This window comes from Cricetulus griseus, chromosome 6 (genome assembly GCF_003668045.3).
Source record: "Cricetulus griseus strain 17A/GY chromosome 6, alternate assembly CriGri-PICRH-1.0, whole genome shotgun sequence".
NCBI lineage: Eukaryota > Metazoa > Chordata > Mammalia > Rodentia > Cricetidae > Cricetulus > Cricetulus griseus.
The window spans coordinates 83,266,952-83,337,413 of NC_048599.1; the positions used below are offsets into that span (position 1 = coordinate 83,266,952).

The 70,462-nt window shown below is 50.5% G+C and overlaps 1 protein-coding gene and 1 long non-coding RNA gene across 8 annotated transcripts; one reads left to right on the top strand and one right to left on the bottom strand.

Moving 5' to 3' along the window:
• Positions 1–3,579: 3,579 nt before the first annotated feature.
• Positions 3,580–51,792, top strand: Cd82 (CD82 molecule). Of its 6 annotated transcripts, none has more exons than XM_027422431.2 (11): positions 3,580–3,687; positions 4,268–4,358; positions 27,495–27,570; positions 33,480–33,562; positions 37,194–37,266; positions 41,093–41,217; positions 41,331–41,405; positions 48,739–48,852; positions 49,896–50,096; positions 50,329–50,412; positions 50,952–51,792. In XM_027422431.2, the coding sequence occupies exons 4-11, from the start codon at positions 33,500–33,502 to the stop codon at positions 51,027–51,029; spliced, it is 813 nt and encodes a 270-aa protein (XP_027278232.1). In that variant the 5' UTR covers positions 3,580–3,687; positions 4,268–4,358; positions 27,495–27,570; positions 33,480–33,499; the 3' UTR covers positions 51,030–51,792. The 6 variants fall into 6 exon arrangements, with proteins under 6 accessions (XP_027278232.1, XP_027278235.1, XP_027278229.1 ...); XM_035446505.1 differs by lacking the exons at positions 3,580–3,687; positions 4,268–4,358 and adding exons at positions 18,949–19,071; positions 21,012–21,091; XM_027422428.2 differs by lacking the exons at positions 3,580–3,687; positions 4,268–4,358 and adding an exon at positions 7,004–7,096.
• LOC107977970 lies at positions 41,095–44,115 on the bottom strand. 2 transcript variants are annotated; one of them, XR_003486612.2, is made up of 3 exons: positions 42,873–44,096; positions 41,317–41,462; positions 41,095–41,236 (listed from the first exon to the last, which is right to left on the bottom strand). It is a non-coding gene; the product is annotated as an uncharacterized LOC107977970 (long non-coding RNA). The 2 variants fall into 2 exon arrangements; XR_004770505.1 differs by having other exon boundaries at positions 41,211–41,462; positions 42,873–43,050; positions 43,252–44,115.
• Positions 51,793–70,462: the final 18,670 nt, after the last annotated feature.

Here is a 70,462-nt window from a genome sequence, read left to right on the forward strand (position 1 = left end):
AGACCCTGATGTCTTAGAGAGGTGTCAACACATACAGAAACACAAAGTCTCTCTCTCCCCCTCTACCCTCCTCTCTCTCCCTCGCTCCCCACCCCCGACCCCCACCCTCTTCATCTCTGGTTTATCTCCAGGGCATTTGATGGGCTGCATTGACACCTAGAGACACCAGGGGGCGATATATAACTTCATTTTAGAGAGAGGAGTAAAGGCTCATCCTCCCTATTTTGTGTAAAATGCAACAGCTCATAGGTGAGAAAACAAGCACAGGGAGGTCCCCAGAGGGGCCAATGCCCAAAGTCACATGATAGAAAACAGCGCCTGGGCTAAAGCCATCTCGCATCAGAAGGCTGTATGATGCAGGAGGAAGGCCATCCATAGATTCCCACAGAAACTCATGTCCCCATAGGAACCTGGCAAGTGACAGAAGTGAGACAAGGAAATGGGGTGCATCCGGGGGTGGTGATCTGTGGCCACCTGAAGGGTGTATGTTGCAACTGGAGTGAGCAGCTGCAGCCCAGGTCTACCGGGGGCATCTCAGCTCTGCCCAGCTGCAGCCCAGGTCTACCAGGGGCAGCCCAGGTCTACCAAGGGCAGCCCAGGTCTACCAGGGGCATCTCAGGTCTGCCCAGTTGCAGCCCAGGTCTACCAGGGGCAGCTCAGGTCTGCCCAGCTGCAGCCCAGGTCTACCGGGGGCAGCTCAGGTCTGCCCAGCTGCAGCCCAGGTCTGCCCAGCTGCAGCCCAGGTCTGCCCAGCAGTTGCTGAATTCCAATTCGCATCAAGATAACCCCCGCTTTTCCCCCTCACCATAAGATATACAATTAAATATTAATGTGAAAATTGCCAGGTTTTGGTTTGTTTGTTTGTTTGGTTGGTTGGTTGTTGGTTTTTGGTTTTTTGAAACAGGTTTTCTCTGTATAGCTCTGGCTGTCCTGGAACTAACTCTGTAGACCAGGATGGCCTCAAACTCTCAGTGCTGGGATTAAAGGCATGCACCATCACCACTTGGCAATTTCTCAGTTTTTAAATGTTGGCAACGAACTCAAAATTTTTCCCACTCAAGTCTCAGGAAGAGAGTGTCTATACTGCCCTACCACAGACTTTTGGGGCTACTAGAGGTTTTTTGTTGTTGTTTTGTTTTTTTTTGTTTTTTGTTTGTTTGTTTTTTTGACTGGCCTGAAACTTCCTATGTAGACCAGGCTAACCTGCCTCCTCAGGAGTGCTAGGATATGCCACCACCAACCCTGACTGGAGAGTGTTTTGTTTGACTTGGGGTTTGACATAGGGAAGGCTCTCCCACTGGTATGATGCACTACACCCCTGTCAGTGTGAGAACTGTTCTTCCTGCTTCTCCTTCTCCAGTACCTTCTCCTCCACCTCTGGGAGGATGGTAATCTGTACATGAAATTGTTTAGGGGAGTTTTGTGCAGCTGTTTCCTTTGAACTGAAACACTCCTTCCCAAGCAGAGGAAGCAGGCTCAGAAGATTTGGAAAGCTAAGGAAGTATCCAGGCTTCTGGTCCTCAGCAATGTACAGGATTCTCAAGGCCTCTCCCCATGGTTAAAAGTAACCTTGCTGGGGAGAGGAGACTCTTCAGTGGAGCCATCTGCATGTTGGGAGCTCCAGGGATGCAGCCTTCCTGAGATGTCACCCTGGCTGGGAAGGGCTTTTGGGTGATGCAGGAGCTGCCTGAGAGTCAGTCACTATGCTCCCTGGAATAACTCCAAGAATCCACCAGTTCACCCATCAAGAGTGCTGGATCCGCTTCTTTGGTCTGGCATTGTGGATGCCTGAACTGAGGAGCAGATGGTTCATGTCTCCTCACCAAAATCCACACAGCACAGGTCTCCTCTCTGTTGGCTGTGCTACCCAGCGACCCTCAAAGGGAGCTTGAAGGCTGTGGGCAATGGTCTCCAGCATGGTCTACTACAGAAAGTGTCAGGGCTGCTTTGTCCTTACTATATAAATGCTGGATAATTGAAGTCACTGTTTCAAAAACATCATGAAATTCACTTTGGTGCATGGTTCACAGTAGGCAAAATAACCAGTAAAACACCACAGGGACCTCAGTTACAAATAAATTCTCAGGGAGCTGCAGAGATGGCTCATGGTTTTAAAGCTTGTGCTGCTCTTGCAGAAGACCTGGGTTCAGTTCCCACCACCTACTTTAATGGATCACAACAGTCTAAAATGTTATTTCAAGGGATCAGACATCCTCTTCCAGCCTCCAGGGGTGCTCACACATTTATGGTATTCACACATATGTGTACACACACACACACACACACACACACACACACACACACACACACACACTAAAAATCATTTTAAAAAATCTTGTGGAGGCATGGTGCCATGTGCCTTTAATCCCAGCACTCTGTTCATGTAGTGAGATGTCTCAAAATAAACAAATGGATAAATGAAAAATGTTTTAAAGAATAAATAATAGCATTTGGCAGATGCAGGTGGATTTCTGTGAGTTCAGCGCTAGTCTAATCTATATATAGAGTTCCAGGACAGCCAGAGCTACACACTTGAGAGACCCTGTCTCAAAGCAAATAAAAAGAATAAATAAACCCATAGCTTCTAAGGTGTCGTCTCATGAATGTTTGAAGTACCCAGCCCCCATAATGAAGTTGAGCTGATGCTGGCAACGGAAAAAGAGCAGTTGTGACAGAAAATTGTGACAGAAGACATTAATGGACTATTTACCCAGGTACAGAGATTATCAAATAATAAATGAGCTTTATGAAATGTAACATACCAAGCTATTAAATTAGTTGATACAATTAAACTAGAATTTTTTTTTAAATGCATGTCAGGGGCTGGGAGTGTAGCTCAGTGATCAAGTGCTTGTCTGGAAGGCTCAGGCCTCTGGGTTCCATCCTCTGGCCAAACAGAAAGCAATGCTGCTGAGGTTCTGTAACTGGTTACTTTCATAACCATGGTTGCCACAGTTACTATCCTGATAATGCTAAAAGTCTCCCTGGACTTTTGGGGGTAGCAAGGGGCAGTTTGCCACATTAGCCTTTCTTTCTCCTGCATTGGCCTTGACCTTGAGTAAACACTTTTCTGTGCCGCTGTTCACACTTGTGGGAAGCAGGCATCCTAAGAATGGGCATTGTTGGGGGGGGGGATCTGTTCAGGTTCACAATGTCAAGGAAGCGGGACCAGCCATGGGGCAGGAGGGGCTTCCTCTGTCCAGAGAATTCTGAAAGGAAGATTGTGCTTGTTTTAACTCAATTTAATTTACATTCCTACTTCTCATCAGTGGAAATTCTACCCCATCTCGCTGAGGACCCACTTGAAGCCTGCAGCAGCTTCTGCCTGGCAGCAACTATTCTAGAACCCCACCTTCTCAGACAGGGGGCTGAGCCATTTCCTCCCTCTGAGCAGGGTGGTCCTTTCTGAGCTCCATTGTGGAAGGGGAAGGAAGACACAACCTTACTTCCGAGGCCTAATGCATCCACCTAGTCCTTAGATTGTTCTGACCAACACAAGGAAGCCAGACTGCCTGGGGGCCCTGGAGAGGGGAGGGGAGGGGAGGACTGTAACACACATAGTGACTGTCCCCTCTCTCCTTCCCTCCCCTTTTCCCTTATCTCCTCTCTTCCCTTTCCCATCTTTCTTGAGGCTGACCTTTAACTCCTGATGCTCCTGCTTCCACCTCCGGAGTACTGGGACTACAGGTAAGTGCACTGTGACAGTGTGTGAATAAGAATGGTCCCATAGGCTCATAGATTTGAATGCTTGGTCATCAGAGAGTAGCACTATCAGAGAGTGATTAGGAGGTCTGGCCCTTGTTGAAGGAAGTGTGTCACTGGGGGTGGGCTTTGAGGTTTCAAAAGCCCAAGCCAGTCCCAGTGTCTCTTCCTTTTGTCTATGGATACAGATGTAGAGCTCTCAGCCACTTTTCCAGCATAATGTCTGCCTTCATGCTATAGGTCGTATTGATAATGGACTAAACCTCTGAAACTGTGAGCCAGCCCCAATTAAATGCTTTTCTTTCTAAGAGCAGCCATGGTTGTGGTGTCCCTTCACCACAATAGAACACTGACCAAGACAACACAGAAGTGCAGTTTCTGTCCTATGCTGTGTTTGTGGAAACCCTGTCAACAATATACATCACCGGATGTGGACCTTGTCCTGAAGTGAACATGCTTCAAATCAGACTTCTTTGTTAGTCATCTGACATCTGGTATTTTGTTATAGTAATGCAAAATGGATGATTACAATAACAACATTTTCTTCCTCTCCATCTGCCTGCAGGCTTTGCAGTGTGGTCCACATTCCCAGCTTTTGTGAGCTGTCGTCCCCTGTGCCTGGGGTGAGCAGCTGACTGTGAGTCATTTCTTCTCCTGTAAGTAATCCTTCACCCATATTCCTGTAAGGAACCCCAGTAAAACTCATTGGTTCACCAAGTGGAACTTTGGTGGCATCCACACTTGGGTCTGTCATGGGTTCCCTATCTGTGGTGAGTTGATGTGTATGCTGAGTTCCACCCACCCACCCCAGTAAAAGTTTCGTCACACAGCAGCCATCTGTGAGTCACCATCACAAACATCCTAGCTTGAAGATCAAGGCAGACCCTGAGCAGGGTGGGAGGGAAAGGTATTTTATGATCACTTGACAAAGGCTGGACAGGATCAAGATGTTGCACCCAGCCCAGGGCACAACAGCACACCTGCACCAGTAGCATTCACAGTGTCTGGGAACATGGTGAGATCTTGGCATCTTATGGAATAAACGGCTGTTGTCTGGGGAAAGCACAGTTCATCTCTCTCTCTCTCTCTCTCTCTCTCCCTCTCTCGTGTGTGTGTGTGGTGTGTGTACATGGCACATAAGCAAAGAGCTGGAGTTACATTCGATTGTAACCCTCCCAACTTAGGTACCGGGACCAAACTCTAGTCCTCTGGAAGAGCAGCAAGCTCTCTTAACCCATGAGCCATCTCTCTACCCTATTTCCTAAACTTGGAATGTAAATTGTTTAACTCATTATTGGATACAGCCAGGATGACCTTGAACTCCTGATGTTCCCACCTTTACCTCCCAAGTGCTGGTTCAACTTATACCACCAGACCTGCCTTAGTTCACACACTGGGCTGAACCAAGTGAATGCCATGTCTCCTCATCTCGAAGCCAGGAGCAGTGGCTCATGTCCTTAAGCACAACACTCAGGAAGCTGGAGGAGGAAGCTGGAGGAGGAAGATTTGAGGACAGCCTCAGAATTGGCATTAACATTTTTCTTATCAGGTTTTTCTTTCTCTTCTATTTTTTTCAGGCAGGGCCTCATTCATCCCCTGTTAGCTTCAAACTTACTGTGTGGCCAAGGCTGGCCTCTAACTCCTGATCCTCCTGATTCTGCCTCCTGAGTGCTAGGATAGGTGTGAGCCACCATGCCTAGCTGTTAGTCCCTTCTTAAAAGCTCATTCTAAATACTTTATTTTGCCCTGAGTTACACAGCTGCCAGGTCTACACGGGTTCTGTGAGTCTCAGCCCACCCTAAGGTGTTCATCTACTCACAATAGCGGTTCTCACACTCAAGGCTGACTCAGAATCACCTGGAAACCTTGTGAAAATAAACCATTGCAGTTTCTCACTCTGTTCTGGGATGCCTCAAACCCCAAACATACTCCTATCAAGTTCTCAGGCAGTGGTGGTACCTCTGGGGTGAGAACAGAGCTTTGAAAACCACTGGACATCCACTGCGCTCCACCCACTGGGTTCCTGCAAAGCAGGCTGGTTCATATCCTCACCACAGAGGCTTTCTGTGAGATGCCAGGGAGATAATGCCTGCTGCTGGAAGCTTTGTCAGCTCACAGGTTAAGGGCTATGGTCATTAACCTGGTAACTTGCCGGAGGCGGGTCCACAGCCTGGACATGCAGGGTAGGGTGTGCAGACATCTGGAGAGCTTTGGCAGCCCACCTTCTAAAGGGAGAAGCCAGCCATGGAGGGCTCAAGCCGCCCTCTCCTGTCACACCCTCTTCAGCCTGCTGTATCACAGCTGGCTGGCCTGGGCCACTTCTTCAAGGGCCAAAATCCAGGCAAGCTAGAGCAAGCATAAGTCTGTGATTCGAGACATGGGAATAGTTCACAAACGACTATGCTGTTAGACTCTAGCCCACAGCTTCTTTCTAAAGCTTGGGTTGTGCATCTGTAAAATGGGAGCAAGGAAAGTAGCCCGGGGGTAGTAGAACTCTTTCACAGCTCTTCACTAATCAATCTGTCTCTGAGCAAGGGGTCAACCACTGGTAGCTGTTAGTATTTTCAGAAAGTGCTTGTGTCCAAGCCGCCTCCACTTGGAGGCCTAGTCTTGGAACGCGAACGCTCCCACGCCATTCCCTGGTTGCACCAGGATACGCCTGCGGGTCCTAGAATGCCAGCGTGGGGGCCCCAGGCCTGCAGCCCTGAGCAGGGGTTGCCAGGGGGAACAAGATCAGGGCGGAGCAGAGAACCCTGGGGAGGGGCGGAGCCTGGGCGTGGCTTCCCAGTTGGAGGCCCAGGGGTAAACCCCTGGAGAAAGAGATGTGGGGAGGGAAAACGAAGGGTTTAGGAGGACCGCCAGCGGCCTAGGAGGGAACTAGGAAGGATGAGGGAGACCGCAGGGAGAAGGACCGTTAGGCAGGGCTGTTAGAGGCTGGAAGGGCACAGAAAACAAGGGCGGGCTACATCCTCTGGAGGTTCAAAGCAGGCAGAGCGAATCGTTCTCATGGTCTCACCTCCAGGCTGTAGTGAGCAGGGATGAACCCTGCTTGGAGCAAGGCTGCAGGGCCGGAGGCGGAGCTGGAGGGTTAGCAAAGGGCAGCCCAGGGGTGTGCTAAGGGGTGTGGTGGTTTGATTGGACCAGGAGGCCGTGATAGGCGGAGCCTGGTGCTACCTCCCGCAGGGCCCGGAGAGGAGTATTGTAGGGGGCGTGTCGAAGGCGTGGTCTCGGGGGCGTGGCGTGGCCTGACAGGGCCGTTGAGCTCCTGGACTGACTCCCGGAGGGGGTGGCGGGGGAGAGGGGAGGAGAGAGCCAAGCTGCGCAGTCAGACGCGGGCTGGGGCGCCAGCTGGAGAAACCGGACTTAAAGCGTGTAGCCAGGACCGAGAGAGCAGGTAAGAGGGGCCTGGGGGAGGAGGCGGGACAATCGGAAGCAAACTTAGCTTTGCCCGACTTCAGCAGCCTGCGGAACCCGCTTGGCAACAGGTAACAGACCAGAGTAGTTAGTGACTGAGAAAGATCATTCGCCTCCGAGTCCCGAACTCCCAAGTTCTGGTTGCGCCACACACCAGCCTTGTAGCCCTGGGCCGGTCCCTGCCCCCAGCCCTGAACTCTTCGGGTTCCAGAAGAAGGAAGTTGATTGAGGTGAGCTCCATGCTCCCGGAGTGCCTTTTCTCACCAAAACACAGGAAGGCAAGGGCTAGCAGGTGACAGGCACTGCGGGGAGGGAGGCCACCCGCATTCAGACTGTGTGTAGCTAGACCTCAGCTGCAAATTGCCACTGAGGAAAACTACTTGATATGTCACCCTGTGTTACTGAGTCCCAGAAAGGAACCCCAAAGCAGGGCAATTAACATTCTTTCCCTCCTTCCAACTTGTGAGCGCTCCACTGAGCTGGACTTGCAGTGGAAACCTAGCCAGGCTTTTCCAGGTGAGCTGGTGGAAGAGGCCCCTAGGCCCCTAGAGGGATAGCAGATGGAGCAACTAACTCTCTTTTGGGGTGAAAGGGGAGTAGAAGGGGAAACCTTACAAAAACCTGCTTAGAATCTAGCCAAGCTCTGAAGCTTCCTGCTGTTCCCAGGGTATCTTTGCTGAGTGACTCCACTCCCGATGGTGGTGGGGATCCTGGGTCCTGGATCCTGGGTCCTGGCTGTGTCAAGGATTTGGGATTTGGGACTCCACCAACTTGGATTCCACTCCCCCTTCAAATTTCAGTTTCCTCATCTGTGACTTGGGGGACAATGACCTAACAGTAGCAGCAAGAACTAAATGAAACTCTGTGTCCAATGCCTGACAAGGCACTGGGTGTTCAGAAGCCTAACTGAGAAGCTCCTGTGATGTCAGTGGGCAGGTGATATGTTGTTGCCTTCCTTCTGAGAAGTAAACCTATCTTAGGGGTTTGGCTTGGTTTGGAGGGTTGGTGGGTAGCTTGCAGCTGTCCCACCCTTGACCTCACCAGAGTCAAACAGCCACCAGCCACCATCATCTTGTTGTTTTGTGGGTCAGAAAGTATGTTACCTGGACTAAAGTGTCTGAGTTCATAACATTGCTTGGAGTTGATGGGTGTTGAAGACCCCCCCCCAAAAAAACCTGCATAATGAGTCCATACTGCATACAAGACAGCTGAGGAGGATGTAGACGTGTGTCCCCACATGGGCTTGGCATTGTCCTCATCCTGAGGCACTGTGAGACTCCCCCATCCCATTCCCCTCCTGAAGAGGCTCTCTCACAGCCTGAGTTAGGTCAGGGGAAGTCCCAGGGGTCTGTGAGGCTCTAGTGACTGGAGGCTCAGTTTGGGGCAGGATGAGCACACAGTCTGTGTGAGCAGGGCTGGGCACAGAAGGCATGGAAGGTGCTACATGTGAGATCCCTGCATTTTCAGGGGAGATGAGCTCATGCTGTGGGGTAAGATGGAAAGTGCCCTGGAAAGCCTGGCTGAAAGCTGGGGCCATGTGAAAGAGACGTGTGTGTGTGTGTGTGTGTGTGTGTGTGTGTGTGTGTGTGAGAGAGAGAGAGAGAGAGAGAGAGACAGAGACAGAGACAGAGACAGAGACAGATTGAGAGAGACTGAGAGAAGGAGGGAGGGAGAGAGAAGGGGCATCTGTGAGGAGACTCTGGAGATCCAGGGCTGGTAGCAGTGTTGGAGGTGAGACTTGGGCAGGACTTTCTGCCTGATCTCCCCAGTCCTGATTAAGCTTGGACCTCCCTGCTCATGGATGTCAGCATTTTAGTGGCATTAGATAGGCATTTGCTACAGTGAAAAAGGAGCCACCTTGGTAGAAGGAGGCATTCATTCCCAACAGCTCCCTTTCTATGACATGAATGTCAAGCAATAACATGACATTGCCCTCACCCTTGGGTTGCTCAGCATCTGGGAAGGGGCTTGGATCAGGGAATGTGACACAATATAGTCAAAGAAGAAGATGCTAGGAAACTTTGGGAACTTAAGGACTGGACAGTTGGGGCAGAAGGTGTCTTGGGCAGAGGAAGATGCTCAAAGGTAAGGTCAGCCTGTTGAGCATGCTCTTGGGAAATGGCTGGGTTACTGGTCTAGCTCAGTAGTTCTCAACCTTCTTATTGCTGGACCCTCTAACACAGCTTCTCAAGTTGTGGTGACCCCCTGGCATAAAAATATTTTCATTGCCACTTCATAACTATAATTTTTATACTGTTATGAATCATAATGTAACTATCTTGTATTCTGATGGTCTTATGTGACCACTATGAAAGGGTCATTTGACCCCCCTACAAATGAAACACTGGTTGAGAAACACTGGTCTAGCTCCAACTTGGCTTTCAGGGTATGCAAAGCAGAGATGGTAGGTGGGATGAACTCCAGAAGGGCTTTGAATGCTAGTGAGAAAACTTGGGTTTTGTGTCACAGAAAGTGAGAAGAACCATTGAAGGTTGCTATGCCCTGTCCCAGGAGCCCAGTTGGGGCTCATGAAGGTGACTACACTAATGGGTGGTAGTCACAGGGAGGATGAATGCTACTGAGTGATAGGGTGGTGGCCCCAAGAAAGCCCTGTATTCACCTATGAAGAAGTGAAGTCTGGGCTGAGTTGGGGGAGCCTGTGCCAACCATCAGTGGGCATCTTATCAGGGTGGATGGCAAAAGTACCCAGGCTTCCCTGTTCATCCCAGAGAATTCAGGGTGATGGTTCAGACATTTGGGCACAAGTTTCCCACAAAGGATGGCTTTTGGCTCCCTGGGGTTAAAGTTTGACAAGTAGGGGCATCCCCTTATTTTAGAAGAGGAAGTTCACACTGGCTGGCAACTCCCTCCACCTTGGGGACTCAACACTTTCACTTGGGGGCCAAACAGGGTCTGATCCTCATACATTGGGGGAGGGGGTATCTCAAGACACTGGCACCTAACCCAGAAGCCTAGCCCTGAACCCTGCTTTGGATTTAAAATGTCTGGAGCCTGCAGGCTCTCCTGCATTGAGACCTTAGCCTTGGCCTCTGCCCTAAACCATTGTGCCCACTTCCTCTGCCCTGTGGGAAGCTGGGTTGTAGCCATTATACAACCAGTAGCATCAAACATCCAGGACTTGGCTCTGTAAGAGGCAGCTGGCGGGAAGGGTGGGTAGAACCCACCCTTGGCCTGGACCCCTCTGTGGGACAGGATGGGGCTGGGGGAGGTGACCTGTTTAATCTCAGCAGGAAAGAGCCAGCCTGGGTCTGAGAAACCTGAAGGGGAATCCCAGAGGTAAACAGGGCCCAGTGGTCTAGATGTGTTCTTCCCCTCAGCTGCTGAGGCTGCCCTGCTGAGAGGAGTCCACCCTGAGGCCAGTGCCCTGAGGGGTCCAGCTGGGGTCTGTCCAGTTGACTTACCCCTGACTCACTCCTGGGATTCCCCCTGCACCACAGTGAGTTTCCTGTTAGCAGCTGACGCACACAGGGCTGACAGGCAGAGGCAGCTGAGAGGAGCAGAGGCAACAGCATGTTTGTCCATGGTGTGACTGTATGTAAGTCCTCTCTGGCCATTCCTTCCAGGCCTTGCTGCTAGCCAGTCATTACCTGGTTTTCAGGTGACACACACATGTACACCCCAACCTCAGTACAGTGGGCAGAGCAATGCCCGGCTTCCAGTTCTGTTCCCTTCATTCTTCCTGATAGAGCTCAGCACATAGTATGGCCTGTGGCCCACCACTGCACCCCACAGCTCCATTTCCTAGCTCTGTAGCTGTTTCTGAGCCTCAATTTCTGAACCAGAAAAATGATGATAGTGGTGGTGATGGCTTCGTGGGATGATGTGGGAACACCACAAACACTTGCTTGGGAAACATCATTTTATTCCTGGCACTGGGCAGATGCGGAATGGCTGAGAGCTATGGTTAGGGTCTGCATCTGGCTGGTTTGTTCCAGCTCCACCAGGGACATTTCTGCCTCTCCAATATATTGTTAACACTGGGGTGTTAACAAGACACTAGTTATTTCTAAGTGTGCTCCTAGGCTCTTTCCCCTAGATTTCCCATGACTTAACTTCCCTTTGGTCTTGCTGGTTTGTGGCATACAGAGGCCTCCTGGGCAGGGATACCCTGTCCATTTATGTACCTTAGCCTACAGTGGACACTCAGGAAATGACAGCTGATTGAAAAGAGGGTTGTCTCTGGGGGACTTCAGGATTCAGCTCCATGTGAGATCCTTGGTGACTCCTTTGAGGTCTCACCTTCAAGAAGCAGGGCCTAGAACCTGAACCAGGAAGGAGGGTGGGCTGCCAGACAGGGCTTCCGCTTCCCTATAAAGCCTGGCCTTTACTCTCCAGAGAGGGGAACAACCGACTTCCTCAGTTCCAGCCTAGTGAGGGACCTCTGTAGCCCTTAGTGAACCCTTCTGGACAGCAGCTGGCAGCATCAGAGTTACTACATGTGGGGCTCTGACTGGGGAAGGGAAAGGTGCCCTCCAGGATACCCAGGGCAGTCATCATCCACAGACCACGGGGGCAGTTTGGGAAGTGCTACCCCACCCTTTCTTCTTGGCCTGCGCTGAAGCTTCTGTGCCCTTTGGGCCCCAGCCCAACTCTCCTTGAAAAGCCAGGAGTCCCACAGGTAGTAGCTCAGCATTCGGGGCCTGTGATCTCAAGGCTAATGAGATACCAGACCGAGTGCTGGAGGCGGGCGTTTGGGCCTGGGTTCAGATCCCCGCTGTGCTGTGGAGCTCTTGAGGAACCCGGGGCAGGGAGTGGGCCTCTGCCTGAACTCCTTACTTTGGGCAGCCGGCAGTGTGTGCTCTGAAAGCTCCTAGGCAAGGTCAGAGACTCCGGCGTCAAACCTCCCCAGGATGCCTGCCACTGCTGTTGTGTGCAATCTTGGGCAAGCATCTGCACCCCTTAGTACCTGTGAAGCGGACAGCCACAGAGTTGGCTCTCCTTGTCCACAGGGCATTCATTATTTTCTCATTGCTGTGACAGAATTGTGGATACACAGCAACTGAAAGCAGAGTAGGGGGTGTACTTTGGCTCACAGTTTGAAGGAATACAATCTGCTATGGTGGGGACAATATGAGGGCAGGAACAAGAGCAGCTGGTCACATTATATCTGCAGTGAGAAAGCAAAGTGTTCAGCGAGTTTTCTCGTGTTCGTGTGGTCTGAACCCCTAGGCTATGGAGTGGTGCTGCCTACTCAGGGTGCATGCCCCCCTCAATTAATGTAATCCCTCACAGCATGCCCAGACTCCTAGGTGATCCAGATCTTGTCACATTGGCAGCTAGGATTAACCATCCCACGGGTAGGATTTTCACATTTGCAGAGTCAATGAGCTGTAGACCTAGTGTATTAGGGGGAAAACTGTCATGTGGGCAGGCTTTGTGGAGCTGTCTTTAGTTCCTAAGGACACGGTGTAACAACTAGAGATGGCTTAAGGTTTACTGGATATACTCAGGTTATCCAAACATTATACGGTAGTTCAGAAGGGACCCTGAGCATCCACAGATTTGGTATCCTTTACAGGCACCAGGGGACAGCTGTGCTCACTTCACCGTGCTGTTTGACAATGACATAGCTAATGTGTGTGGAAGATTTCTGACAGTGCTGGGCACCTACTAGGTGCTGTCTCCATACATGATGCTTCTGACCATCATTGTTGGCAAGAAACAGGTTTAAGTTCCTGGGAGACCTGAGCCCCCAGGCAGCTTTGAATCTAAAGGCCAGGCAGTTGGATTCATATTCCAGCTTGTCCTTAAGACCTGTTGTGAAACCTCAGACAAGTTACAGCCCTTCCCAGACTGCAGAGTTGTGACTGTCATCCTGCAGCTGCTCTGTGGGGCTTTTGTCATCCAGGCACATGTGAGGCCACTGTGTGCAGAGCAAGGCTTTTCCCAGGGAGAGGACATCTGGGTCCTGGCCTTAATCCTGTATTGAGCCAGCCCACGAGGAAGTGGGGATTGTCAGCTGTCAGTCACTACGAGGAGATTCTGCAGGCACAGAATGGTAGGGACTGCTCCGCTATGACTCCTCACCAAGGCCCCAGTGCAGACAAACACCTGTTTAAATGTGCACAGTAGGATGGAGAGGTGGCTCAGCACTTGCTTCCAAGCTTGATGACTTGAGTTCAAGCCCCAGGAACCATATGGTAGAAGGAAAGAACCGACTCCCCCAAATTGTTGTGTGCATGCCTGCACACACACACACACACACACACACACACACACACTGAATGAATAAACAAACAAATAAATAAACAAATGAAACAACAACAAAAAGCCACCAAACAGGGACTGGAGAGCTGGCTCAGCAGTTTAGAGCACTCCGCTGCTCTCGCAGAGGACCAGGGTTCCATTCCAGCACCCACATGGTGGCTGTCTCCAGTTCCAAGGGAATGTGACTTCTTCTGGCCTCTGTGGATGCCACATACACACACAGTGCATTTACATACATATAGGCAAAATACTCATGCACATAATAAATAACTAAATAAACACCCCAAGTAAATATATATTCACATTACATTACCATATCCAGATATGCAGGTTGGAGACATTTATTGTCTTTTACAGTTTCCTTATTTTCTAACCAGAAGCCCAAATTATTTTGATATTCAACTTAAAAAAGGAACACACACAACAAAGTTATAAAAGACACATATATGAAGAAAAATGGATTATGTAAATTTGAGATCACATTGTATTTTTGGTTGCTAACCAATCCTGTGTTCTCAGAGGAGGGGTGGAGTGTTGGTTTGAAGTACATATCAGTTTGTCAAGGCCCAGGCGACTCCCAGGGAGTGCCTGGGCCACAGCCTGCTTGGGCAACCAACACCAGATATGGCTGAGAAATTCACAGGTTTCATAGGCGTAACCCACCCAAGAGCTAGGTGCTGTTCAAAAACTTGTCACCAGAAGCTGACAAGAACAGTTTAATTGCTTCTCTGAGTCTCAACATGCTCACCTGTGAAATGGGGATGGGGCTAACAGGACATTGGATGAGGACTCAGTGAGCTTAACATGTGTGAAAGCCCATGCATGGTAGGATGTGGCTTTAGATCTGGGCATGGAGCTTCTACACTGTCTATTCTGGAACTGGTGGAGTCACTTGTTTAGGTACAGATGACAGTTGGCACTGCCTCGCTGCAGGACCAGGTGGCAAGAGCAGACAACACCAGGATGGCAACTTTCTTCAGACAACCTGGCTCTGCACCAGGGGGAGCCTGGTCTAGCAAGCCTAGTGCGTCTCCTAGAGGAGCCCATCAGATAAGCTACCTTTGGATCTGGGGCAGGGACTGAAGAAGGGGGGTAGTGGGCTAGAAGTGTATACTCAATAGAGGTCCCTCCAACAATGAAACAAGTGGAGGGGAAGTGTGTTCCCACACACATGCACACGGAGCACTTCAAGTGTGGAGTGAGCACTCAGAATGCATTCACCCCTTGTTGCTGGTAACAAAAGTTAGCACATCTGTAGGGACAAAGCCATCTCCCACTCTCTGTCTCAGAAGATGGATTATTAGTGTGCTCCTACAAGGGGACGGATGAGGCATCACTGTTTATAGAGGACATAGAAACTTGGTAGACTCAGTGGGAGAGGATTGATGCCTTTGAAGTTATATAATGAGTGAGTGGGTGTCTGGACCTCAATTTATGCTCTGTCATGTAGACTGTCTACTTCTGTGACCTCTGACCTGTGTGTGTGTGTGTGTGTGTGTGTGTGTGTGTGTGTGTGTGTGTGTGATAGCGGTGGCCAGGGCAAGGAGGATGTGTGCTCTACTCTAGTCTGTTCAGAAGATCCCCAAGTCTAGTTTCTCTGCTATACCATCATCTGCAGTCAAGTGGCAGGCCTGTCTTTTGCCAGGAGACAGTATAGCATGGTGCCTTGTTCTCAAACCTTGTGTACATTGTCAGCAGAGAATTGCTGGGAGCTCCCTATACCTTGATAGGATTCTTCCAGACACTGGGACTCCAGGGTTAGCCATATTGAGTGATTGATGATTGACTGATTGATTGATTGAGACAGTGTCTCTCTACATGGTCCTGGCTGTCCTGGAACTTACCATGTAGACCAGACCAGACTGGCCTCAAATCTCTGAGATCCACCTGCTTCTGCCTCCCAAGTGCTGGGATTAAAGGCATGCACCATCACACCCAGCCTGCCTGTAATACTTTCTCACCCTTGGTTTGCCAGTAGGTTAAATGAGAAAATGCCTAGTGGCAGGAAGTGCACACTCTCATAAAGCCAGAGCTGGTAAGTATGATGATAATGGCAAATAAGAACTGAGCCAGGCAGCCCTGAACTGGGGTGAGGGAGCTTGCTGGGGCTGCTTGAAGCACCAAGGATCAGCTGGGTCTTGGATCTCTATGGTTTCTGTTAGTGTTCAGATTGAATAAGCCCAGCCTGGACTTGGGGGTTGCTGGTATAGAGCTGAGGGGACCCAAATAATGGTTCTGGTATTAAAAAGGAGCAGGGGTGATTACTACACAGACTTAAAAACAAAACAAAACAAAACAAAACAACCTCCAGGGCTGAGGAAACGATGCATGTGCCCTGGAAGTGTGGGGACTCCAAGAACCCACAGAAAAGCTGGGCAGGTGTGGCAGTTGCCTGTAACCTCAGCACTTGGCAACAGAGACAGGGAATACTTGGGGCAAGCTGTCTGGGTGGACTAGCTGGAATTGGGGAGCTCCAGTTTCAGTGAGAAACCATCTTGGTATAAAGTGGGGCATGATACCCAAAAGACACCAGACTTCAACTTCAGGCTTCCACAAGTGTGCCCATATACTTGTGAACACACATGCACACAGGGACAACATATACATATATATGTCCAGAAACAGTGACCAGAGAATCTTGGTTTCCATGTGAACCAAATGGAAAACAAAAATGAAAAACATTCTACTTATTGAAGAGAGATTTTGTGGAAAAACTTACAATGCACAGACCATATGCTTAAAGGAAACAATTACTCAGAGATAACCACTGTGAATAATTTGGTGTTTGGGCTTTTAAAAAACAAACCATGAAAGAAGTGTTCACAGGCCCAGATTGGGGTTGTGCCATCAGAGTGGCTTCCTGTGAGCCTGAGCCTGGGCTTACTGTGGCATAGGGAGGAGTTTGCCACATGGCTCCCCACATGCCCCCAACTCCCAGCTCCAGGAAGAGGAGGCGAGTCCCCTCTAATGAGCATCGGCTTGCTCTATTTGAATATTTCATAATGGCCCATGTGGCTAAAGTGGTCATCTTGCACTTACTGTATTTTGTGCTCAGCCTTCTGACCTCCAGAGTGAATAGTAAATTCCTCAAGGTAGCTTTAGGGCCAGGTGGTCTCTGAATTCAAGGTCACGGGAAGGGCAGTGTGTGCATAGGAGCTTACAATGTTTGGAAGATAGACAGTAGACAGCAAGAGGCAGGCAGGTCTCTCTTCGGTGTGACTTTGGACCCTCCTCCCTTGGAGCCTATGGTATCATTAACCAGTTAGGGGATCACTTTACTATTTAATGGCCTGTCCCTGCAGTGACTCCTTCCTAGTAGCCTTCTGGAAAGCAGGGCTCTGGGAGATGAGCCTGGCAGGGCATCTCAGTGGGAGGTGGGCCGTGATAGGTGTTGTGCTTCTCACACACTGGTGTGCATGCCAGTCATTAGAAAGTTTGGGAAGGCTTTGTCCCACTGGGGTAGGACATAGCCTGTGAGTATGCATTCCATTTTTTTTATGATTTGTTTGTTTGTTTTATTATGTGTATGAGGGCTAGAGGGATGTGTCTGGGGGGTCAGAGGACACATTGTGGCAATCTGTTCTCTCCTTCCACCACATGGAACCTGGGAATTCCTGGGAATTGAACTCATGTTGTCAGACCTGGTCACAAGAGCCTTTACTGGCTGAACCTTCTCACTAGGCCAAAAATGTGCATTTCTGTCTTTTCTTTTTTTGCTTTCCACATTGATGATTGAACCTAGGGCCTTGCACATGCCAGGCAAGTGCTTTACCACCTGACAAACCCATTTATAACACACCATCCATCCCAGGAGATCCTGTAGGGAAGCCAGCTTGGGGGAATGGATGTGGTGCTTGTGTCTCGTTTAATAAAGACTCACCCAGAGAGGCTTGCTGACTGCCCTCCCATATGGATGCTGTGTGAATGGGGAATTTTACACATAAGAAAATCCCCATTTTACAGAAAGGAGAACTGAGGCTCTGGCCCATACCTCTCTCCTCAGCCCCGGAGAACCCAAGACTCTGAACTGAGCTTGTGGGGCCTGGGTGTGAGGACACAAGATTCCTGAAAGCTGGCTTACACCAAACTTTGACCCTCTCATGCCCCTTTGGCTTTTTCTTGTGGGTAGGGAAGTTGCCATTCCTTCCATCCCTTCCCTAGCACTGTGCCTACCCAGGGAGACCCGCAGGGGAGCTGAGTCTCCGTGCTGTCCTTATGCAGCGCCTTGTTCTGCTTCCCCGCTGACTCCTCTGGAACGTGATCTAAGTCCACGTCTCTGGTTCCCCAGCCAGTATGTGCTCCAGGAAGCAGAGACTTTCCCCCAGCCTGGCCTCTGCCTGTCACGTGCAACAGAGGGAGGGTTCTTTGTGGCTTCTGGAGGCTTGTAGTGTGAGCCAGGCCTGCCTGGGGCTGTTTGCAGAGAATTCTTGTACCAGGTCAGCCTCCCAGGTGGAGGTCATCAGTGCCCATTTCTCAAAGAAAGAAACTGAGGGATGAGAGTAGAGGTGCCTGCTCAGGTTGCCAACTAAAGGGGCGGGGCTGGGCAGGGCAGGGCAGGGCAGGGCATTCATCCCACACTCCTTCCTGGGGCACCCACTCCCCTTTTCTCATAATGATACCTTGTGCTTTATAGCTGTTGGCCATAGACAGTTTCTCACACACTCTCTCAGGCCCTTCAGCGCCCTGGAAACAAGGCAGGGAGGGGGCTGTTACATAGTCTGTTCTCACAGTGATAGGGTGTGGAGCAAGCTGCCCAGATCCTACAGCTCAGGAGAACTTGGCTGTGCTGTCAACCCCATTCAGTGTCTGCCCTTCCCTCACCACACTCCTGAAGAAGAGAGGACTCTGGGCCCCCCTCTCCTCAGTCCCAGAGAACCCAGGGCTCTGCACTGAACTGATGGGCCCTGGTGTGAGGAACATAAGACCCCATGAAGGACCATGTCTAGAGCCCATGTGGAGGAAGGGTGATGATGGTCCAGGCTACCTCTAGCCCTGGCATGTAAGAGCCCAGACAGACATGGGATCCTAGGCACACTTGCCCCCTGCCTTTCCCTAGAACCCGTTGGTTCTCAGAACAGTATTTTGCAAACTTTCACACATCAGGGTTTGGGGCTTACTGCTCTGCCTGACTGTCTGCCATCTCTTCTAGTCCACCATTCTCCAGGGAGAACTTGGTCCTGACCAAGCAACTGGTCCAACCAGTTCCTGTTCCTCCTCCCTAGGGCCCTGAAGGCTGAGTAAAGGGAAGTCCACAGGCTTGGGCTTGGGACCTGGTGTGATGTCCCTGCTGTAGGCTGACACTGACTTTCTTCTCACAGCCAGTCATAGTGGCATAAACTTCTAGTCTCAAGCTCTATGTAGCTGGCGACAAGACTAGCCTGGCTACCATGGTTAGCCTGAGAAGCCTACCCAGCTAGGCCTGAGCACAGGATTAGAGATGTGGGGCTAGGCCCTTGCAGAGGCCTGGGGCTCAGAGTGTTTGGTCCATGTGCTCCAGGGACTGTCAGCTTCAGACCTGGGACGCTCAGGTCTTGACCTTGTGTTATCACTTACCTTCTAAGGAAGAGGATGCTTTCCCCACAGGTGACTTGCTGACATTCAGGGAAACACTGACCACCCCTGGGTTGTTCAGACTCTCTGGAAATGCCAGTGGCTCCCCATGCTTCATCTGCTCTAGGCCAGAATGCTCTTCCCTGGTACTGGGGGCCAGGACAGCGACAGGACAAGGTGAGTGCTAGCACTGCAGCTGGATATAGGCATTACCAGCTCTAGTCCTGGAGTTAGCTAGTCTCAGTCCTGACCTCTCCAGGCCTCAGTTTTCAGACCAGAGTTGGGCAGACAGGAAACATTGTTATTCATGCTAGTTAGTCATCAGCATAGTGGCTCCTTCACTGCCCTGAATTCCTGCCCCCTACAACAGAAGTGAACATGGCCCTATTGACCACCCTCGAAGGAGGCTTTCCCTAGGCCCACAGCCAGGACCCACCACTTTCACCCCACCACCCCCAGAAACTGCATCCCAGAGGCCTGGCCTACCATCTTTCAAGAGAAGGAAGGGAAATGGTGGTCCTGTTAGGAGGGAGGAGAAGTATCAAGTATTGAGCATATGGGTGGAGGGCCAGGAGTCCCACCGGCTTTAGGGGCTATGCTAGAGGATGTCACACATTGGTATACTGAGGTTTGACCCCAAGGAACAAAGGGAAAAGCTGGTTTACATGGTTGCTGTCTTTTGTTTCCTCCCTGGAGCCCTGAGGTGAGAGGAGTTCATGGGCTCTTTGGAACCTGGTATTGTATTGTGACTTCCCTGCTGCTGGCTAACACAGAGTTCCTTGTCCCAGACAGGCACAGTGGCACAATCTTCTAATCCTAGCACCTAGAAGGCTGAGCCATGAGGATTGCTGCAAGTCTGAGACCAGCCTATGCTATATAATAAGACTCTGTCTTAACTTTCCCTACCCCCCAAAAATGTTCCTGCTCCCTGTTTGTTTCTCCTTACTGTGGGTATGATAGGTGGCTAGGTTCCAAGTTCCCCTGTACCCCACCTGGTGATAAAGACTAGCCCAGAGAACCACTCAGGAGACTGGAGTGGATATGGCTGGATTGAGAACAAGCTGGGGAGGATGGTAGCTGCTGATAGTTCATGGGGGGAAGGGAGGCAGCAGAGGAGAGGCAGAGCCAGAGGGACACAGTCCCCTTGGGAGCCCCAAGGGAGCACAGGCCCTGGTTACAAGACTGGTGTGAGTGTCAGCATTTTGGAGTTGCTAGGGGCCTGGGGGTGTGACTCCTGGTAGGCCAGCATGGCCTGAGATTTGCATACTTTTCCTCTGAGTGCATACCTGTAGGGACCAGAGAATACGTGAGGTCTGAAAAGGGAAGGCTCCCATCACCTGGATATCTGTCTGACTTCTTTGCTTCTTCCACTCCCTCCCTCTTCCTCTTCCATTCTCCTCTCCTCTCCCTCTTTTTACCCCTTATCTTTCTCATCCCCATCATGACTCCCCATGTATACTTCTCTGAGCAGAGTCTGTGTCCCAGCCATCCTGGCTGATCCTACAGCCACCCTTGATAAGTCTCCTGCCCATGGATCCACAGCAGCCCCACAGAACCCAAGAGCCCTAGGAGGGTCCCAGTAGGAAAGGACAGACCTACCTCCTGGATGCTTTCCTGCCTTGCTGACTAAGTGCTTGTGCTGTGTCAATGGTCACTGCCTGCCATGGAGGCAGGGGGCAATTAGTCCTCATCCAGGCCTCCTGAGGGTACAGCCCACTGCCTATTGTGGAATTAGATATCATGAGCCACCCCCTCCTTAGGGCCTGGTACCCACCTTGCAGAGGACTGATGAGGTTGGCATCTGAGCTATATGCTGGATGATGGGGCTGTTGACCCTGTGTGTTCACGGGCTCCGTGGCTGCCCAGAGGTGGTCCCAAAGACGAGGAGGGTCAGAGGGCCTGCAGGCACAGGCACAGGAGCCACAGAGGGGTCGGGGAGACAGGTGAGAGGACCCCATCCTCTCCTCTCCTTCCAGCCTGGGCCAGTGCTTGAAGTTGGATGTCAGTAAGACCCTCTCCGAATACATCTGCCTCCAGCCCAGCTTTCTGTGTTTGTCCCAGGAGTGTGTGTTCCTTTGTGTGTGATGCTGTCTCAACCTTTTGTCCTCACTGAATAGGTCGTATACTTCTTAAACCTGCAACCCGGAGAAGCAGGAAGTCTGGCCATTTTCAGGGATGGAAGCAGAGGTTCAGGAAAGTAAGTCACAGGGGCTGGGGATGTGGCTCAGTTGGTAGCGGTTTCATAGGGTGCAGGGAGTCTTGGTACAATCCCCAGCACCATATATGCCAGGTGTGGAGCACATGCTTGAAATCCCAGCATTCAGGAAATGAAGACAGGAGGATCAGAAGTTCAAGGCCACCCCTGGCTGCAGAGTGAGTTTGAAAACAGTAGGGCTCAGATCATGAGAACCTATCTATAAAAGGAAGGAAGGAAGGAAGGAAAGAAGGAAGGAAGGAAGGAAGGAAGGAAGGAAGGAAGGAAGGAAGGAAGCTCTTGGGAAGGGGCAGAAGGAGCAGAGTATGAGCCTGTCTGAACTCTTGTGGATATGACAGGGCTGTACAGGAGGGCTGCCTGCAGGAAGCAGCTTTGCAACCGTATCTCTCCTCTGTCCTGAGCTCAGCCTAGGGAGGGTACAACAGAGCTGGCAGAGCCTGCTGCCTGCTGCCATGTGGGATCCCTGATTACAGTCGTCTTGCCCCCCCTCCCCGCCCCTAATCACCCACACAGGGCCCACACCCAGTCTGTTTTAGGAACCCTGGCCCGGGCTCAGAGTTTGTCTGTCATATGGATGGTGAGTGTGAGTCTGTTCCCCACACCTCCCAATGTCCATTGTGGGTTGTCTACTGCAGGTTAGGTCTGGTGCCCGAGCTATAAAACCCTCTAACTAAGAAGCAAGACAGCCTTGCTTACATTCTTAGTTTCTTTTCATCCAAAACTGTTTCTGTTGGCTGTGAAGCATGGTGGTTAGCATGGGTGGGGGTTCTGGATCAGCTCTTGGGGTAACAGTCTACCAACTGTATCACACGCCTGGGGAGTGGGAGACAAGTTTCTCCATCAAGGGTAACTGCAATCACTTAGCACTGTGACCTGTAGTCACTGTGGTCACTTAGTACTGTAGATTGTGTTCCCACGACCCAGCTGTCCCTCAGAGGGAGCAGGACAGCTGTGTCTTTGTCACAGTCTGTTATTTGATGCTTCATTGTCTTGTGAGCTCCTGAGTGAAAGGAGGAATTCCACCCATCGGTGTCCTGTTTCCAGATTGAGGCTAGCCCGTGGTGGGATCTTGGTCAACTGCAATGACTCAAGATGGAAGTCACTTGGGGTTCCCCTCAGTGACTCTTGGGCCCCTGAGCCCTTTACCTCTGAGCCTTATACTGGTTTCTGCAAGCCCTGTGTGTCTAGCTGTCTGGGACAGGGCAGGCAGGAACTGTGAAGTGCTGTGCCATTGATCTTGAAGATGCTGGACACTACTCCCCTCTGCTCGGAATTTAGGAGCTCACCGGTCAGTTACCCCTGCCATCCCTGACTGCAGGGACAGTGCCTTCCCATCATAAAATGTACAGGGCCTTGGGCTGCAGAGTGAGTCCTGAGGGCCCACCTGAGCTAGGCCACTATCCCTGTGTGACCAGGGCAAGTGCTTCGTGTTCCCTCCTGAGTCCCAGTGGTCCTGCTTAGGTTTGGGGGTTAGATATGATGGGTTGAGCAGTGAGCACATTCCCTTTTTCTCCCACTCTGCCTTCTGCCAGACTCCATTGCAAGGACTCAGTGACCATGATCTTTCTGGGACAGTCTGCAGGAGCCCCAGGCCTGCCCCACATCTCTAGGGACATCTTCATGTATACCTTCTTATCATATGAGGAGAGGACACTTCACTACTTGACCAGAGACCTCCTAGAGTTCACGAAGCCTCAGGTGTCAGCAAGTCAGATCTGGCTTCTTCTGTGGACATCTGTTATAGCCCACTTTACAGACAGTGCTAAGCCCAGAGTGGACAAGCTCCCTAACAAAGGTCACACAGCTCTGAGTAATAAGATTATAGTTAAAGTCTCTCTCAATTCAGAATCCACACAATGACCTGGTTACTGGAGAGAGGAGAGGTTCTTCAAAGGTAGCTACTTCCTGGGGGGGGGGGATGAGCCTTTAATCCCAGCACTTGAAGGCAGAAGCAGATGGATCTCTATGAGTTCAAGGCCAGCCTGATCTACAGAGCAAGTTCCAAGACAGGCTCCAAAAGCCACAGAGAAACCCTGTCTCGAAAACAAAACAAAAGAACAAAAATAAAAAGTAGCTGCTTCCTGAGAAGTCTCCTAGAATCTAAGTCCTGGACACGAGGCCCTAGAATCTGCTATCTGAGACTTCTGAATAGCCTGTCCTGGAGTCTATAAGTGTCCCTCAGCCTTAAACTTCCTCTCTGGTCTTCCAAATGAGCTGCAGTTAGATTGAGATGGTCATTTGTTCTGTCTCCACGGGCAGAGCCCTGGGCTGTACACTTCAGGCCAAGCCCAGCTCTATTTGTACATCCCAATGTGATGAACACGTGTGGATCCTTCTCCCCATACATCAGAATATAAAGCAGCCCCAAGCACTGGCCCCTCTAACCCCATCCCCAAGCACACACCTCAACATGCACAACATGCATTTCTTTGGGTTTCAGTCTCTTCAACTAGAGCATCTGGGGCATTCCTAGCACAGTGCATCTGAGTGTGGGAGCCGCAGAGTCCAGCACACTGGGGATGTCCGGGGGGGGGGGGGGATTCATGGTTCAGCTTGTGCCTCTGGTGCATGGGGCCAGTGGGGTTGGTGCTGGCTCCAGGGTCTGTGTTCTCCAGTCTGGCACTGCCTTCCAAGGTAGCCTCTTCTTCATCAAATGTGTTCCAGTCACATTGCTCAGGTTTCAGAGAAAAAAATGCAAGAGGGGGCCACCTCCATAGGCCTCAGTGGCCAAATTGAAGGGACATCCTGGCCAGGAAAGGAGGATCTAGTCTCTTTCCCTGACAGGAAGCCAAGAGTCATACCTCAGGAACTGGATCAGGACCAAAGGGGTCTGGGGGTAGACAGGGTGAGGAAGAGTTGGGTGGGGCCTCCACCAACTTGTTACCTAGTATCAGGTAAGAAAGTAATGCTGGCTTAGGCACTGGGTAGCCTTAGGCAAGTCACTGCACCTCTGAGCCTCAGTTTCTCCATCTGCTGAATGGAGACAGTGCTTTATCTAGAAGTTTGTTATGGAGCTTCAATGAGAAATTGTGGATGATGGCAGACAGGCTAAAGCTTGTCATCTAGCCACAGTGTTTAGGTAGTGGAGAGTGGTAACCTGTGGATCTGGATCATGAGGTCATGTGACTGGATTTTGGAACCCTGCGAGTAAACATGTGGGCTGGCTAAACACAGCCACTTGTGTTTAGGCTCCTGCAGCTTCATCTTAGTCCCCAGCAATTCATTGGGACAGGGTCCCACTAGCACCACTCGGCTGGAGGCAAGGCCATTAGGCCTCAGAGAGGTTTGGTAACTCTCCTGCTGGAGGTCACACAGCAGCTAGGAAGCAGAGCAGGATTCCCATGAGGTCTTCCAGGGAACCTAAACTCCCAGGCTGCTTTATGGCCCCAGGTTTCTCCTGTTGCCAGAGCAACAGGTGTTTGCTTGTTTTTTTTCCCCTTTCTTATTTTAACAACAGCAACAACTGAAAGTACAATCAGAGATTGGAAAATAAGATAATGCAAGGTCAAAAAGCCAGTAATCTCCAAGTCAGCTGTCACAGATGATTACAACACACATGTACACACAAACACAGCCACTATGACCAGCCTCCTCCAGTGAATGATCAGGACATAGTCCAGAGGCTGGGGACCTGTGCCAGACACCAGCCTGTGGGACCAGACTGGAACAGGTGGTCTTCAGAGCCCTGAAGCCAGACAGTTTTTCTCCCTCCATGTTCTACCATGTGTGAGCAGGCCACTCTCACCGGGTATGGCTGCCAGAGTTTCCAGCCTGCAGGGCGTCAGCCAGGCCATTATGGCCTGACCTCAGCTGGGACCAGATACTCTGCCATGGGGATGACAGAGGCTCTCTCCTTGGGGAATCCAGCCCCCATCCCACATACACCTTGCTTCAGAGCAGGCCGGGGACACTGGGAAGCTTCCAGAGTGGGTATACATCAGAGGCTTCTGTTTCCCAAATTCAGTCATTGCCATTGATTTTGACACTGAATGACAGTCTCATCACCTAGCTCCTTTAGGCTTCATGGGGACCCACTATTCAACTCATTTCACTAGTGGCAAAGTACAGCAGAAGCATGGAGATGTTCCAGGTTACATAGCTGGTAGGAGGTGGCCCATGTGGCCTCTTCAAGCACAGCCCTGTGCACTGATGGAGCACGGATGTGTGCTGGCTTCAGTGATTTCAGGCATGCTGCTTCCTGCCCAGCCCAGCTGGCTGTGTGACTTGTGCCTCTTACTCTGTCTGGCCTCTCTGAAGAAAGTGTGGCCCTCATGACATTGCTCTGGGGTCAGCAACTGGAGGGAAATGAACTTCTGGAAGGGTGAGGAAAAGCAGAGGGCTGGTAGAATCATAGGACACTGGTTTCCAGCCACCCACTCCTGCCCAGGCACCGTGGTGGCATCATGAAACTCAGGCCTGAACCACACTAGGCCGGACCTTTGAGCATAACTCAACACATTTCGTCCTGCGTCCTTAAAAACCTGGGGCCTGGCTGTCTGGCTGCTCACTGAGCAGCTCATCAAGATCTCTGTCCATGGGGATCAAGTGTCCACAAGCTGTAACACTCCAGCACAGTTCCAGTGTGCAGCCAAGATGCGACCACACACAGCTCTAGGGGATTTGGATGATGGGAAAGACAGACATTCAGGTCCCATGTGGGCTTTCCAGGTCTGGCAACCCTTGGAGACAGGGTGGAAGCATGCCTTCAAACATTTTAGAAATGTATTGTTAATTAATTCATCTGAAAGCTTGTTTATATTGTGTGTGCATGCACCCTGCATGTATGTGGATGTCAGAGGACGGCTTTCAGGAGTCCATTTTTTTCCTTCAGCACGTGGATCCTGGCATTGAACGCAGGCTGTCATGCTCGAGTGTCTGTATGCTGCTGAGTTGTCTCATCAACATTTTTATTTACTTATTTGTGAAGATTTATATTTCATTATATATCTCTGTGTGGATATGTACACGTGAGTGCCAGGGTCCAAAGAGAACAGAGAAGGTCCAGATCCCCTGGAGCTGGAGTTATGGGGGGGGCTATTTGTGAGCCACCCTACAAAGGTGCTAGGGACCAAACTGGCCCTCTGCAACAGCAGTATACATTCTTAACTACTAACAGTAAGTAGATCCTGTGTTTCATTTTGAGACGGAACCTTACTGTGTATTCCTGGCTGGCCTAGAATTTACTATGTAGGGCAGGCTAACCTCAGTCTTTTTTTTTTCCCCCTTTGTTTTTCTGAGACAGCGTTTCTCTGTATTGTTTTGGAGCCTATCCTGGCACTCGCTCTGTAGACCAGGCTGGCTTCAAACTCACAGAGATCCGCCTGTCTCTGCCTCCCGAGTGCTGGGATTAAAGGCGTGTACCACCAACGCCCGGCTAACCTCAGTCTTGTAGATGTTCCTGTCTCTGCCTGGGATAACAAGAGTAAGCCATCTTCATGCATCTTTCTAGGAAGAGAATCTGTACTTTCTCCAGCTTTTCAGACTCAAAGGAAATGCAAAAGCAGTGCTGGTAGGAGTCAACTGACTCCCATTGCAGAAACCCAGCATTTCCCCTCCTCCTCCTCCCACCACCTCTTCTTTTTAGACAGGGTTTCATTTAGCTCATGCTGACCTCAAATTTGCTATGTAACTTGAGGTTGGCCTTGAATTTCTGATACTTCTGCCTCAGCCTCCCAAATGTTGGGGTTACAAACTTGTTCCCCATGCTGCAGTGATGTCATTTTTGGTATTCAGTGGCTTCCTCTGCAGAATCAAAGTTGGTCTGTGTCTCTAAAGGACCTGCCTGAGCTCTCCAGATCCCTACCTCTTAACCTTGTTCTCATGCTCATGTGCCAGGATCTCATGACATCTGGGCACTGTAGAGTCATGGGCGCAGAATCTGGATTTTATAGCCAGTATGTCACAGGAAAGTTTCTGGCAGTGGACAGACAGGATACTTGCTGTGTTTCTCAGTGGTATCTCTGCAGTGGATGAGCAGTTGCTGAGCAGAGGTGGAAGTGGCCCCCAGCTCAGTTCTGGGCTAGGCTAGGCAGGTGGCTAGGGGAAGTGATGAACTGCAGGATAGCAGGAGTCCTGTATAGCTCTCAGGTGTTCTCATGATGGACCATTTCCTCTTCTCTCAATCCCACAGCACTTAGAGCCAGGAGTGGGAGCCCCAAAGGGACCTTGGAGAGCTGGGATTCCGATTGGGTGTGTCCTGAGAGGTGGCACTCTAGTGTTCAGAGCCATTAATGAGGGGGGTTTCACTGAAACTGGGAGTGCATCAGCTAGAGGTGTTGCCGATGGGCATACTGGGAATTGGAATGGGCCACATACACGGGTGCCTCCTGGGAAGAGACTCCCTGATCTCTGGTCTGATAACAGCAGAGATGTTTGTTCTTCACAGTGTGTCCATTGTCCAGAAGTCATTTGAGAAGCTGCCGCAGAAGTTGCTGCTGTGCTCCAAGTTGATCACTGAACAGGTGAGGAGGAATCGGAGGTGGGGGGTGGGGGGTGGGGGGTAGGCAGCCACCTATGCAGGTCATGCATGGCCTCTCCTGTGGAACCCCAGAACTCGCATCTCCCAATACCAGACCAGAAAACATTGTGGCCCCTACACCCTGGAACTACTTAGGAACACAGGGGTGGACCCTTAGGTCAGGCTGGAGGGCAGCATTCCTGTGCCTCAGTGTGTGACAACTCACAGAAGGGGTGTCTCCCTGAGCCCTACTAATACACCCAGTGGCTCCTGGGGAGGTGGGAAGGCCTGACAACATGGCACATACACAAGCTAGCCCAGACTGCCCACCAGGCCATGGACGAAGACATAGTGTGGATGGTAACAGTTCCAGGTGACTGACACAATGGATCTCAGACACTTGAAGTCATGTGCTCTTTGTGGCAGTCCCTCCTCCTCCACAGTTCATCCAACCCATGCATCCACCCACCCACCCAGCAACGCCATCATTCATCTACACATCCAACTCACCTCACCTCCAATCACATCTATGGGGTACCTACTGACAAAGAACACTGGGTCTTCCCCTCAAAGCATCACAGTTCACAGACAGACCAGTCAGTTACAGCAAATGCCATTTGTTTAGAACCCACCACATGCCAAACATTTTACCTACATTAACACCTCCTTAGCTCCCTCCTTTCACATGACTACAATGAAGTTCAGAGAGGGTAAGTCATTTATTCAGGGTCACACAGCTAGGAAGTCATAAAACTGAATTCAAAGCTGTATGGTCACCCACCTTCTGCAAGCTTCTCTGGTACCCAGCGCTACAGGAATGAAGCTCCCAAATAACATGCGTCTTAGGGCAAAGGGGGTGATGGCAGGATGAGGGAGATGTTTATGGGAGTGTCTCGAAGGAGGTCAGGCCTAAGATAAGTATCACAGACAGCAGGAGGGAAATAAATACCGGTGTGTTCATTTTGTTGTATAAACTGACTTGGCACACACTGTGCATTCCACCAGTTTAAATTATTGTTGCTTAGAAACAGCCAACTGGCTGGGTCGCTGGCATGACTCCCCATGACCACGCCAGAACTTTCCCATAAGGTGTGAGCCGGGCAGTGCTAGTGTACACCTTTAATCCCAGCACTCGGGAAAATGAGGCAGGCCAATCTCTGTGAGTTCAAGACCAGCCTGGTCTACAAGAACTAGTTCCAGAACCACCTTCAAAGCCACAGAGAAACCCTGTCTCTAAAAACAAACAAAAAAAAAAAAACAAACAAAAAAAAAAAAGAGTGCTTGCAGCTCAGTGCCCTGTGTTGTCAGTTATGTTTAACACAGCTGACAGGAAGGCATCTATAAAAAGTACTCACAAGAGCCCCCAACTCAGGACTGACTGTTCTATTAGCTCAGTGCCATTTGGGAAGCAACATTTACACCTGACTTGTCCAAGTATCACTTGGTGCCACAAAGGTGCATCCTGGGTATCCTGAGTGCCAGCCCCAGGGCTGCCAGGCTCCAACTTCCTCTTTTCCCGATAGTCAGAGCCACCGAGGAGCCCACTGCACAGAGGGGAGCCCACTGCACAAAGGGGAACCTAGCCTCAGGAAACTCTTCCCTGTGACTGTGCTGGCAGAGCCAGGATCTGAATTTTCATCCAACGACTGTGTGTCTGTCCTCTCCCAGGAGTGGTCAGCCCTTGGCCCCAGCCTGTTGCTCCCTTCCGAGTGAGATCTCAGCTAAGGCCAGTCATGACCCCTGCTGCCTCCTATAGACCCTTGTGCCCTTTTGTGGGTACAGACCCCCTGTGTGAATATCATTTGATCTCCTGGCAAGACTGGGCCAGGGATTAAATGTCATGGACTGGTGGGTGTGGCTGCCTGCCAAAACAGCTTTAATTGTGGACACAGAAATTTGAATTTCGTGTCATTTTTGTGCACTGCAAAATGTTTGGTTTTTTTTGTATTGGTTTGTTTTGGTTTTCTTTTTGTTTTGTTGAGACTCAGTCTCCTGTAGCTCAGGATCCTCTAAAGCTTCTTACATTGCTGAAGTTCTGAGCAGGCACTCGGCCAGCTGAGCTTCATCCTCGGTGTTTGTTTGTTTGTGTATTTAACTATTTAAAAATATTCAGTCTGTTAGGGGAATAGGCAGGGGCTGGCTGGGCCTTGCCCTTCACCACTGCTTATTTCTACCTGCTGGGCAAGAACTACAGCCATCCCTTCAGATGGCAAGGCATGCCCAGATAGAACCTTCTGCCCCCATAATAAGACTTTGGGGGTCTTCTCCAGGAATGATGGTGATTGTGAGTTCTCTGAGATGGTACCACTTCTCATCATGGGGCAACCGGGGCATGTCCCCAGCCAGACTGAGCTGCCTGTCTGTTCTTAGGGAGACTCTTGTCTTTCTTGTGCTCAGTGTGGAGAATGGTCTTGTTCTACTGCCTGCTGGGTGCCTCTAGGCACAAAGGCCTGTGGCCTGGACCTGTGACAGCTCTGCTGGGGCCACCCAACACCCTCTCCTCCAAAGCTGCTTCTCAGCTTCTGTGCTTCCTAAGGTGGCTCCCAAGTCCCAGTTGGTTGAGCTGCCTGACAGTCAGGCACTGCCTGGTTCTTGTTTCAGGATAGGAAGCCACTGCCTCCAAAGTGGCTCTGTCCTTGCCTGTCCCCTTAACCATGGTGCTTCACTCCTTTGGGTCTCAGTTTATTTTCAGGGAGCTGAAGGACTTGGGCAGTAGGATCTGATGAGTAACCAAGAGGCCAGTGAAGTGTCCAAGGCCTGGGATACAAGGGGAATACCAGCTAAGCTCCTGCCTGGATGTGGTCCAATGCATCTAAGACTGAGGTTTCCTCCTGGTGGCCCAACCTGAGCTCCTTTGAACAGCAACCCTGTGTCCTCTGCACCTGTCACCATCTGGGTGATCATTTATCTCCAGAAGGGTAGTAGTCAGACCTGGGCCAGCTCTGAAGCAGAGACAAAGCCAGTCTCTACCACTGAAACAGGGGCCCAGCAAATATGGCCCAGGCGGTGGGAGGAGGCTGCAGGCACCTGAGGGTAGAGTCCATCTAATCTGGGTTTATTGGGGAGGGTTGAATGTTTGAAGGAGGAGGAGGCTCTGAGTGTCCCACAGCTTCCTACTCAGCATGGAGCTCAAAAATGCCAGTGCTTTTTGTCCCTGCTTTGCCTGGGCCCCTGCAGATCTTACTATGATGACAGGGTTCTGTGAGAGGCAAAGAGTGTAGTTCTCATCCAGGCTTGCCACTATCTATCATGGTGGTCACTGGTGATAACCCTCTTGCACTGTCTGCCCACAGGTTCCAGTCTTTGCTTGAAGTCTGTTACAGCTAGAACTGCAGCTTTTTTTTGTACTGTAGTGTTTTTGTTTTTATTTCAGTTGTTTCAAGGAAGAATGTAGTCCTGGCTACCTTGAAAATTGCTATATAGACTCACACCTTTAATGCCCAGAGGTAGAAGGAGGTGAATCACTGTGAGTTCAAGAACTAATTCTTTAGTGGGTGCCTCCCAGAGGGAGTACTTCACAGTGAGAGGAGCTCGACTTTCACACTCAGTAGTGGGCATTGATTGCACCAGTCACAGCCTGCCTGACCCAGGGCCCCCAGGGCTTGTTGGGAGGATTAAAGGGGATGAGAAATGAGGTTGGCAGTCCATAACAGGTGCTATTTATTGAGGCCACTCCTTGTCCCTTAGCAGGTCCCATTGTTTGGATCTTACTTTAACTCCCTGGAAGCCTGTTCTAGAGTCCTCCCCTACCTACAGAATGTGGGAGCCAGACAGTACAGAAGACTATCTAGACTCTGAAATGGCACTACAGGCCTGCCTCAGGGGTCCCCAGCTGCAACCCCTTCCTAAGCAGGCAAATGGGTGCCAGCTCCTGACACTCAGCCTCCTGGACACAAATAGATTAAATTTTTCCTGTGAAGGGAGGAATGTCTCTGGCCTGCCTGGGCCCAGCTGTTCCTAGGAATGTGCTGGGAAGAAAACATAGACAGGCCTGAACAAAGCAGTTACCTAGTAGGTGAGAATAGCTCTCTGCTACGGGAGATAACTTTCCTCTTGGACTGGTTATCCAGGAGTTTATGGCATGTCTGTGGGTGTTGCAGGCTGTCCTGGGAACCCTGGAGGAGGAGAAACAATAACTGCCCTTGTAGTGTTCAGTTAGACCTTCCCCAGGCCAGGCCTGGACATCTCAGACTCCAGCTCTCTGATGCATGCAAGGTTTGCTTTCTCTCTTGGGGAGACTGTGTGGAAACTGCGGAGACCAGAGGCACCTTAATATAAAAGGTCCCTGTCATTCTGCAGTTCCCATACCTAGGCCTGGCATCTTGGCAGACTGGAACTGCCATTTCCTTTTATCTCCCCATGTAGTCCTTGAGTCTCTGTGAGCATTAATTCCCATTACTTGCGTGCCACCTGGGATGGGGAGATCACCACCCTTGGGTAGTCCTTCCCCGGATGGTGTTGCGCCAAGCCATGCCCAAAGCTGCCCTTTCAAAGGAGCATCTAAACCTTCCCATAACAGAGCTGTCACAGGCTGAAGGGGTCCTCATGGGAAGCCACATGCCTCTCCCTTAGCCCAGTCCCATCTCCAGTCTCTGGAAGTGTGCGAGGTAGAAGTGGGGCTCTACTTAGCAAAGAGGGTAGAGTGTGAATGTGCTCAGAAAAGAGAGGGGGACCCATGTGTGGGTGTGTAGATTCAGAGGAGGATGGTGTGAACAGCCTCCATTCCTTTTGCTCTGGGTTACCATCTCCCTGGGTTTCCCTCCCGAGGACTGCAGGAACACAGTCAGGCCTGTGCTGCCCCAGACCCTAACCTGGCCCTACTCATTCAGCTGTTCCAGCCCAGCTGTTCTCACCCAGCTGCTTGGGGATGGCTTCCTGTATCCCATGGAACCTTGGGGAGGCCTAATTCCTGCCTCTTCTGAATCCTCTAGCTCCCAGGGAGATGGGGAGTTTTGCTATGGAGGGGCATGGTGCCTCACACTGGCTTCTGTCACTTCAGAAGTGTGAATTGTGTTATTCATTATGAACACTAGGAAACAACCTGGGTATCTCAGGGTAGACTGCCAAGCGCTTCATTGGCTAGGGATTTCAGTGCAGCATCATGGGAATTTTTTGAATGATTTTCCTGGGGCTGGGCCTGTAACCATGCCCCCCACCAGATTCTGAAAAATGTTACCTACACATGAATTTTCGGAAGGAATGTATAACCCCCAAATATGAAAAGGTACTGATCAATAGTATAGATTGCTATGAGACACATAAGATTGTGTTTTTGTGTTTTGGGAGAAGGCTGTTTTGCAGAGCTTATGCAAAACCCTTTCCCTGGCATGAGCACAGTTTTGTTACAAGGCATACACAAGAAGTAGCCATTTGGCAGTTGCTATAGGGCTATGGGAGTTAGCGTCCATGGCTGATATTTGTGTTTCTCTGTGTTTGTTGGATGTTTTGTGACATATATTTATTCCCTTTGTTGAGAAGCCAAGACCCTTCCAGTCTCAGTATCTGGGAATACCCAGCCTTGATCCCAGAAAGGCACACCAAGTTGGGGAGCTAACCCTGGATCTCACGCTGGTCTGTCAGTCACTTGCTAATTTCTTGGCCTTGTAACTTGTGTTAGTGTATCCCCAGGTGGGTCCTAGAGCCTGGTGTTATGGAGGTGAAGGCCTACCCACCCTGTATCGTAACATCTCTCTGGACCAGAGGCTCACACATCCTAGCTTGTGACTTTGAGCTAGACATCCAACCTCTCTGTGCCTCGGCACCATGTAAAGCAGGCACAGTGCTGGCTGCTCCTTTGTGAGTGGGCTGAGATGACTGGGGCTGGGGATGATGGCACTGGTTTTCTGCTCTGCTGTGCCCTCCACTGGTCCCTAGCCTGCCTCTGTCACTTGCTCCCCTTCCCTCTCTCTCCAGAGAGCTCCAGGACCTGCAGGATGGGGGCAGCCTGCATCAAAGTCACCAAGTACTTTCTCTTCCTCTTCAACTTGCTGTTCTTTGTAAGTATGTGACTCCCAGGGCATGCAGCCCTCTCAAGCCCCAGACTCTGGGCAGGTACTAAGTGGGATGTGGCTTGTGGGTTGATAAGAGAATCGTGATGGTGGAATGGATTCACCTCTCCAAGTAGGTTCTCTGACAAAGCAAAGGCTCCTGTCCAGAGCCCTCTGCCTGGGCTGGGGGTGGACACATCCTCTCCCTCTAAGGCAGAGTGGCAGAAGAAAGCCTATTACAGCTCTGTTGGCCAGGCTCCCAACACCCTACCTTGAACTCTCAGAGGCCACAGGGGATATCTTTCCCCACAACCCCATACAGACCCACTAAATTCCCCACCACAGGCTGGCCCAGATGTGAGCTCCATGGCACATCTGGAGCTGGTTTTCCAGCAGCCCTGGGCTTCCCCTCTGGCTTGGAACTGACAGTCCTGCCTTGGTGTTGCCAGACCCGTGGTGTGCTCATGTGTGCTCGTGTGTGTGTGTGTGTGTGTGTGTGTGTGTGTGTGTGTGTGTGTGTGTGTCTGTGTGTAGTGGGAGTATGAACAGCCTGAAGGGGCTTCCATAGCCCCAGAGTCCTACTGGGGCGTGGCTTCTCCAATACTGGTTCACTCAAATAGTTTTAGGACATAGATTATGTACAGAAGGTTTTTATGTTTTATAATGTCTAGATTCTTACCTTTGAGAGGCAACAGATAAGCCTGCTTGTGTTGGGGTTTCTCTGAAGTATAAATGAAACTTATAGGGGGAAGTTTCATTTTATAAGTTCAGGGATTATGGGAACTTTGGAACATTCACAAAGAATCATTCTAAATTCCTCTTCAAAATTATTCCAGTACACAGTACTTAGAGGAATGTTCCTGGTACACATCCATACATGTATGCATGCATTTATGCACACACAAGTGAGCTAGCCTGACATGCTCCACTGTAGGTTCCACTAGGCCATGCTGAACAGGTCAGCTGGTCCCACTAGGCCTCAGGCCCTGCAATGAGGGATGAGTCCCAGAAACCATCGTGCTGGGTGTCCAGAGTATGGGTGCTGTCCTTCCCCACCTGGTAGGTGGATCCCTCCCAGCCTGCTTGTAGGGAACAACTACACAGGCAGTCAGAGCAAGTGGTCTTATGCTCACTGGACTCCTGGGCCAGGGCCCAGGTGACAGGGACTTTAGGGTAGGGCCAGCATAATATTGCTGTATCTCAGGCCTTGAAACCTAGAAAAAGGAGTCAGGGTTCATACTTGGTGAGGCAGCAGGGCCTGGGATGAAGGACACAGATTTTTTTTCTCTTTCTGTCTTCTCTGCCGTTTGGGAGGTACAATGGAAAAGTTCCATGAGCTAGTAGAAAATGAGAAAAAGGTGGTTTGGTCTGGGTCTCTCCTCTGTGCTTCTCTGGGCTGACTCATAGAACCAGAGGCCAGAAAGCTGGCTTGGCCGGTGCTAACTGCCTGTATATTGGCCTAGGTGACCATCTAGCTGGGCAAGAGAAGGAAGTGGAGAGAGTGCTTATTCATTCCTCCCCATCACTCCTCCAGCACAGGGCCACAGATGTTGAATTTGTGACTGCCACCCGAGACAGCTGAAAAATAGCTCCAGAATGCTGTGTCTTTACTGAGCGTGTGCAGACGACTCCTGCTCACTCACTATTCCCTAGACACTGCAGTATGGTCACCGTGTGCATGCCATTTCCCACGAGTGTTGAGTATTATAACAGATCATCTAGAGGTAACTTAAAGTAGGAGTTAGGCTGGAGTTGTCACTTGGTTGTTAGAGTGCTAGGTACTAACCACAAAAGATCAGGCCAAAAGGGAAGAGAAGGACAGCAGGCTGTGGTCACATGTGTTTGGGAAGAGAGGGTCCCTCACTGAATTAAAAGCTTAGTTTCTGCTGTGCTGCCTTGCTAGCATGATCTGCCTATCGTTTCTCCTCATGCTGGGGTTATAGTATGCATCCACAGCATATACAGCATGCACAGATTTTTATGTAGGTGCTGAGGATTTGAACTCAGATCCTTACCTTGCAGGGCAAGCTCACCTACCCATTGAACTATCTTCCCAACCCTTCAAGAGGTTTTTCTAGTAAGAGAACAAAGAAAGTCATAAATTAGAGTACATTAAAAAAAAAGAATACAAAAACAAAGTCTGATTTGATATATATTCATAGAGAAATTTTCTAGAATGTTCACAACTCAACAGACTGGCAGATCTAGATGAGCAGCCGTGGTCATTATGTGGAACATGCTATATTAGGATGGAATGTTAGTTTGCTTTATGCAACTCTTTATGATAACAACGATGACCAAAAGCAATGTGGTGGTGGTGGTGGTTGGGATATTTTGCCTTACACTGCTAGGTCACAGTCCATCATTGAGGGAATTCAGGGCACAAACTCAAGGCAAGAACCTGAAGTAGAAACCGTAGATTTGCTGCTTGCTGGCTTACTCAGAGGATCATGCTCCACTAGCTTTTAAAAAAAATTATTATTATTATTATTATTATTATTATTATTATTATTTTGTTTTTTGAGACAGGGTTTTGCTGTATTGCTCCGGAGGTTGTCCTGGAACTCACTCTGTAGACCAGGCTGGCCTTGAGCTCACAGAGATCTGCCTGCCTCTGCCTCCCAAGTGCTGGGATTAAAGGCGTGAGCCACCAACACCTGGATCTACTAGTTTTCTTATACACTGCCTGGGGAATGGTGCTGCCCACAGTGGGCAGAGCTCTCCTACATCAATTAATGACCAAGCCTCACATCAGTGCTCACAGGCCAGTTTGATCTAGGCAATTCCTCCAATGGAGTTTTCCTTTCAGATGACTCTAGGCTGAGTCAAGGTGACAGTGCTAACTGGGACAGATGTCCAAACTTCATTCCAATCCATTTCTTCCTCTGCACTCTGACACATCATCTTTAAGTTATTTGACGTAGACTCACAGGAAGGCCATGGTGCCTGAGGTCAGCCCACCTTTCATCCAGTCAGGTTTGGTATTCAGGGCTCCTGCACATAGAACTTTGAGGGTACAGCCTTGGGAGCCAGGCAGGGCCAACTGATATGAAGTGAGCTCAGAGAACTTTTCAAATACATTGGTATTCCAAATGCCATTGGTATTCTGGTAGGTGGGTTACAGCAAATCAGGGGTGGAGGATCTCTGCTGTAGGCTTCTGATGCTATCTGATGACATTCTTAGTGTTTGGGTTAGTGGAAGTTAGTGTTTATGTGCTCCAAAGAGATTTCCCTAAAAGTCACAAGGGTGTTAGATCACACACAAGGTGTACAATAAATGGCTATTTAGAGGACTAAAGATGACGAAGTAATTTGCTCTCAACTGTAACATTCCAGCTCTCCACAACCATAGTTCTCATCCTTTAATTACATTTGGAGGCATTTCAACTTGTGGTTTTGTTTTGTTTTGTTTTTCTGGAAATTTCAGCTCATGGGAAGAAGGGCACAGTTGGAGCTGTGTGTGTGTGTGTGTGTGTGTGTGTGTGTGTGTGTGTGTGTGTGTGTGTGTAAACCTTGGACTTTCTTGGATGGAGGAAACACCTATGCATCCTCCTACCCTTCCCTCCCTTGCTTGGCCTGTGAGGGAACACTTTCTGACCTACCTGTTCTGGGCTTCCGCTGACTGCTTCTCTCCTTGCAGATTCTGGGTGCTGTGATCCTGGGCTTTGGAGTGTGGATCATCGCAGACAAGAGCAGCTTCGTTTCTGTCCTTCGTAAGGCATCCTCTGCCCCACAGACAGCCTGCCCTTGAGGGGAGGGACATATGGGTGCAGCTGCCCTCAGGGACATGGCCAGCTCCTGTGGCTGACTGCTGCACAGGGGCCCCTTGCCAGGGTTCTAGGACAAATTACTGCTCACAGACAAAGCCATCATTGTCTGTAGATCCATGGGTGACTGGCCTGGGGGGGAACTCATTCTCTTCCCTCAGAAAAGCCTCTCACGTCCCCTGTCCCTGTGTTTGACTGCACAGTGAAAGTAGGTTGCTGTCGATTCCCACTTCAGAAGGCCATCGGAAGGAGCCAGGAATGGCAGACAGTCGGGTGCATGTAGGGTCCTAATCCCAATCACCCTGTTCTGCTCTAACCGGAAGAATGAAGGGACACAGCCATTAAGACACTGACTGGGGTTCACACAGCTCCTGATGGTGATTTGCAAGACCCAACCCCACGAGCTCTGGTCCTGAATACAGCCCAGGGTGGGGTGAGCCTCCATGCAAGGCCCCCTCTGTTCTTCAGAAGGAGAGGTGATCATGGGCTGGCCTAGGACACAGTGCCTAAACTCCTCACCTCCTCCCTTGGGAGGCCCTCAGGACTGGCTGTGTTGGCCATTCCCAGTTCTGGGTGGGGAGGGGTGGAACATGCCAGGAGCACTCTGTGCCAGCCATTTCCCCAGTGATTGGCAGGCCCTGGCCCTCTTCACTTTCAGCAGCTGTCCCAAGCAGCTGGATCGGACTCTGGCCAATATGACAGCTGTTTGATTTAAATGAGACAGAACCTGGCTGGGACATAGAGAGGAGGGTCTACACCTGCTGCGCAGGTTCCCAGGGGGCAGGTCTTGCTTCAGTAGTAGAAAGCAGGGACGATCCTGCCGTGAGCTGTCACTGTCTGGGTTAGGGTTGCGTAGGGTTTCTGTGCCCACCCCCACACTCCAGTGCCCACCTACAGGAACAAGCTCTCCTTAGACCTGGTTTGGCTTAATAGGTCCAGACCACACCCAGCAGGCACTGTGCCAGGGTTCAAAGTCTGCAGGCCACCTCATTCCTGCCTGCATCCTGCCCTGTGTGATCAAGCCTTAGAGGCCTCTGACCCTCCACAGCTCTGTAAATTCCAGACCCAGGTCACACCTATCACACACCCACCTACTGCTGTTCTGTGTTTATAACTGCTAGGGGCTCCAAGGTAGCCAGGGCCCACAAACACTGATCTGTGGGGCTGGGACAGGCAGACTGCTGTGCTATTTAGGGCAGTGTAGGCTATAGGGTGAAACCTTACTTCAAAAAACAAAACAAAACAAAAAACAAAAATCTAGGGCAAAATACAAAGAAAAGAAACCCTGATCTAGGAGCCCAGGCATTTGGAGAAACTGAGGCTGGTGGAGGCTTTGCTTACAAGGGAGTGTCAAAATGGGGACTTAGGGCTCCTGACTTGCTGTATGACATGGCTGTCCCTTACCTAGGCGCCCCCTTGCTCTGATTCCCTGGTACTGTGTTCCACTCTCCCCGTGGTCTCCTTTTACAGAGGAAAAAAATCCTAAGCACAAGGAGGAGGGGTAACATGCCTGAGGGTACACAAACAGAAAGTAAGGGGGTGGGGATGGCAGCCTTGCCCTGGCCCTTGCACCATGTGACTGTCATGTCCCTCAGGGTGGGATCTTCAGAAGAGAAAGCAGGCAGGCAGGGTTAAGAGGAATCCTGAATCTGCGGGTAGGGTGGGGGGTCAGTCATTACAGATCTGTTGGCTACCAGCTGTGTGGTCTTGGCAAGTTACTTTACCTCTCTGTACTGCTTCATCTACAAAAAAGGAATGACAGCAGTGTACCTCATGAGACTGTGAGAACTTAAGAGTCTCATTCTAAAGTGGGGCATGGAGATTACACACCTTCAGTCTCAGCACTTGGGAGTTAAAGGCAGAAGGATCAGAAGTTCAAGACTGTCCTCTGCTACAGAGAAAGTTTGAGGCCAGCCTGAGCTCCATGAGACCCTGTCTGAAACAAGCCTACCAGAAAGATCTGTCCTTTCTATTGAAGCCTTTAGGACCGCTTTGAGTGGGTTGTGTACTACAGTTTAGTCCTTATGACCATGAGACACTGCACAAAGTCCCATGTTTCAGAGGAGGAAGGAGGAAGTGCTTTGCCACAGGTTGTGGCATGCTGGCAAAGATTGGTCACCTGAATGGGTGCCTAGTCCCTTCAGTTTGTATGGCCTGCTCTCTACCTTCCTGGTCCCTTGCTCGCTGAGTCAGATACACTCTCCTGCTGTACACAGGGCAGGGGTCACCCTAGGATAGGATAGTTGCCAAGCCAGCCAGGCTGCTCAGATTCAGGAAGACAGAGACTAAGTGGGGACAACAGGTCTTGGAGTCTCACAGGGCTAGCTCCATGTACCTCAGCTTTCCTGAGCTTCAGGGAAGCTTCTAGAGAGACCTGGGTGTGAATTCTACCTCCCCAGACAGTGCTGTGTGTACAAAGGGTGTTAGTCCAAGGGCCTTGCTCAGGGTTGGTGCATGGCACCCTTCTTGTCCCAGCCAGCCTGTCTCCTGGAACCCAGACTGGGGAGCTGCTAGCTTCTCCCCATCTCTGTGACCCCCAGAATGTGGGGCCAGTGTGAGGAACTTGACTCTGGGAGTTCTCACGCACCCCAGGGGACTTTCCCAAGCTTCTGGGGGCTCTGAGTGGAGTTGGAAAGTTGGCCCCAGGACCATGGCAGCAAGGAGAGTAGGCCTGGGTTTTCCTGAGCTCTGGGACATTACATAAGATCATAAGATCACCCCCAACCCCGGCCCTGCCACCCCACCCCACAGCCAGCATCTTGGCGAGCAAACAGTAAGAATGACCAAGTGGGTCTATGTCACTCTTGCTGGAGGGCCTGAGTTGGCCCTGGCTGTGCCTCACCCCTAGAGGACCATATGAAGGATTCCTTCTCCCTCCAGCAGACCTTGGCCTTGTATGAATCTGGGTCTCATGGTGGCATGCCAGCTCTCAGAGGCAGAATGATCAGTTTAAGCCTCGGCTGTAGCAAGACCTTATTTCAAACAAAACAAAACAAACAAAAAAATCCCCCATTGTGCTGAGCATGGTGACACCCCTTTAATCCCAGCAGAGGCAGGCTGATATCTGTGAGTTGGAGTCCAGCCTGGTCTATATGGTGAGTTCCAGGACAGCCAAGGCTACACAGAGAGATTCTATCTCAAAAGAAACAAAAGAAAACACAGAGTCTCCCTGTTACTTCTGCCCTCCATCCTCTGACCACAGGCCCCACCTTCCCTTATGAGGTCTGTCCAGCTCCCCAGTGCCATACCCTGGTAGGTCCCCATTTCCCCCACAGGCCCAGCCTTCCCAGACATGCTGAACTCCCTGATCTCCCCTCTGTACCTGCTTTACCTTCTGCTACCTACAAGCATACTAGACCCCTGCACTAGCTGGCATCTTCCCACCCTCCAGCCTGTCCCAGCACCATGGTCCTGGCCAGCATGGGCATCTGCAAGTCTTCAGGGTCCTCAACAGAGCCTCTGTGGTGTCTGCCTCCTGACCTACATGCTCTTCCAAATGGCAGGCCTCCCAGGAAATACAACCCTCAGCCCCATCCTTCTGCTTTCAGAGTCTCAGGGTTCAGGGGAAATCAGTGTGAGGTGTAGAGATCAATAAGGAGGAAAAACAACCTTTGGCTGGATGAGAGTGGAGTGCAGCTGTACCCAGGACCAGGAGCCAGTGGAAACATGGCTGCCCCCATCCCGGCTCCCGAGAGTCAGGCAGTAGTCCTGGACTCAGACTGCCTTTACCCTGTGGCTCATGGCTCACTGGGCGGATGCCCTTCTCCTTCAGAAACTTCGTCCAGCTCGCTGCAGGTTGGGGCCTATGTCTTCATCGGTGTGGGTGCCATCACCATGCTCATGGGGCTCCTGGGCTGCATCGGTGCTGTCAATGAGGTCCGCTGCTTGCTGGGGCTGGTGAGTGCGGGTCCTGAGCCTGTGGGGGTCGGATCTCCAGGTGGGGAGTTCTTCCTGGGATGGGGCTAGGCATCCCTGGGCCCATAGCTAACTCTGTACCTCTTTGTCCCTAGTACTTTGTGTTCCTTCTGCTCATCCTCATTGCACAGGTGACTGTAGGGGTCCTCTTCTACTTCAATGCTGGCAAGGTGAGTGAGCACCCTTCCTTCCCACTTCTGGTGGGTGAGGTCTGATGAAACAGATACCTTGGGTATAGGGCAGACAGGAAGCCACTCAGACATCACAGACAACCCAAGATGTCATAGACAAACCCCTGCACAAGGAATGTCCCCCTCTAGGTGACCAAGACCAGGCAAAACTGTTTCTCCTACTGGAGGGGCAGGGTTGACCTTGGCAGTGTCTCTGCCCCTAGGAGGCCCCTGGTGGCACTTGTAATTGAATGTGGGGCAGTAGAGGGAGGGTCAGAGCCCGTAGTGGAATCTCAGATTGCTGTGTAGCCTTAGACTAGCCACTTCCCTCTCTGTACCTGCCTTACCCTCAGTAAACAAGGACTGGTGTGAGGATCCACAGATTCCACCATGCATGCCTGGGTGATTTGCTGATACATGCAAGGCATTTTGTCACTAAGGAAGGCACTTTAGCCTGTGTCAAACGCTACCGCTCCACCACAGATAAGGCCAGGGAGGGGGTCTGTTAATGCAGACGTCAAATGTTTAGCTTTCAGGATGGAAAGTCAGATCCACTGTAGCTTAAGCCCAAGGACATTATGTGCAGCTGACTTCTCCAAAAGTCTGGCTTAGAAGCTCAGAGGCTGGATGTCCTGGAGCATGAAGCCTCATGGTCATAAGGTGGCTGCCACAGTACCAGGCACAGCATTTGCCCTGCTGTGTCCAGAAGAAGAGCGAGCAATGACAGCCAGGACTTTCTCAGATAGTCTCCCTGGGCTGGATCACAAAGGCACCTGAGGAAAGCATGAAGCTTTCAGACTGGCTGTTGGGAATTGTGATGCCACCCCCCCCCCCCGCAGTGCTCAGGTCTTGGCACCTGCTGTGTGTACTGGCACCATCTAGAAGCTTCCATGTTGACAGGTGGGGATACATTTTTTTTTTTTTTGAGACAGGGTCTCACTATGCAGACCAGGCTGGCCCAGAACTCAGAGATCCACTTGCCTCTGCCTCCTGACTGCTGGTATTAAAGACATACTCCACTATGTCTCTGTTGCTGGGTCCACACAGACTCAGTGCTGGCCTTGTTATATTCTTGTTGTCACTACTCTCCAGCCAGGTCATGTGAGGCAGGGTCATACCCAGGCCTTTATCCTGCCAGTGGAGAAACCAGGGAGTCCCAGGCTCTCTGACTCCCTTCAGAGACCCCATTGGGGCCCAACTGATCCCTGGGCCTACCCCTCACCCTGCCATGCAGCCTGGAGTGGGGGCAAGGGTTTCCTGTGTGGCCACAGGTCCCTCTTGGAAGCTGAGAACATTGGTCCAACATTCGGCTTTGCAGAAACAAGAAGGAGCCGGGTGCTATGCTATATGTACATAGTTTGTCATTTGATCATTTCTTAAAACCACACAGGAAATTAGAGAGGGGGAAAAAAATCTCATTTTCAGATTCGGGAGCTGAAGCACAGAGAGAGAGGTTAAGCGACTTACCCATGTTCACACAGCTAGTGAGCAGCAGAAGCAGAATGGGAATCCAGGCTTCAGCGGTCATGCTGATAAAATATTCACCACAGTGGTTCCTTACCTCAGTCCGCTTTGGTTTATAACCCACCCCAGTCGCTTCACCAGGTGAGCTGGGCACAGGGCTCCCAGCATGGTCATAGGGTAGCTGCAATCAAAATGAGAGAGAAGAGAGCCTGAGCCAAAGGCAGAGCTGCTGTTTCTAAACCAGGACAGCTGAGGGCTGACCTGAGCCCTGAGCCTCCAGGTGGCCAAGGCAAAAGAGGAAGCGGTGCAGTTACTAGATGAAAGGAAGCTCACTTGGATGTCAGGCAGGAAGAAAGTGGTTAGGGGGAGGGAAACTCCTTACCCATAGGGGTGTAAGGTCAGGTACTCATTTCTCCCTTGAGTGGCTTTTCTGGGACCCAGTCAGTCAGGGTACATTGCAATGCAGCTAGGTAGGAAGCTGGCGGCCTCTGCAGGGTGTCTGGGCCGCACCCACCCTCACCCCAGTGGAGCCACTGTCTCATGGTGATGGCAGCAGCACCCTCTGGGTGGGCATCAACCCCATGTCAGGGGCCAAGTTTGAACATAACCTGTTTTAGATTTACAAACATTCCCCATCCAAGAAACAGAGTTTCACCAGTGCCACGGTGACTTTGGCCATAGTCATACACACTTCAACAGCCTCAGAGTGACTTCCCCAACGCTTCTTCTGCCTGCTACCCCTGTATGTGGTATAAGCCCAGGGGCCTGCATCCAGGTGCTTCCAGTCCTGGATCAGAGATGGTTCAAGACTCAGGCCTTGGCTCCTTGCAGTGCTGTGTGTCCCACAGCGATTCCTGTGCCATCTGGCCACCCCAGGCTCCCACCTCACTCCTTCCTGTACAGAATGGGGATCCCATGGGCTGGGTGAGGTTCTGTCCCTGCACCCCTGAGTTGGAAGGAGCATAATTTCCGCTCTAGGCACATTGTAAATCACAGCAGGAGACTAAACATCTCTCAGTGATGTTTATTCCTGCAGACAGGCACAGCTGGGGAAGTGGGGTAGGGTTTCTCAGGGCAGAGGAAGAGGCCTTCTAGGAGATGGGCCGGCCTCTCAGTCCTCAAGGGCCTGTCAGAACCTGGTTCTGAGACCCCGGGTGGGAAGTCCCTCAGCCTCGTTCTGCCTCAGCTTCCTCTTCTGTGGAGTGATGCCTCAGGCCACTCTCCCTTGGGTGTGTCTCTGTCAGGAATGTCCTCTGAGACAGCAGCTGCAGCCACACAGTGGCAGTATGGTCCATGAGCAGGAGACCAGGCCCCCTGTGCCTGATAGCTGGTGTCCCTGAGGAAGTCAGTGGTTACAATTGTGCTAATGCCCCAGACCCTTGTGACCTGTGACTCGTCACCAACCCTTTCTGGTTGCTCTGAGACTGGGTTTCATATACTCCATGCTTCTTTGGACTTACTTTGTCACCAAGGATAATTTTGAACTAGTGATACTTCTCCCTGCCACTCCCAAGTGCTAGGAGTACAACCACCTCCCCCTCTTGTCCCTCTCCCAACCTCTCACACTCCCAGTGTTATTCAGTCTGGGGATGAGATCCAGGGCTTTGTGCCTATCAGGAAAGTGCTTAGCCACCAAGCCACACCCCAGCCTTCCCAGCCCTTCTGTAAGATCTGAATGTCCCTAGGCCTCCTCCCAGTGCAGTGTGGACAGTGGTAAGGTAGAGGGTACACAGCCCAGGGCCTTTGGATGGCCAGTGGACATCAAGGCATCACTGACTTGGAGAGGGTTCATAGATAGCAGCTACAACCACTGTGGTAATGTCAGGATAGGCCAAGCTGAGTGAGCAAGACTCAGGATGAAGTCACAGAGATTTAGGGGCCTTTACCATCTATTGGCTGTTGGCTGCTGTGTATTCACCCAGCCAGTGTTGGGAACAGGGTCTAGGTCTGGCATTCAGGGGGCCTGCTTCTTGGCAAGCTCTGATGCTGGTTGCTGTGTGGCTTTGGTGAAGTTACACACACCCTCTCAGCTGTATAGGCAGTAGACAGTAAGAGGGTCAGGGAACAATGAGGTCTTCCTGTTTCCCTGGGCTAGGCTGGTTTGGCTGCAAAATGGCAGCCACAGGATAGCTTCCCATTAACATTTACAGAGGTGTCAAGAACCTGATTTGGGTTAGAGTGCAGGGCCTGGAGCTAGAACTGTAGGAGAAAAGGTTCATGTGGGGGTAGGGTGGGGCCAGATTGCTCCAGAGAGTGTGTTAGGCAAGCTGGATCCCTCCCAGCTCTAGGAAGCTTAAAGTCACGGGTATGCTCAAGCCTGGGTGTCAGAGGTGGTAGGCTAGGTCTGCAGAGACAAAACCTTCTCTGTGAACACTCTTGCAGGAGGGAGTGTTCCAGTCACAGGACAGGTGGCCTTTTCTTCCCAGATGTGAAGGGAGAAGTCAGCTGGCTGTTGGTTACCCAGGGTCACAGAGATGTGGGTGGAGTCTCAAGTGAGCCCCGAGCCCTGGAGTCTGACTCTGCACAGGGACCCAGGCTTTCTGTCAGCTTACGGTGACTGGGGGGCATGGCACACTCCGACAGATTGTGGATTGCACTCAGGTGGTCATTAGAGGTGACATATCCTGTCTCATGGCCCAAGTGGAGGGCCTTATTCCTAATGGTCCCCCAGAAGCACCATGTGGCATCTTCAGTGGGACCCTGGGAGCAGTGCTGGGCTGCTCTGACACATTAAAGGAGACTATGCAGTGTCCCATAGAACCTGAAGAGTGGCCACAAGAAGGTGGGCACGGGGCACCAGTGATCTTTGGCCTGGGAAAGGACTTAATTGATCCTGTGTAGTCAAAGCTAGGATTTAAGGGATCAATGCCAGTGAGACAGTCAGAGACTAATAAACTGTGGTGAGCTGCTTGCATGGAGAGACGCCCAGCCTGTGGCATGCTTTTATGGGGAACTGCACTGTCCATGGCAGGAAGCATTTGAGCAGAGGGCAGGCAGACAGGCTTGGGGAGGAGTCTTAAGTTGAGTGCTGTGTTGCACTTGGAGGTCCTCTGCCATTTGGACTCTGAAGCAGCACTCTACCTGGAAAAATTACAGCACAGCCTTGGTGAGTGGGGGGATGGGGAATCAGAGCCGGGGTGTTCAGGTAGTGGCCCCTGGGATCACATAGCTGCACAGATCTGGGTTACAGAGTCTACTGAAGGCTGCCTATGTGACCCAGGAGGTCTGGCGGGGGGGGGGTCTCATTAGGAGGAACAATTTAACAAGTTGGGGTGGATGGTGAGGTTGACACCATCTCAGGGACTGACCAAGAGGACAGGAGACCCTTAATCAGCCATAATCTCATCTCCAAAGCTGTGACAGCACTCAGCCCCTCCCTACTGCTGGCTCCCTCCTCTGCTGATTCTGTCCCTGAGATGTCTTGTCCCCTAGAGAGCCCCTCAACCCACTCCACTAATTGCAAGCCGCCCACATAACATGTCTGTATAGTACTAGGTGACAGCCTGGGTCTCCAAACCCAACTGTGTCAGCCACATCCTGGAATACAGGATGCTGAGTGATTTCCATGGAAATCACCCACCCTGGTGGAAATCACCTAGGGCCTCGATCACCTTCTGGTATCTGTGACAGTTATGCAGGAGCTAGGGAAGTCCAGCTGCCATGGCAACCATACTGGGAAAATACAGAGCTCTGCGGCCACAAAAGGGGGACCTACTACAAAGGGAGGATGTGGAAGTAGTTGGGAGACAGGCTTTCAAAGCCTGGGGATTGTCTGCTTACCAGGGTCCAGAAGTAAAGCCCAGATGGTCAGGCCAGTCAGACCCAAGACCTGCAGGCAGACAGCCCAGCTGTAGGGTACACAAACCACAGGAGCTTCGCTGGTACCAGTCAAAATTCTTCTGATGGCATGTGGTTGAATGCAGAGGGAACTTGGTAGATGGCCGGAGATCTGGGTTCAGTGAGAGAGGACAAGCCCACATCCAAACTTCAGTGATCATGTGACCTGGCTAAGTTCACACACCTCTCTAGCCTGTGGTGAGGGACCAGGGATGGCTCCTGGGCCGCAGGCCTGGTGGGAAGGTCAGGAGATATCTCAGTAACTATGTTCTGTAAGTCAGCCACCGTTAGCTGTGGACTGGAAAGATTGGCAAACTGTAGAACTCTATGATGCTTTTTCTTTGCTTTCTCTTTCTTTCTCCATTGTTTGTTTGTTTGTCTTTTGAGTCAGGGTCTCATGTAGTCTAGGCTGGTCTCAAAGTAGCTACATAGCCAAGGATGACCTTGAACTTCTCACCCTCCTTCTTCCATCTGCTGAGTTCTGCAGTGCTGGGATTACAGGTGTGTGCCACCATGCCCAGTTTAGGCTGGAGATTGACCTAGGCAAGTTCTATACTAATCGAGCCATATCCCCAGCCCATGAGGCTTTTTGAAGATCATGCTGGGAGCTTTACTGGGAGGGAAGGATGCAAGAGCACTGCACTGGTTCCCTGGGTTGAGGAGGGAAGTAGATGGGGGAAGAAGACGCTGAATGCTGATATCAGGAAGAGGGGCAAGTGTGTGGCCTTCCTCTACACAGTGACTGCTGGGTCCCACACAGGTAAGCAGGTGGTGGTGGCCAGCTTGTCCATACTGTGTCAGAGAAGGCAGCAGGAACTGCTAGGTGGTTCTTGAGGCCATGTCCCTACCCTCGTGGATCTCACCTTGCTCTGGGGCTTGCTAGCTCGTTTGCAGTTAGCCCCAGAGCAAGGTGAGACCCAAAAGGCCTCCCTCTGCACAACTGGCTGTTTGTGAGAAGCTGTGAGAACACGGCCTGTGTCCCCTGAAGCCTTCCTCTGGCTCACATCCCTGCTCTTCCTCACACCAGGTAACATGGATACTCAGCTGAGGACCACTAAACAGGATATGGACTGTGAAGTCCTAGGGAAGGGAGGGCAACCATGAAGGGCCAGGCAGCTCTGCACCCCACCCCTCTAAATGATGTAAGGACCTCAGCCTCATGTGGCACTGCTGGCTGGAGGGGAGGATACTTCTGGTTGGGGTCCCTGAAGTCTGAAGTCTCAGGAGTTTCCGGAGAAATTGCAGCCCCACAAAAGCAAGAATAGGACATGTTCAGCCTCCTCCTACTTTCGCTTTCCCTAGGAGATGGGTCTTATGGCCAGCCTCTGTGAAAAGCAACCATGGGGAAAGTGTATCTATCATCTATATCCATACACCTAGCTTTATGCCAGCTGCTGGGGACTCTAGCCAGCACCCAGAGCCAGCCCACACCCTCCCCCAGCTGAAGAAAGAGACCCTAAGTCCAAATAGATGGGCTTGTGGTGCCAACACTTAACCCTGCAGGACAAGTAGGTCAGGGGAGGGTGACAGAGGGACAAAGGAAGCATTGCATTCTGTAGAGCAGCCCCAAGGTCTTTCTGAGGAGAAGTTGTTTGATAGGGGAGCTAGTTGTGTTCTTGTACAGGGAACAGCATTCTGGGCAGAGGGAACAGCACAAAGACAGCAAGAGGCCTTGTGTAATGGAGCACAGCATGAAAGAGCAGGAAACCAGTGCTGGGGAGAACTGGGCAAATGGTTGGGACCCTGTGAGTCACTGAGAGGACATTGACATATCTCCTGGAAGTTGTGGGAGGCCACAGGAGGCTTTCAGCATGGATAGGAAAGATGAATGGTTAAGGGACAGACCGTAGGCTTATAGATAAGGGCGGCACTGACCAAATGGGCACTAGGAATTACCAGGAAGGTGGTTGAAATGCCCTGGAGCCATGAGTGTGACCTGGGATTGCTGTGGTGGAGGAGGTGGTGTGTGTCAGCATGAACAGTCATGAGACTCAGGTTCAAGGCCAGCCCTGACCCTCATATCCCTCTACAGCTGAAGCAGGAGGTGGGCAGCATGGTGATGGACATCATTCAGAACTATAAGACGAATGCCAGCAGCAGCCGTGAGGAGAGACTGCAGGAGGCTTGGGACTATGTGCAGGCGCAGGTGAGGACGGCTGGTGGTGACACAGGGCTGCACACCTGCAGTCTGATATCTGCACAGTCAGGTTGTGTGGTTATGTTGCCCCTGGGAATGGGGCACAAGTGCTCCTGGCCCCCAAGTACAGCCTCAGAGACAGCTCCTGGGCTTACAGGGCTGACTCTTGTTTGTTGGCTCTGGAAAGCTGGTCCCTTCTGGTGTCACAGAATAAGCGAAGCCTGCCTTTGCTCAGTGGGACAGATCCCGTGGCACCCACCCCAGGAGGCTCTAGCCTTTCTGTCAGAATTCCTGACACCTGCCCAAGGGGTAGGGTTGAGGGAGGAGGGAGGCAGCCTGGAGTTCATCTCCCCTGTGCATGCTTGGAGCGCCCCCTTCTGGCTGCTGAAGATCCGAGCTTGTGTGTACTAGATGCCCCAGAGGATGTCAAAATGGATACTAGTCCTTCCCGTTTGATCCCTAAAGGGACCCACAGATAGCACCTTGAGCTTCCATCCCAGAGAGGCTTTCTGCCCTCTGGACGGAAGCATTCTGTCCCTTAAAACGGTACAATTGCTCCTGTCTTCTTTTTCACTTTGGCATCCAGGAAGCTCAGGGCCAGATCTCAGGCTTGACTGTCATTGGGCTCTGTGGACCCATTTGTGCACATTGTCTGCCTCACCTTGTAGGGACCTTAGTTTCTGTTCTTCATTTGTGAAAACCTCAGATCATCTTGAAGTGACAGAACTTGGATTTGAACCCAGCACCCGACCCCAGACCCCCACCAGCCAACCTCATACCCTGTGCCGACTGGTCTTGCCCTTGAGCTCACCTCCTCCACTCAGTATGCCTGTGCTAACTGCTTCCCATTTGGGCTCTCTGCTGTGTTTGTAGTTTGTGTTACATCTTAAAAGCCTCTTGAAGTCCCTACTGATGCGCAGCACCTAAGTTCAACCCACACTCTACATCACCCCAGGGGGGCGCAGAAATGGCCAGTCTGAGTCTCCCCCTGGAGGTGGGCGGCTCCCGATGGGCTTAGTGGTGGATCCCAGCCTGTCCCCCACTCTGCACAGGTGAAATGCTGTGGCTGGGCCAGCTTCTACAACTGGACAGATAACTTGGAGCTCAGGAACTCTACAGAGAACATTTACCCCTGCTCCTGCGAGAAGACAGGGGAAGAGGACAACCAGTACATTGTGAAGAAGGGGTTCTGCAAGGTCTCCAACAGCAGCTCGGATGCAATCTTCCATGAAGAGTGGCCTGTGTACCCGGAGGTATGTCAGGGTGGGGCTGGTAGCCAGGAGCAGACCCTCCCACCCTGAGAGGGCAAGTGTTCCAGCCACTAACGCTTTCCCAGGCTGTCACTCACGCATCCTTCTCTCCTTAGTCCCCTCCCTATTTGCTCACACCCTCATCTGCAAGCATATGGGGTTCTGCTCATGAGACAGGGCTCCGGGCAGTCTCCCTGCTGCAGTGCGTGGTGGCTGATGTGGAGTATTCCCACAGGGGTGTATGAAGAAGGTGCAGATGTGGCTTCAGGAGAACCTCGGCATCCTCCTGGGCGTGTGTGTCGGTGTTGCTGTCATTGAGGTCTGTTCCTCCCCCAGCCTTCCCCTGAGCTTTTTGTTTGTTTGTTTCGAGACAGGGTTTCTCTCTGTAGCTTTGGAGCCTGTCCTGGCACTCACTCTATAGACCAGGCTGGCCTTGAACTCACAGAGATCCTCTTACCTCTGCCTTCTGAGAGCTGGGGTTAAATGTGACTACCAGCAATGCCTGGCTTAAAATGTGTAGCCCAGGCTAGCCTAGAACTCATGATCCTCCTGTCTCTGCCTCCTTCAGCAAATCCTACCAGCAGGCACCGTCACAACTAGATCCCTGAGCTTTGTGGGGTTCACATACTCCTCTCCCCTATTGTCTCTGCACTGATGGGCTGAGTGGTCCATGGGCTTCTAGAGGTGCCCTGGCCTCAGGCCATTTAGCTGTGTGACATCAGCTAGGGCTGTCCTTCTCTGGGCCTGCTTCAGCAGCCTGCCTGCCTCAGGTGGTTGTGCCTAGAGCCCGGTGTTGAGCTGGGTGGTAGGGTTCTGGGACCTGGGCCAGCCATCCTGACTTTGACCTGTCCTTTGCAGCTGCTGGGGTTGTTCCTGTCCATCTGTTTGTGCCGGCACATTCATTCTGAAGACTACAGCAAGGTCCCCAAGTACTGAGCTGCTGACATCCTCTCTGTGCTGTGTCTCTCCACCCTCAGTATCCCATGGGACCTCTCTGACTCCTTCCCCCATGGCCTGTGCTCCATCCACCACTAAGGTCTCTGGCCCATCCTGAGCAGGTCATAGCGGGGACTTTCTGGGCCTGGATCCTTCTCCCTTCCTCTCTGCTAGTATGGAGCCCCGGCTGTCCTGTGGCTTACTGTCTAGGGGGGGCTTACTGTCTAGCTTTAAATGGCTCCCAGTGTTACTGTACAGGATGGCTGGGTCCCCACCCTGAAGTCATATTATATTGTAGTAAATTCCAGGGTGGGTGGATGTAACACCATGGCTACCCAGGGACAGGCCACAGGGAAGGTTAGTACCCTGCCCCCCACCCCACCCCTGTGATAATGACACTGTCTTTGTGGGTTTTTCATGTTTCTGTGGGAGACAGAGAGAGTAGACAGTCCTTCACACCTGACAGTCCCCTCACCCCCAGCAGCGCAGCTCAGCAGGGGTTGGGGGACTGCCCCAGGCAGCCTCTAGTAAGCTTCTTGGTAAGGGACCCAATTGCTTAGGGACATGGGTCCCTCAGGTCTGGCACAGGACCCTGAATTGTCTGTGGACCCAGAGAAGGATGAGCTGGACTGATTTTTTTTGGCAGCTCTCCCTGTCCTCTGCACTAAGGGTGGGTGGTTGAGGCTGTGCCTCGCAGGGTGGGGGAGGGGCTCCATGTACTCAGCTCTGAAATCAACTATTAAAGAAGGTTTGTAACAATACAGACTGAGGAGGCGTGTCCTAAATTATGGGGTGGAGAGGACACGGGGATGAACCTGAAGGCATGATGTGGGGTTCCTGTGTTTCAATTCATCTTCACTGGTCCTTCCTCCTCAGAGATCTGGGTATATGTGCTGTAGAGAACCAGGAAGCCAGGACACTTTCTGGAGTGTCGGATTTCTATTAACACTCACATAAGGAAACTTTTTCATAATAAGTAAAGCAAGTAAGATGTGTGACTCAAGGTTTTTGAAATGGACTGTCCCTCACAGCCCCAGCATTCTCAGCCTGGACAAATTCAGAATCAAATGACATGATGAGGAAACACACACACACACACACACACACACACACACACACACACACACAGAGAGAGAGAGAGAGAGAGAGAGAGAGAGGAGCAGATGGAAGGTGGCAGGGGTGGCCAGGTGGGCACTTCTCCCACTCACCTGTGAGGCCCTGAAGCACAGGGAAGGGCAGACTCCAGGGCAGGGACCCTTGCCTCCTAGTGAGTGGCTTGCTAGGCTATGCAGGAGATGCTTCAGCAGAACCCACCAGGGGGCGCTGCTGCCCCATTTTAGGAGCCTGCACCTGGCCTGCCCTGGGATTCTCTCAGCCAGTGGGAACACTTAGGACAATGCAGACTCCAGGGCATGAGTTGCCTTGACAGGGTCTGGGGAGACTGAGCCATGGGTGAGCAAAAGAGAGAGGAGCGAGAAGGACTCTGCTGGAGAGCCTGGTCCTGGGATGGAAGGGGGGTCAGAGTCCATCTGCATAAAGCCAGGGTCAGGCCCACCATGACACCCTATACCAGGCTAGGGCCTCAGGAATCCTGAGGTCACTGTGAACTTCAACCTCTAGGACTCACTTTTTCTTTTTTTTTGAAAACAGAGTTTAGCAGGGCAGTATGGAGCTCTTGCTGGGACCTGGGTGAGCACTTACCATGTTCCAGGCCTAGGGTTTCTGAATAATGCTGACTCAGCTTTTTCAATTGATGATCTTCCTTGTCCCACAAAGTGACATAATAAAACATAAAGCTGGGCATAGTGGCCCACCTTTAATCCTAGCACTCAGGAGGCAGAGGCAGGAGAATCTCTGTGAATTATTATCCAACCTGGTCTACATAGCAAATTCCAAGATAGCCAGGGTTACATAATGAGACCATGTATCAAAAACAGACAAACCATAAAATAGTACAAGAAAAATATATATCTGTTTTTTAATCTAGGAAGTGTGGGCTGGGGTGAAATAAACAATAAACAGCCCAGTGCCCATAGGTAGCAAATCATACAACATGCCTAGACCATTCTACATAGCTACATCCTCAGCAGACATCACCAATCAATCACAGATCCATTTTCTCAGCCTAGGTGCTCTCTGGACATACTTAATGGCCTACATCATTCATTGTGGCCTTAGATTCCTCAACTCAGCACTATCAGTCAATCTCTTGGAACTTGGAGTGAAAGCAGTTGCCATCCTTAATCTCTCAGGGTATGGCAAACCTTGGATGGTTCTACTTCTGAGCTTCCTGAGCAAAAAGGGGAAGCTTTGTCAGCTCCAAAGCTACCACTGCCTGTCCCTGTTCTTAGCACCAGGGAAGGTGTGACTACCTGGATTCTAGAACCCAAGGTACTCTGTTCCCTTCCTCAACCCTTGACAACTTTGCTGTCATTGGGCCACAAAACCCAAAAGGAGCCTGTTGTGTGCCCAGATGTGTGCTCCCCACTAACAACAGGCACAGACACTCTGCTATTTGTGAACAGAGACCTGGAAAGGTCAGTGGTTGATGCAGTGGGGTCCCAATGTTACTCATCAGTTAGTGTTGAAATAGCATGTGCTGGAGCCCCATTTCACAAATACTGAATCTCTGTGCACTGCCCTAGCTGGGGGGGGGGGAGTCTGGTGGCTTCCAGATAGACAGAGAGTTCCTACCCTGTGGTTCTACCTGTGGGAAGGAGAGAGTTCCAGGCAGGGTTTTTGCCAGGGGTCTCTCAGTCCCTGTGGTTGGAGACAGTACATATGGTGGGTTTCTTGCTCCAACTTCTCTCCCAGCCTGAGTAAAGGGGGAGCTGAGTATATGTGCTGAGACTGTCTAGGGAGCTAAGACTCCCTGACCCCCACAGGAGTAGTGGCAGTCAAGGAACTGCGAGTGAGTGTAGATTATGGTAGGCTCAAGAACATGCCATGGTCACAGGGTGGGGTATAGCTCAGGCTGACAACTCTGACCTGCCCACTCTGCCTAAAGCCTTGTGCCTGGAGGGCACCAAAACCAGAACTGGAACCCACACTTCTGGTTTCAAAGGCTACTGGGGCCTTTGCCCCTGTCCAGGGAAGGATGTGGAAGTCCAGGACGTGCCCTGGTGATCGGATGCCCCAAGACCATCTGTTCTGCTATCTAAACTCTGGGGGAATGACTCCATAGAGGAGCCTGAAACCAGGAAGAGTTTGGGGATCAGTGACTTGAGCAGGCCCCAGAAAGACATCAGGTTTGCCCTACCCACCTCAGCCCCACAGCTCTGCCTACTGGGAGGAAATCTGGGGTTCCACTGAGCCTGAGCCAGACTGTGTCATGCTGTCAAGCTATGAGTCTCTCCTGTGGGAAATCTGGTCACTGTGACCTCTCATTGCAAACCTACCCCATGCCATGTCATCCTTCCAATTCTTCCAGGCCTATTAAACTCTGTTAGGAGGGACCTGGCCTTGGCCCCCTAAACCCTGAGGTGCCCTATCCCAGGACCTAAGGCTTGGCTCTCCAGACCCACTTCCTGTGCTGCTGAGCTCTCTGAGCTCCTACAAGGCCTTCCAGGGACAACAATGCCATCTCCAGGCTGCTGTCCTCCCTACCATGGTCCAGGCTAGGGATATGCTGGACAGAAGACTGGCACATGGGCAAGTTGAGCATGAGGAAGAAAGGCTCCCTCGGTAGTGCCCAGTAGTGCCTGGGTCAGGCAGGACTGTGCCTTCCACCCCCTTGGGGAAGCCAATGGCAGTGCACTAGAGTGATGATAGGGTAGACACTGACAAGTGGGAAGGGCAGTGTTAGTCTAGGGTTAGATCTTGTATATGGGTTGGAGGGAGATGCAGAGACTGAGAGGGGCAGGCAAGTTGGGGGAATTTCATTGGCCAGTGTAGAGTTATTTTAGTTCGACTATTTGATATGGCTGGTAGGGAGGAGTTATTCTAAATGTCAGACCAGAGTGTGTGCATGCCCACATGCCACACCTATGTGCCAGACCCTTGAATCTGCAAGGGCCCAGTCTCTTCCCAGTGAATGGAAGAGAGTCCCAGCACCCTTCCCTGAAAACCAAGCTGTGGGCTGCAGTGGGAGGGTCCTGCCAAAGTGGAGTACTCCAGATACCTATCAGTTCCCAGACTGATCCTAGTTTGGAGGTCCTTCAGACAGTCACTTCCATAGAGCGATGACAGAAGGATGTTTGTGGGACATAGACCCTGGGTCATTCAGTCACCAGGGCATCTCCTGGCAAGGGCTGGCACTCCCAGCCTCAGGAGGAGTGTCTGCCTATTCCTTGGGGTTTTCTAAACCTGCGGACTAAGGTAAATCCATTCGTCTCATGAGCTCTTGCTAGACACTGATGGGATTTACAGTCTCTTAAGAACATAGCCACAAGGCTAGCAAGACAGCTCAGCATGTAACTGCTATTGCTGAACAAAGATGCAATCCTTTTTTTGATTCCTGGGAACTCACACAAAAGTAAAAAGAATCAACTCTGTATAGTTGTCTTCTGACCTCACATGTGGCACCTTGTATGTATGTCCCCACACAATGATAATAAATTCTATGTTACAATACCCTCCCCCCCCCAAAAAAAACCCCACAGGAGCTGGAGGGGTGGCTCAGTGGTTAAGAGCACTGACTGCTCACTAGGATGTCCATAGTCTGTGCTGCTGTCAGAAGCCATGTTGATATCCATGTTCTGTGATGCTGATGAGGACTGTGATGGTGTCTGTGGTCCATGTTGCAGGTGAGGACCATGTTGGGGTCCGTGTTCCTACCTCAGCTGGGGGCTGTATTGATGTCTGTGACCTGTGTTACCACCAAAGGCCATGTCGGTGTCCATGGTCTGTGCTGCCACCTGAAGCCATGTTGATGTCCATGAGTTGTGCTGCCACCAGGGGCCATGTTGATGAGTGGTCTGTCTGCCACCAAGGGCTATGATGGTATCCATGGCCTGTGCTGTGGTAAAGGCTGTGTTGATGTCTGTGGTCTGTATTGCCACAGGAGACCATGTTTAGGTCTATGGCATGTGCTGACACCAGAGACTGTGTGGATGTCCATGGTCCTTGCTGTCACCAGAGATCGTGTGGGAGTCCATACTCCATGCTCCTGCTGACTGTAAAAGACAAGGAAGCCACTTTTGTAGTGACATCAAAGACTGCAGACTCAGAGTTGAGGAAAGGGGACATAGAAGGCTTCTGTGACAATCCCTGCCCACACCCCATCCCCCCAAAAGTAACAGCCTAGACAGAAAGCCATTGTAGAGAACTCTTAAATATTGTGATAAGGATGCTGAAATGTAGCTCTTCACAACTGATGACTTCTGGTGTTGGGGTGGGGAGGGTGGGGGGCTCAGTTGTCTGTTAGGGGCTGGATACTGCGAGTTTGGCCATGCTCCAGTGAGTGTGCAACACAGATTGGACTTGTGCTCTTTGTTTTGTTTTTGTTTTTCTTCCTTTTTGGAGGGGGAGGTTGCAGGGTTGGGGGGCAGAGAGTGATGACACTCCCAAAGTGAGTGTCATCAGGGTGCATGATGTGAAATCCCCAAATAATCAATAAAAATATTATGTTAAATAAAAGCACTGGCTGTTCTTCTAGAGGGCCCAGGTTTTGTGTCTAGCACTCATGTGATACCTCACAACTGTCTGTAATTCCAGTCTAAAGGGGTTCAGTGCCTTCTTCTGGCCTCTGAGGGCACTATACATATATGGTGCAGAGACATACATGCAGGCAAGACACTCATAACACAAAATAGTAAAGTAATTAAAACAACAGCACTGTGGATGAGGCTGAGGCTGTAAAGTGACAGTATTTACCTAGCACGCGTAGGTGCTGGGCCCTGTCCCCCGCAACGCCACAGAATACAAGAACACTAAGCCCTGCCCCCAGCCTGCATGACCCTGTGCTGACCCACAGAAGGATCCTTACCTGCACAGCTGGACATGAGCATGTGCACATGTCACAAGCCTGTGACAGGCACACCCACCCACACACAGGAACAAAGGATGCGGTGCCAACTGCTGTGAGCACAGGCTAAGCCAAGCCAAGTGCACTACAGTACACTGCAGGCCATCCTGGGGAAGGAAATAGAAGAATGGTGAGTAGCTGCAAGCAGGAAGTGGGGGAGCACTAGTCGCACTATTCCCCCAAACCCCTGCCCAAGCATGTTGATCAGGTCAAAAGAACCCTCGTTCCCAGGGCTAACAGAATAAGCAGCTTCATTTTGCTTTGGTCTTATAAGAAAAATAGCTGTGAAAAACTGGGGGAGCCCACAAGATCTCACACATGCTTCCCAAGCAACCCTGGTACAGCTCCCCAAGAACCCCACCTCACGGTAAGACTCAGCACCAGCGGCACACCATCTCTTTCGAGTGGCCCTCCAAGGACTAAATAAGGTCTGTGAGAAGATGGGGCCATAGACCTTCAGACCAGACCTTCACTGGTCTCAGAGGCAGGGGAGGCAGGGGAGGCAGGGGAGGCAGGGGAGGCAGGGGAGGCAGGGGAGGCAGGGGAGGCAGGGGAGGCAGGGGAGTCTGATGGAACAGAACCCTCCTCCCATGTTACTTCCAATGCTTCTGGTAACAAACAGGATAGACCTTTCTGTAAGACACTGGGGGAAACAAGAACAAGTCTGAGGCCCCTGGGCAGGATGGACAGAAGGTGGGAGGAGAAACAGAAGGTCGGAGCCAAACTCTAGTATTCGATAGCAGCACGCCCACTGCCACAACTAGATTGACTCCTGGGGCCTGTGACTCAGGGTCAATGTCCTTCTCATCAGGCCTCCACCTCAGCAGGAATTGAAGATGTCATTGAGAAAAAGAATGGAGAAGCTGGGCATTTTCTGAGGAGGCACCCCTCAATAAGAGCCAGCTCTCCGTCTATGGATTCATGCAGCAACTACTGCCAGAGCCTACTTGTGCCTAGGCTGGAAGGAACCCGGGCTCGCCCAGAAGAGCAGGGTCCCTGTGGCTGTGGAACTGACAGTCCAGTGGGCCAGGACACAGAGAATGAATACAAACACAAACTAGAGAATGCCATTGTGTCAGGGACAGGGAAGGCAGCATTGGGGATTAAGCCTCTGTCTTTCCATCACAGTAAGTGCACATGACAAATGGAAGACTGCCCCATGGCCTGGGACATTTCAGGCTACCACTCTATCAAGATGGGGAGGGGGTCAAGGAACCAATCAGAATGTGAATGCAAATGAGACGCTTTCTACTCTTCCACCCCCCCCACCCTGCTCCCATTTCCCAGCTGCCTCCTGATTTGCGCCTCCTATCTGTGCATCTGGCAGGAAGACCTTTCTCAAGAGGCCAGGGAGCTGTCTGCAGCTTGGATGGGTGGAACTGCTTAGTCCAGGATGGGTTAATGGCTGACTTATCCAGCAGTTAGGGACAAGGGTCATCCAGGTGTGCTGTGTAGACATCCTGTTTGTGAGGATTTGAGCACAAGGTTGACTGATGAGGGATGGGGTCACTGGGTCCCCACAACTGCACTGGGGGCTTGCTTATTGCCTGTCCTGTGAAACTATCTGCTTTTCATCTCCTATTAGTAAGACACTAGAAGGGCTCTGTGGAGTGGAGAGCAGGGGCAGAGGGGGTAGCTGTGGGGCTACTGCCCTGGGAGCCAGATACCTTGTTTTACCCTGTGTCTCAGTACTCAGCTGTTGGCAAAAGTGGTTACTGTTATCCAGTTCTACATTTCCAGCTTGTGATTTGATTTGGCCAGCAGGATATGGGGATGAGACAGTGTGTCAACTCTAAGCCAGGGTCTCAAGTGGTTGTGAACACACACACACACAACACACACCCACACCCACACCCACACCCACACCCACACACACACCCACCCACACACACACACACACACACACACACACACACACACACACACACACGAGACAGACAGAAACAGAAAGACAACACACACACACACACACACCACACACACACACACCTAGCACTGCCATATTAAGCCCAGGTCAACATAATGGAAGATGACAGGGGTACCCATCAGCTGGTCCAGGCAGCAGCTACCTGTTCACCCACTGCCACCTGTAGCCAGCCACAATTACAAGAGAAAGTCAGTAGAGCCTGGAGCTGATCTGCATAAACAGTGGTCTTTTATGCCTAGAACCTGAATGTCAGTAATTCCACCTTGGTCACTAACCAATCTGATAGCGACCTTCAGACAACAATAATTATAGCTCGCTTCTGAGTCCTTGACAGATGGGACCTCATCCCAACCTTTCAGGCAGATACTCTCAGTTAATAGGAAAGCAGGCTTGTGGCAGGGGACAGTGGTTCAGGGCAAGATTGAGGGACAGTCAGAGGCAGAGTGGAGCCGTGGCGCCCATCCTCACAGACTCATTGTCTGTCTCCTTCTGGACAAGCCTTAATGTCAGAGGGAAGCAGCGGTGTGGGAGTGGATGCATTCTGGACACGGGAGCTTACGTCATTTGGAATGCTCTCAGTCTCCCACTCCCCCTGTGACCAGCTAGGGCCTCTAATGCCATGAGCTTCTGCATTGAGAAAAAGCATGGGTGTTGGGGCCATGTGCTTCCTTCCCACCTCTTACTTGATCCACCAAGTATTTATCCAGGGGCTGCTAAAAGCTCCCTTCCCCAACTGGCCACATTTGAAAATGCACAGACAGACACAGGGCTAGTCAACTCTTGCTTGTCAGATTTCATTCATCTACTTCTACCTTGCATCCTGCTGTCCTGGGTAAGGTGTCAGGCGAAGGCTCCACCATACACCCCCTCCTCCACCCCCTGCCAGCCCCCAGTTTCCTCCCTACAGATCAGCCTTCAGGAGCTCCGTGTCCACCTTTGAACTCACAAGCTGCCTGGTCTGGCCTCCCTCTGGTGCCTCCAGTCTGTCTGCCAAATGGGCTGTGGGTTCACATCCAAGGCCTGCTCTCCTTGTTGGTTCCTCCTCTCAAAACTGGGCCTAATCCTGGCCCTGTGGGGCTTATTGGCCAAGAAAGGCCCACAAAGGATGTGCAGGGCAGAGCCAGTCAGTTGTTCCTACCTCCAGCCTTGTGCTGGAAGTTGTACCCTCTGCTGGAATCTAGATTCCCTAGAGGCCAAAAGGGCTTCTGGTTTGTGTTATGTCCCACCCCCAGCTTGCTGCATAGGGACTGACATGTAGTGAGAATTTAATACACATTATGGAAGGAAAGAACAAGGGGAGGGAGAGAGGGAAAAATGTGCCCATTCTCTGTTCCAGAACGAAATAAGGTCCTTCAGAAAGGGCTGAGGCAGCAGGTAGTTCCTTTGAAGAAGTCCTTAGCTCCTGGCCTAGTCACCTCAGTCTCTTCTCAGAGAGCAGGGTCCTTGGCTGAGGGGTTCAGGGAATCCTGTCAACATAGACAGACACACAGGTGATTTAAGACATGCCATCATATGGATGTGGTAGCTCAGGCCGGTAATCTCAGCTACTCTGCTCAGAGGCTAAGGCAGGGGCATTCCAAACTCAAGGCCAGCCTGGGAAACTCTTGTCTGAAGAGAAACAGTGGAAGAAGAGTGGATGGTGTGGGGTGGGGAGGTGGCAGGGAGGGACTGGGAAGAGGAGAGGGAGGGAGGAGAAATTTTGGTTGAGATGTAAAAACAAAAAGATAAACAACAAAAAAGAATGTGTGTGTGTGTGTGTGTGTGTGTGTGTGTGTGTGTGTGTGTGTGTGTGTGTGTGTGTGTGTGTAAATGGGTAAAGGTGTAGCTCAGTGGTAGGACAATAGCCTGGCAGGTGGGAGGCCCTGGGTTCTGTTCACTGCTGAGGCTTGGTGCTAGCATGTCCTCCTGCCTGAGTGGGAGGCCAGGAGAGAGACCTGGAGGGCTTCTTAAGGAGGTGTTGTGGGGTCAGTCCTGAGGGGAGGTGCCAGCCTGCCAGGGGATGAAGGGTTGAAGTGGAGGGAAGATCTCCTGTGTATTGGGATATCCCCAGGGGGAGAGACAGGCCCTGGGTCTGCTGCGCTTATGGAGAGCATGGCAACACTTTCCAAAGTAACCCAGCTTACAGAGCTATGGCCTGTGACAGCCCTGGGTCTGACCTGGAGGAGGCCCATGTGCTCTCAAAAGACAGCACTGGCTGAGTCACAGACTGGACTTACAGGCTAGGCCTTAGGGCTGGAATTCAATGAAGGTCTCCTGAGACCCCAGAAAGGGAGAGGGGCCACCTGTGTGAAAGTGGGGAAAAGTGTTGGAGAGTTAGATATCCCTTGTAAACCTGGCTCTCGTGAAGCACAGCATCTAGGAAAACTTCCCCAGTGCACAGATTTTGTTCACACCGTAGTGTTACATGTGTGTGCCTGTGTGTGTATGTGTGTGTGGTGTGCTTGTGAGCCCAAGTCTACATGGTTGTCACATGTCTCTTAAATCTGAGCAGGAATGTTGATATAGCTGTTGTGTGATGAGCACCTGGCACAGCCCCCAACATATGGTAGATGCTAAACAAATAAATGGAGGAGTTCCAGTGCATCTGCACATAGCCAGCCCCTTGCCCCTGGGCCTACAGAACTCACTGAGAGCCTCAATGCTCTTGGCTGGACCCCACTCACTCCTGGCTGGTGAACAGGCAGGAAGGAGACCACAGCAGCTCTGAACTGACAAGGGTCCCATGGAAAGGAGCAGCATCGGGAGACCCTGGCGGTGAAGAGAATTCTGGGAACCAGTCCTAGAAGTGAGCCCAAAGCAAGAGTAATACAAGCTAGAGGCTGAAGGAAGAGAGCACCAAGGTATGGGTGAGGGGACAGTTAGTATCTTTGTAGGGTCACTGTTATTGCTGGAGGGGCTTGAGTCAGGGCAGGGGAGTTCAGTTCCAAGGCCAGAACATGCTGACCATGTATATATGTCACAGTTGCTGCTGTTGAGATGGAGCAGGACAGCAAGCTAGGCCTCTGTCTGGGACAGGTGGATTTCTCACCAGGTGTTACCACTAAAATCTGAGCAGTCACAAATAAATGTGATGGGCTGATGACCCCAAATAAGGAATCTACCAAGTAAGGGGGGCATGGGTGAGAGAGCAAGGATGTGAGTATGTATGTTCCCAGTTCCATCTGGAACAATGTTAGGACTCTTCTAGGTCTTGGTAACTCTGAAGGAAGTGCATAGCTGCTGCCAGATGAGAGGCAGTCATGGAACAGAGCCCCCAAGAAATCTGGTAGTAAGCTGTGGGAGCATATGCATGGGGCCAGTAGCTAGTGAAGAGAACAGGGAGGATGCTCAGAAAGATGTCTATATGGGGAAAATTGGAGTGCCCCAGGAAGTGGCTAGTGTCCAGACCCATAAAGAGAAAGGCACATGAGTGTTCTTCCCTCAGTTGGGTTTGGTCAATGTTCCCCATGGACCATTGGCGACGACAGCGTGTGTTGCCAGCAGGTTGGGAACATGGTGGGATGGACAAATCTAGCTCCTATTTGGAACATCTAATAGGGGCAGGAACAGGAAGTGGCTCTGAAGTGAAGGATGTAGTGGGAGCCCTGGGCATGGGGAGTACAGGACACAAAAGTTTTTTTCTGTAGCCCAAAGGTGAACCTCATCTACCAAGTTATTTCCCCAAACACAGCTCTTCCTCCTCTTCCTTTTCTTCCTCCTCTTCCTTTTCTTCCTCTTCCTCCCCCTCCCCCTGTTCCTCCTCCCCTACTCCAGTACCCCTGGGAGTATATTTGAGGTACTATAACAGAATATGTGCATGGTGGTTGCAGAAAGCCCAAGGTTGTGGAGAAACCCCTGGGGTCTCACATGGTCCTCAGAGTGGAAGGTATAGCTCAGTATTTCCAGGTTCTGAGGACCCAAGTTAGTCTTCCCCCATACCTCCCAGGAGGGCAGCAAGGAAAATCCTTCTGTGGTGGTTTGAATGAAAATGGCCCCATAGGCTCATAGGGAGTGGCATAATTAAGAGGCGTGGCCTTTTTGGAGTAGGTATGGCCTTGTTGGAGGGAGTGTCACTGGGGTGCTCTTTGAGGATTCAGAAGCTCAAGCCAGGCCCAGTAGCTCACACTCTCTGCTGCCTGTGGATCCAGATGTAGAACTCTCAGCAACCCTTTCAGCACCATGTCTGCCTGACTCTGCCATGCTATCCACCATGATAATAACTAAACCTCTGAAACTGTAAGCCAGCCCCCAATTAAATGTTCTCTTTTATAAGAGTGGCCACAGTCATGGTGTCTCTTCAAAGTTATGAAGACACCTTTCTCACTTCCATCTTCCCTGATATTCCAGAAGCATCCAAAATTGCAAATAGTGACCTAGGGAAGAGGAGCCAAGACACGTAAAGGGCAGGAAGGTCATTTCACTTCCAGGTGGATGCCCAAAGAGGACAGCAGGGGTCGCAAGAACTGGTGCTATGCCCATTCCCTGGGGTCAGTCAGACTGTTTTCATCATTAACCTGTGTTTACAACTGAGAGTTGCCACATTCTGTCACATTACAGTGCTCAGAAAACTCCTGAGACTGCTGACTTCTGACCTAAGCATGGGTGAAAACATCTTGAGATGGACTCATACATGACACTGGAGGCAGTTTGACTTTCCCTAGCTGTTTACGTGTCCAGCTTCCCCAACACAAACCAACTCAGCGATGCTGTGTGAGTCTGTCTGTCTTTCCAGCCAAAATGTGCACTCCTAGGGTACTGGCTTCAGCATCTGGACCAGGGCCAGATATATGACCTTCCTGCCTTCCACCTGACCCAGGTGTTCCAAGGAGGTGGCCTGAGGGTCAGGGGTAGCCCAAGATCTCAGACGGAGAGAGCTTTCAGCCCATCCTTCTGGGCATCTCCAAGTGTCAATCATGTAAATCAGTTAGAGAGTCTTTGAGGCCATGAGGGAATGAACCAACAGACAGTCAAATGGGCATTGATTGGGAGATGGCTGGCCACCAGCCTTGCCAGCCAAGCAGCCAGACAGTCTGAGATCACCCTGTTTGCAGTCTGATCTGGTCACCTTTCTCCAGAGTCCCCTCCCAAGACACCAAGGGGAACTGTCCTCTCTGGAGTCCCCCTGCCATCCCCCACTCAAGAGGCCTCTAGGGTCTGAGGTAGTCCTGGCTAGAAGCCCAGATGTGTCTGAGGACTTGGCAGCCTCCTGTCTACAGCTTACGAACTGCCCCTCCCCCTCCCTCCCCCTCCCAAGGTGGGAACCCAGGCTCTGCCAAAGCATTACTAAGAGTGGTGGTGACGTCACCTTCTCTGTTCCCACCCGCCCTCACAGCTTATCCTTCACCCTTGGCTGACCCTGTGAGGATGACACATCCCATGTGGGGAGGGGGGCATACCTCCCCTGGGACATTCACAGAAGGTCCCCTCTCCCAGCTCGGCACATGCAGACTGGCTGCCTCCTCTGGTGATGTTTCTTCAGTGGAGTTTCCAGACTCCAGCTATCATATCCAGTCCAAATGCAAAGCAGGATGACTTCATTTACCAGTTAGGTAGCCAGAGATGGGTGACTTCACTTTCTGAACTCATATAACAGGTAGCAGTACTTAGTCCTTCCTTGGTCTGGGTGCCAAGCTGAAGGGAGATGAGTCCAGCTTCTGCTCCCAGTGGCACAGTGACTCTGTTTACATTGTTTGCCTATGAGATGCTCACTCCTGCCTTCCCACTGCTGTCATGGTTACCTGAGGGAAATTACCTCAATGTGCTTACTATGTAAGGTCAACATTGGATCCAGGGACCATCAGGACAATCCCCTATTGTGGGGTGCAGCTTGGGAGGGGGCCCCGGGATACCACATGAAAACTCCCTGCATCCTCAGTGTGGTCAACAGTTAACACCCCAACTCTTCTCCTTCCTCTCAGCCAAGCTTTGAAATGTAACCAGCCCCTGGTACCTGCAATCTGAGAGCACAGAATTCACAAGTAAAGGGCTGGCTGCCTGGGGAAGTCAGCCTCCATTCCAGCAGGAGGCCAGAACATGAGTGAGCCTCTGCTGGAGTGCTCGGTCCACTTCCCTGTGGATCATCATGGGGCTGCCCCAGTGGCTGCCACTTCTCTCAGGTGCACTGGCCAGAACTCTACTCCTCCAAAGCATGACACAGCACACACTCTATCGCTACTGACAGTACCAAAATAGAATATGAGGGTACCCAGCTCCCCAAGGTGGAAGGGTCTATTGGGGAACATACGCATGAAGGTATAGGGGTGTCTCACAGGACTCTACCTTTCTTGTAAGGGCAGCTGACAAACCACACGCCCACCTTAAGCATAGCAGCATGGGAAAGGGAGATGAGCACAAGGAAGCACATGTTCATTCGTTAGTCCTAAGGCGAGTGCCCCTTGCATGGATGCGGCCACTGGACCATGTGCTTGGCAGAAATGCTAGTTTCATGTGGTCCTTTTTGGTAATGCTCAAATGCGATTTTCAGGATAAAAAATTAGAGAAACAAAACAGAGGGTTAGGGCTATACCTTGGGGTAGAGTTCTTGTCTAGCATGCACGAGGCCCTGAGTTCAATCCCCAGTACTGAAAACAAACAAACAAAACAAAAAGCAATGAGACCAGAAACAGTTCCTCTGGAGGAATATAACAAACATTAAAGGCTCTCACAGAGAAGGTGCCAAGAAATGATAGCCTACTAACACTAAATCATAAAACACACCAAGAACATAGTGTAGACAAAAGCCAGGAGAAGCTTTGGGAAGCAGAACCAGAGCAGGGCCGATAAACAGCACTGTGATTAGATCCAAAAACAGAGTGTGGGGGTTTGTTGCTTTGTTTTTGAGACACAGTCTTACATAATCCAGGCTGGCCTTGAACTCGGTACATAGAATGACCTTAAAACCCTGATCCTCTTCCTTCCACCTCCACCATGCAGTGATTACAGGTACACATTCCCCTGCCCAGCTCAAGGCATTTTTGAAGAAAATAAGAAAAACTTGAAAATATGAGCAAGTAACAAGGGCCTGTACAGATAAAATGGCTTGGGAAACGAAATTTTTTAAAATTTCAGAATTCAAGCATGGTTCAGAGAAAAGGGAGGCAGATGAAGTAGGGGTACCCTAAGATGCAAGGCGGGTCCAGAAAGGAGGTGATATTTGAAGGACTTGAAGGGATGGATTTTTATTTTTTTTTTTGAGATAGGATTTCTCTGTGTAACAGCCCTGGCTGTCCTGGAATGGACTCGTAGGCCAGGCTGACCTCGAACTCACAGAGATCCACCTACCTCTGCCTCCCAAGTACCAGGATTAAGGGTGTGTGGGACCACCACCAGGAACAACTGGCAGTTTTTAATAACCAGTGGAAAACAGCAGACCTTAGCCCAGAAAACCCAACAATTCTGAAAACAAAATAAATCCCCAGGAAGTTGTGGTGGCTGAGTTCCAGGTCAGCTAGACCTACACAGTGAGACCATCTCAAGACAAACAAACAAATAAGTACCAACCAAACAACAATTAAAAAGCAAACAAAAAAACATGAGCAGAGAAAGCAGAGAAAGATGGCTCTGCTTTAAAAACACTGAGTGCTCTTCCAAAGGACCCAGGTTCAATTCTCAGCATCCATATGGTAGCTCACAATTATCTGGCACTCCAGTTCCAGGGGACCCAGAATATTCACACAGACATATTTTCAGATAATACACCTGTGGTGGTTGGAGTAAAAAAGGCCCCATAAGCTCATAGATTAGAATGCATGGTCATTAAGGAGTGCAACTACTTGACAGAGATTAGGAGGTGTGGCTTTGTTGGAGGAGGTGTGGCCTTGTTGGAGGAAGTGTGTCACTGGGGTGAACTTTGAGGCTTCCAAAGCTCATTCAGCCTCAGAGTCTCTCTCTTCCTGCTGCTTGCAGATACAGATGTATGACCGTCAGCTATTTCTCCTGCACCACCTCTGCCTGCATTCCACCATGCTCCCCATAATAACAACATAGGACCAAACCTCTAAAACTATAAGCCAGCCCCAACTAAATGCTTTTATTTTTTTATTATTGGCTAAATTCTGCATATAAGGGAGAACATGTGGTTTGTTTCTGAGATTATGTGACCTCATTAATCACTTAATTCCTGAAAATTTTGTGATTATGTTTTTCTTTAGAGCTGAATAGTCGTCTATACATGCTTATATGTACACACACACACACACACACACACACACACACACACACATATATATATATATATATATATACTTTTAATTATCCATTGATCTGTTGATTGAAGCAAGCTTGGCTCCAATTCTTTGCTTCTGTGAATAAAACAGTCACAAACATTAGGATACAAATATCTCTGTTAGGGAATTGAGTTCTCCGGGTTATTATTTTTCTGGCTCTAGCTCTGTTGTGGATATTTTTGGTGGTGGTGGTGGATAAGTGCATGAAAATACATTTGATAGTGAGAGTATAAAATGCAATGTGAAGCCTTATAGCTTCCATTCCAAATGGCTACTCGAAGTGAATAGAAGTTCATTGAGATATATAGATTTTGGGTCCAGTTAACTTTAGTGTGTGACATGTTTACATTTGCAAGTTTTTTGTTTTTGTTTTTTTTTGTTTTTGTGTTTTGGTTTTTCGAGACAGGGTTTCTCTGTGTAGCTTTGGAGCCTATCCTGGCACTCGCTCTGGAGACCAGGCTGGCCTTGAACTCACAGAGATCTGCCTGCCTTTGCCTCCCGAGTCCTGGGATTAAAGGCGTGTGCCACCATCGCCCAGCTCTTTTGCAAGTTTTTATAAGAAAGTTTTTTAAATTAAAAAAGAGTTAATAAACAGGTACATCAAGGATGCAGGATCTATGATCAATGTACAAAAGCCATTCTGTTTCTCCAGCACTAACTTCACAGACTTAAGATAACAACTCCATTTACAGTGGTATCAAAATGAGTAAAATACTGTGGAATATGGTTAACAAAAGAAAGGCAAAGATTCCTTCCTAAAAACCACCAACCATTGCTGAAATAAATTAAGGGAAGCATAAATAGATGGAAATATCTCATTTTTCATACATTGGGAGATTTCACATTGTTCAGATGGTGATACAATCCAAATTGATTTACACACTCAGTGCAACTCCCATCAAAATCCCAGCAGGCTGTTTCTACAGAAACTGACAGGCTGATCCTAAAATGCATATGGAAATTTAGGGGGAGGAGAAGAACTAAAACACACTTGAAAAAGAACTAAGTTGGAGGCTTCGCACTCCCTGAGTTTAAACCAACCACACAATGCTGAAGTAATGAAGACAGTGTGACTTTGGCAATGGCTGGATCAATGGAACAGCACTGAGAATCTAGAAATAAACCCAACAGGAATGGAAAAGGTGCCAAGACAATTCGGCAGGCAAAGAATAGTCTTTTCGACAAATGGTTCTCAAGCAACTGAATATCAACACACAGAATAATGGATTTGGACTCTTACACTGAATACTAAAATTATCCAATGATTGATCACAAACCTAAATCAAAGAATTGAAAATTCGAACAATCCTAAGAATGTGCAGGAGTACAGATGAAATCCTCAGGTGACCTTAGGTGAGGTTACACATTCATCGTTAGACACAACCCCAAAAAACACATGGAAAGGAAAAGTAGACAAACATGTCTGCACTATGAAAAACACTATTAAGAAAGTTCAAAGAACTGCAGACATGAGAATGTGTCTGCATACACATAAGAGCTGGCACCAGACTGAGAGGGAAGGACACTTGACAGATCTGATGTGTTCACAATGGTGTACTGGAGACTAGGCAAATAGTTTGAAAATACTTTTCTTTGACCAACCTTTATGATTGGCCAATGGGCACATGGAGGGTGGAGAGAGCCTACAAGCAGTAGTCATTAGGGAAATGAAAATCAATCCTAATATGCAACATTACAACTTCATACCTTGTAGGATGGCTATTAAAAGGAGGAGGGAAAGAAGGAAGGAGGAGGGTAGGGAGAAGGGAAGGAAGGAAAGCAGGAGGAAGTGGCTGTTTGAATGAGAATGGTTGATTAGCTTCATAGATTTGGCCCTGTTAGAGGAGGTATGTCAGTGAGGACGGGCTTTGAAGTGTCAAACCCATAGCTTATTCAATTGGCTCTCTCTCTCTCTCTCTCTCTCTCTCTCTCTCTCTCTCTCTCTCTCTCTCTCTCTCTCTCTCTTCTTGCCTGTGTATTAGATGTAAAGCTCTCACTACTGCTCCAACATCATGCCTGCTGCCATGCTTCCCGCTATGGACTCTAACCCTGTGGAATCATGAGCCCTCAAAGTAAATGCTTTCTTTTGTAATAGGAAAGTGACTGAGACAGGGGAGGAGGGAAGGAGGAGCCAGAGACGCAGCATTAGCAAAGATATAGATAAACAGGAATGTTCATACACTACTGGTGGTAATACAAAATGATGCAGCCACTTTGGAAAGCAGTTTGGCAGTTTCTCAAAACATTAAACAAGAATTTATCATATGATACAGCAATTGGATTCCTGGATATAAATTTCAGGGAAATGAAAGCACAGCCACACAAACATTGTGTCCTGGATAGTTTTATGTCAGCTTGACACAAGCTAGAGTCATCTGAAAGAAGGAAACTAAATTGAGAAAATGCCTCCATAAGATCCAAATGTAGGCCATTCTCTCTCTCTCTCTCTCTCTCTCTCTCTCTCTCTCTCTCTCTCTCTCTGCTCCTTCCTACCTCCCTTTACTCCTTTCCTTCTTTTGAGACAGAATGGCCTTAAACTCACTGAGATCCACCTGCCTCTGCCTTCCAAGTCCTGGGATTAAAAGCATGCGCCACCACTACCAGGCAGGCATTCTCTTAATTAGTGATTGACAGGGGAGGGCCCAGCCCATTGCAGTGCCACTCCTAGGCAGATGATCCTGATTTCTTTAAGAAAGCAGGCTGAGCAAGCCATGATGAACAAGCCAGTAAGCAGCATGCCTACACAGCCTCTGCACCAGCTCCTGCCTCCAGGTTCCTACCATGCTTGAGTTCCTGTCCTGACTCCCTTTGATGATGAATTGTGATGTGGAAATGTAAGCCAAACAAACCCTTTCCTCCCAAGTTATTTTGTTCATGTTGTTTCATCCCAGTAATAGTAACCCCAACTAAGACACATTTGGTACATGCATGCATTTTCATAGCAGCTTCAGTCTTAATAGACATCTGGACTTTGGTTGAAGAATGATTAAGTAATAATAGGTGGCATATTCATACAATGGAACACTATTTGGTAATAAAAAGGAATATAGTGCTAGTTACATGAGAAAACAATGAGCCTTGTTTCATTTCATTTTTTTTTTTTTAGTTAGGGTCTCATGTAACCCAGGCTGGCCTTGAACTCATGATATAGCTGATGATGGTTTTGAACACCCAATACTCCTGCCTCTACCTCCAGAGGGCTACAATTACAGGAATGGACCACTACGTCACTCTAACATGATGAATTTAGACGCTATACACTGTATGATTATACCATAGGTTGTATAATCAAAACAGGGAAACCTATAAAAATACAAAGCAGAGTACTTAATGGTTG

Bases quoted from the DNA above. Each gene is read 5' to 3' on its own strand.
- Cd82 (XM_027422431.2), top strand. From the start codon at position 33,500: ATGGGGGCAGCCTGCATCAAAGTCACCAAGTACTTTCTCTTCCTCTTC. The intron at 41,218-41,330 runs GTGAGTGCGGGT...CTTTGTCCCTAG, and splicing joins TCCGCTGCTTGCTGGGGCTG to TACTTTGTGTTCCTTCTGCT. The intron at 41,406-48,738 runs GTGAGTGAGCAC...ATCCCTCTACAG, and splicing joins TCTACTTCAATGCTGGCAAG to CTGAAGCAGGAGGTGGGCAG.